This window comes from Benincasa hispida, chromosome 8, assembly GCF_027475165.1.
Source record: "Benincasa hispida cultivar pf3 chromosome 8, pf3_genome.v1.1, whole genome shotgun sequence".
In the NCBI taxonomy this organism is placed as follows: Eukaryota; Viridiplantae; Streptophyta; class Magnoliopsida; order Cucurbitales; family Cucurbitaceae; genus Benincasa; species Benincasa hispida.
Genome location: NC_143485.1, coordinates 41,697,070 through 41,769,158, shown reverse-complemented (window position 1 = coordinate 41,769,158; position 72,089 = coordinate 41,697,070). Strand labels below are relative to the sequence as shown.

The 72,089-nt window shown below is 32.0% G+C and overlaps 1 long non-coding RNA gene and 4 pseudogenes across 4 annotated transcripts; 2 read left to right on the top strand and 3 right to left on the bottom strand.

The window, feature by feature from the left end:
- Positions 1-3,415: 3,415 nt before the first annotated feature.
- Positions 3,416-4,319, bottom strand: LOC120082526 (miraculin pseudogene; annotated as a pseudogene).
- Positions 4,320-8,459: 4,140 nt separating this feature from the next.
- On the bottom strand, positions 8,460-9,318 carry LOC120083634 (miraculin pseudogene; annotated as a pseudogene). The gene has a single exon (XR_016531147.1). The product of XR_016531147.1 is annotated as a miraculin pseudogene (transcript).
- A 16,315-nt stretch (positions 9,319-25,633) lies between these two features.
- Positions 25,634-26,492, top strand: LOC120083636 (miraculin pseudogene; annotated as a pseudogene). Its single transcript, XR_016531146.1, has one exon. The product of XR_016531146.1 is annotated as a miraculin pseudogene (transcript).
- A 3,462-nt stretch (positions 26,493-29,954) lies between these two features.
- On the top strand, positions 29,955-30,582 carry LOC120083700 (miraculin pseudogene; annotated as a pseudogene).
- A 5,967-nt stretch (positions 30,583-36,549) lies between these two features.
- LOC150034594 (uncharacterized) lies at positions 36,550-48,703 on the bottom strand. Of its 2 annotated transcripts, XR_016531143.1 has the most exons (3): positions 48,669-48,703; positions 48,264-48,342; positions 36,550-37,950 (listed from the first exon to the last, which is right to left on the bottom strand). It is a non-coding gene; the product is annotated as an uncharacterized LOC150034594 (long non-coding RNA). The 2 variants fall into 2 exon arrangements; XR_016531144.1 differs by lacking the exons at positions 48,264-48,342; positions 48,669-48,703 and adding an exon at positions 39,211-42,172.
- Between the last annotated feature and the right edge of the window lie 23,386 nt (positions 48,704-72,089).

The following is a 72,089-nucleotide window of genomic DNA, read 5'->3' as shown; positions in this document are numbered from 1 at the left end:
TTTAGTTTTATCTTGTTCGATAAATAAAATAGATTTTCGGATCAAGTTAAAAAATATGGTGTATTTTCAAATTATTGACAAAAATGGGGTATATAGGAAAGTATTTTTAAAAATAGGTGGGAATGGAAAGAATGGACAAAAGTAGAGTAAGGAAATCGTGTACAGGGTACACGATTAGGGGAATCGTGTACGGGGTACACAATTAACATTTAATCTAGTCAGCACCACGTTGGCTGAGTTGGTAGACCGGTCGCATAGAGATTCGTGGACCGGGTCCACGATTACCATAATTACATGAAAAAGATACACTTACATGAAAAATACAAGTACATAAAATATACAATTACATAAAAAATACAAGTATAAAAATAAAAGTATATATAAATCAGCCCAACAAAATCCAATTTCTAAGTTTAACATATAAGATCTAAATATTATACATTTAAATCAACCCAAATCTAATATCCATAAACTATACATTTAAATCCACCCAAATAAAAACAAAATAGTATATCCATGAATCATATATTTAATTCTACACAAAATAGTATATCCATGAATTATATATTTAATTCTACACAAATACATATATTGGAAAAAATTAACCCAACAAATAGGCCAACATAATCATCCCAAAAAATAGCCAAACAAAATCAACCCAACAAAATCTAATTTCTAAGTTCAACATATATCCAAAAATTATAGATTTAAATCATTGATCCATAAATTACACATTTAGTTCCGCCCAAATGCAAACAAAATGATATATATATATATATATATATATATATATAGTTATTATAGATTTAAATCATGGATCCATAAACTATACATTTTCGAACTTGATCCTCATTTTTATAAATAAATACATATATTGAAAAAAAATAAAGAAAAAACTTTACCTCAGTCAAAGAAAACGCTTCGGTAGATCGGCTCACGGCGACAACAACAAGAGAAAAAACTCATGGCCGGATGGAGGAAAAAAAGAGGCTACGACAGTAATGTGAGGAAGAAAACATAGTAAGGCAAAGAAAACGCTTTGGATGGTTTTTGGATGGTGGAAGAAGAAAAGGCGCCACGACGTTTAATAGAGCACTAAGTTATGCACTCGGTACACGACTTAGGGTAATCGTGTACCCGGTACACGATTACCTCAGTCAACGATGCATGACTGCCACATTGGCAGTTTGCGCGTGTCAGATCACAGAAACTCTGTACCGGGTACACGATTTAGTTCTAATCGTGTATCGGATACACGACTTAAATGTAATCGTGTACCAGGTACACGATCAAAAAACATTTTTTTGTCAATATTTTCAGCCCTACCTTATTTTTTGTTAATAATTATTAAAATAACATTATTTAAAAAAAATCTAAATTTTCTAACTGTTTACTTTTTTTTTTTCACTCTCTCTTCCATTAATCTTTAAAATTTTGTATATTATTTTCTTAGTTCTATTATTAGTATATTGATTTGTTAACATCATTTTTTAATGATTACTCTTATACATGTTTTTTATGTCTTTGATATATGTTTCATTTTATTTGATATTTTTGTTTTCTGATTCTCCTAAGTATTTATTTCTTTTGTTTGGGAGGTGGAATTAATTTGAACTAAGTTTTTCCAAACAATTTTTATAACTCTCTTGATTACATGAGAGTAGTTCACATTTCTTACTCCATTATTCTTATGTGTGAGGATCATTGTTTTTTGTGCCTTCAAATTTTCTTTATGTGTGTTTTGTTATTTTGGTTTTTTTTTTTCTTTTTTACTCATTCGCTTAATGGTTCAATTATTTTCTTCCTCTCTCTTTATGTTGTTTTCTGTGACATTCTTTTGATTTGATTTTATTTTGGTGATCTCTTATTTGATTTTATTTTATTTTGGTGATCTCTTATACTTATTTTGACTACCCATTTTCCAGCTTTTTGAGATCTTTTACTTATTTGGTCCTATTTTATTTCTCTTTGGATCAGATGTGGAATTAATCTTACTTTTGGATGGTTGCATTTTCAGTGGACTTAAATTCTTTTACTCTCTCATACATACTTTCCAGTTTTATTTTATGTTTTAATTTGGTTCTACTATTCTTTGAATCTAATTTTATTTTGGTGTTCTATTATTTGAATCCATGGTTAACCCCTTAAGTAAGTAAACAACGTCAGGGAGGTTTCTTTTCCCACAAAAGCTGTTAGCAAAGGTTCCAACCTTAAATGATTTAGGGTTCATTTGGTGACGTTCCTATTTTCTAGAATAAAAAAAATATATGTTTGATAACTATTTCTATTTCATGTTTCTTAAAAAAAAAAAAACAAACAAAGAATAAAAATTTGTTTGATAACTATTTCTTATTTTTGGTTTCATTTTTTTTCTTACATTTTTTTCCATATTTTATAGTTTAAATATAATCTAATTATTCCAAAAAAAAATGTATAGCATGTATTAAAATATAAAAAATAATTATCAAATATTTAAACTATTGAATACTCATAAAGTCTCATTGTAAAATTAATATAAAAAATATAATTGTTTCTATAATTCATATATTGTTAAAATTTGATTTACAATATTATTTCTCACTTAAGTAATTTGTTTTAGATTTTAAATGATCTAAGATTCAAATTTAACTCAATTATATTATTATGTAAATGTCATGATTGTAAAAATATTAAAATGAACTAAAATGAATATTTTAGTTTAAGATTCTAATGAGGTTAGCAACCTGAGTTTAATCTTTTTAAATTGGTTTAATAGGATTAAATTTATTGACATAAAAGATTAAAATGATATTAAATCTATCTATAAGGGACCCATGACTATATATGAATACTTTTTATAGAGACATAAAAGAGGATCAAACTATAGTATATAGCCTAAAAAGTCTATAAGTTTATGGATGAGATTTGGTACTATCTTGGGGACACTATAGAATATGTTTTAGACATATTCAAAAAAAATGTAAAAATAATTATTTTATTGGACAAAAAATGATTTTTTAAACTAATTGACTCTTAAAATTTTAATTAGTAAATAATTGATAGTATATTAATTTTTTTCCTTAAAGAACGTACAATATGACTATTAGACATATAGATCTAATAGATCATATTGTACATATATGATATTACAATCAATTTTTAAAATTATCGAATGTAGATATGTAAAAGATCTATGAAATATAAACTTGAAACTATATAAGAATATATCAAACACAATAAAAAATTTAGGGATCTATTATATACATCTAAAGTTCAGGGATCATATAGATACAAATTTAGAAGTACATGATATCTTATATGAAATTGTTTCCCTCTAACATGAAGTTTTGGATTTGTCACCGTGTTCATAGAGCAGATTCCTCACCTCACATAATATCTTATATAAAATTCTCAGAAAATCAAGTTTACATTTATGAACACATCTCTCTTTTTTTTCCACGATTTCATACAAGATTCAACCTCGATTCACTTGGAATTTTTTTTTAGTTTCTTCTCACATAACTCTCATACCCACATTGGGGACCAAATTTTGGTAACTTTTCACCTAAAATCTATTAAATATTTAAAATATTACAACATTAAAAGGATAATTTCTTTCATGAACTCGACCCACTGGAGATGAAGGAAAAAGTTCTAAAAATCAATCAACCTCTTATTTAATAATTTATTTTCTGATCTTCGGCTTTTCATTTATAAACTTTCTTGAACATAACAGGAAATGGGGCATCGCTCAAAGCAAGAGCCATCCTTCCATTCTTGACAAAAATCCCCACATCTTTACACATAACTTTGCAATACTTACACACCGTTGGACAATACACAAACTTGTATATATTATTGTTATTGTACTTTTCAATTTTGAACCAATTCTCCATCGTCTCCGGCCCTGGATCTCCTTTCGTTCCGCCGATTGTCACTAAATATTGTTGCTCGAATTTACTTATTTTCCACACCGTCGATTTGGCGCACATCGTATTCCTTTCGAATTGGATGTTCAGATCTGTGGAAACTCGAATGACACCCTTTTTAGGGTTTACAGGCGAAAACGTCGTTGGAAGACCATTGAAATATTCGTAAGGTTCTGGGACGACGTTGAGTGGACATTCATTACTGTATTCTCGTTGGATATTTCCAAGGGCTAATCCGCCGGTGTTTCTGCTGAAAAATGGGAGGATGTAGTAGTGATCGCCACCTCGGAGCTTCTTTCCATTGGTGTCGAGGATCGCCTCCGGCGAGGCATTGACTCTGCAAAATTGTTGTCGCTCAGTAGAGGCAACAATGACAATGAAAATTAAAGACAGTAATTCAAAGCTTTTCATTTTTTAGTTTTTCAGTGATTTTTTTTTCAAGTGCATGATTGGGATTGTAAAAGCTCTCTATTTATAGATCGAAATGGCTTGTTCTCTCTCTCACGAAATTATTCTGTGTAAAACTTTTCTTTACTACCTTTATTCAAGATACAATAAGAAATTTGAAAGTTCATATTTCTATAATTTTAAAAGAGAAAAAAAAGAGTAAATATTTTTATTGATTATCAAATTGGTATAATCAATCATGTATTTAACAAAATTTATATCATAAATAGTCTATTGGTTTGTAAAGAAACCCGGGGATCTACATGTTGAATATAAAACAAGTTTTTGACTAAGGCCAATAAAATTTTAATTAATTAGCCGTCAAAGCTTTTTTGAACCTATCATGTTCCGTAAGATTCGAGAGTAGAGAGAAATTTTTAAAAGAGAGAAACAAAGTCAAGCTTTTAAATTTTTCCACAACTTGATTATTTTTATAGTGAGTTTTTAATGAATTTTACATATTAAGACTTATTATTTAAGGTCTAATGTTTCTCTTTTTCAAAAAATAAAAAAATAAAAAAATAAAAATCCAAGGTTGAATGTGTTTCTAATTGTCCTAAGGGATATGTCAATCTTAGTTGAGATGTTTGGATGCATCTACCGATCTCCTAATACATTGTTACAAAAAAAAATTGTGTTCTATTTACGGTCAATTTAATTGTCTTTCATGTGATTGCATTTATTACTTTTAGCTTTGCACATGATGTATTTGACTCTCGAAAAATATTGATTTTTGAATGCTACACATCAAGTTTTCTCAACTGATTAATTAAGATATCATACTTGATATCATGCTTGTGTTTGAGAGAGAGATTAGATGTTTAAAATCCCGACAATGACATATGTATCTCTACTTTCCTTTAAGAAGTCTTAGCTTAATTAGGTTCAAATTTTCATCTTAATATTTATGAGTTAACCCATGAATATTTTAATGAAATGTCTAAATTCCAAATTTAATTGTTAAACTCAAAGTAATAATGATATAAAAATAAAAAAAAACCAGTCACATGCACAAATACTAAAAGTAGAGACGGATCTATAAAGGGACCAAGGGCACGTGTCCCCTCACATCGGTTTGTTATATATATATATATATATATATATATATATTGACAAAATATTAAAGGGAAGAGGGATCGAAGGGTGCATTGGGACATTCCAACTAGGTTGGCACCTTCTTAGCACCTCTATCATACCCCGAAATCAATAGTGTTGCATTCCATTCAAAATGGAAGAGTATGTACAAATAGTTTGAAGATAGCTCATACAAAACAGTTGGGAAAGGGCAACGGTGTTAAAAAAAGCCTTCCACTTGAGATCAATAGTAGAGGCATCATAATTACAAAGTAGAGAAGATTTAGTGCACCAAAGACCAGCAAAGAGAGGGCATCATCCAACACACGGTCATGGTGGTTGAAATCATATCTTGGAAGATTATTTTGTTCCTTTCGACCTCATCACAACTGTGATGAGGTTGCTAATAAGGATCCCAACCTTAGTGTTTAGTCTTATGCTCAAGAGATAGTTAAAGAGATTAGCTGTTGTTTGAAATTATTGTAGGAGGGAAGTTTGGGAGAGACAAATCCAGAGGTTTATTGTATATATACAATTTGTGAAGAGGTGATCCACATTTTCGGAGTTGTTCCTGCAAAGATCACACCAGCTTGGACTGAGACATCTGTGGGGGCTCCTTTGTTGGTGTCTGTCAGCAATGTTAAGGCCATTTTGTAGAATACACCAGAGGAAGAATTTACATTTCTTGGGGGTGTACAATTTTCATAAGTTTCCCAGATTGATGGAGGTAGTATTTATAAAGTTGCCATAAAAATGTGTTTTCATGGACTTCACAGAAAAAAAATCCTATAAGAAACAAGTTTCCATACAATCTTATCCTCATCCAGATTGTTTGAAAGATGGGGCCAACCAGTAGTAAGGTCAACCCAAGCATTCTGCTCACGTTGCACAAGAGGTCTTCGGGGGTTGAGCTTCCAACAGTTCAGGGTATCATCCCAAGCATCTTCAACAATCACGAGAGGATCTTTAGTGATGATATCCCATCTAACCTTGTGAGCTCCACCATCTTTTATGTATATATATATCTTTTATCAAATATAAAAAATATGTATTTACCTATGGAATATATAATATTGCATGCCCCCTTAAGATAGAAAGACGAAACATGGTTCAGTGGTTGGATAGTGAACCTATGTTGTCATTGGTGACTTGAGATTGAACCAAGTGGGACGCATTTGGTTTTGGAAAAAACTTAGGTGCAGCATGGGCTGCACCCGCTTCACCCAATTAAAAACTGTCTCATGGCAGTTTATTTTTTTTAAAAAAATTATTAAAAATATTTTTTTATTAGTGTAAAGGGAGGAGGAGCATACTACTTAGATGCAACCTATTGCTCTTTGGGTTTCTCTTTTATCTGATATACGCATTTTTATTTCTTAAAATTTCAATTCTATATATATAATTTTAATACACTACTAATGGACTAGAAGAAGACGTAACCATTTATATTTTTTATCACATATATTTACATGTTATATACAAATATTTTTAAATTTTAGGATGGTTTGGTAACTATTTGATTATTGTTTTTTGGTTTTTGAAAATTAAGACATACAAACACTATTTTTACATAAAATTTTTTTGCTTTTATTTATTTATCATTATTTTAAATTTACATAGTTTAATCGTTCTTTTAAAAAATTCTAACTAATAAATATCTAAACTTTCAATTTTAACTTTAATAGGTCCCTTAAAAATGTCTAATAATTATATAAACTTTCATTTTATTATCTAAAATTCTCATAAAATATTAAAAATACTTAAAAATTAATTTTCGTATTAAACAAAAAAAATATTTTGCTCCTTGATTGGACCTCAAATTTTCAATTTTATATCCAATAGTTATATTATATATTTTTTAAAATAAAGTCGGTACTACGTATTAGATACACAAATCGAGATTCAAGTGATATGAGATATATATTTTTAAGTTCAAAAGAACTATATATGACACAAATTTAGAAGTTAATGGGCTAAAATTTTAACCTTATGTAAAGTTGTGTCCCCTAACCTAAAATTTTGGATATGCCATTGTTCATATGTTTGTTAGTTATACTTCCTTTTGCAATATTATATGACTTGAATATTATATCGATGCATCTATAATTAGATTTAAAAGAACTTGTGCCTTCCTTAGATAAAATACTAGATTTGTCACTGGCTAAAAGATATATAAAGTCTAGTATTCGTCCTCACACACATGCATTATTGTTTTTTCTAGCATATCTAGAGTTTGTTTGAATTGACTTTTTAAATACTAAAAAATAAATACATTTAGAAAAGTCAATCCATATCACCCTTAATACTGTCAACAAATAACTTTACCTTTAATTTAAAACAATGGGAGTTGTTCCTAGCATGTCTAGGATGACTTTATAAATGTTCAAAATTAATTTTTTTCTTTTGTATTTAGAAAGTCAATCCAAACACACCTATAAGATAGCAACAAATAACATTGACCTTTTTAAATAAAGTTTGTAGTACTAAGGAAAACAATGGGATGGATCGAAAGTGTTTAATTTTTTTAATATATTGATGAACATTCAACACTTCGTATTTAATAGATCTCTATGAAGAGATGAAAAACAAGGGCAAGAAAACAACTCCCGCACAAGAAAGTTCATACACAATCTGAGATGATATAAGGTTAAATTTACCTTCACCCATGAGCTTAAGCTTTTTGGTCAATCGGTGATGTAAGATAGTATCGAAGCAGTTGGTTTAGGGTGAGTCATGTGTTCAAGCCCCCTAGAATGTTTTTCCTTCCCAATTAATTGATTTCCACTTGTTGGACTTTTCTCATGAGCTTAAGTTTTTGGGTAGCACAATCTAACTAATCACTTGGGAATGGTCATAAGGTAGCCCTAGTTGGGTGCATTTTCTTTGTACATCTCTTTCCACCACTCACATAAAAAAAATATTAAAATATTTTTAAAAATAAAAAAATAAATTTAAATTTTGTCACATGACAAGTTATGATTGGATAATTTGGTGGGAAGTACAAAATAGGTGCTGTCCGGGATGAATCTATTTATTCAAATACAAATTTGTTATTATTGACTTCCATATTTTAATCATAAAATAACCGATCTTTTACTTCGATAGACAGTATTTCAACAATTTATTTATTGTTACATTGGATATAATAGAGAGAGGAAAATTTGGAGTTCTTAATTTCCCTCCAATCACATCATCAGCTTCAAATTCAAACTTTCTTGAACATAACAGGGAATGGAGAATCATTCAAGGCAAGAACCCTCTTTCCGTTCTTGTAAAATATTCCCACATCTTTGCAGATTACTTTGCAGTACTTACACACTGTTGGACAATGCACCAACTTGTAATTATTGCCATACTTCTCAATTTTGAACCAATTTCCCACAGTCTCCCGCCCTGGATTCCCTTTCACTCCGCCGATCGTCACAAAATACTGCTTCAAATATTGATCGAATTTGCCTATTTTCCATACCGTCGATTCGCCGCATCTCGTGCTCGCCTCGAATTGGATGTTCAAATCAGTGGAAACTCGGACCACACCTTTTTTAGGGTTTATGGGGAAAAATGTCGCCGCAAGACCGTGTAAATATTCGTAAGATTCTGGGAGGATGTTGATTGGACATTTTTCTTTTCCTTGTTGGATACTGCCTATGCTTAATCCGCCGCTGTTTCTGCTGTAAACTGAGAGGATGTAGTATTGATCGCTTGATCGGAGCTTCTTTCCGTCGGTGTCAAGGACGGCATCCGGTGAGACGTCGGCTCTGCAGAAACGTACCTCAGAAGAGACGATGACAATGAAAAGAAAACTCAGTAATGCAAAGTTTTTCATTTTTATATTCCTGTTTTGTCTTTCAGTGATTTTTGTTTTCTTATGTGGATGACATTGGGATTGAAAAGGTTCTCTATTTATAGGAAATTAGAGAAAGAGATATTGGAATTGCTCACGGTTTTTCTTGCTCATTGTATTGTTTTCCTGGCGGGCCGCTATTTATGTGTATTAAATATATTGTTAAACGAATTAGTTTTCTACGAGGTTAAAAAATATGAAAAATACTAGATCCACGCTCATTTAATTGTCCAACTATAATTTGTCATGGGATAAATTCTTCTCTCACAATTTTTTTATAAATATTTTTTAGTGTTTTCGTGTGGTTATTGGAATGGACTTCAAAAAGATTAGATGCAAGATGCACCTAAAATATTATTCAAAATATATTTGGTCAGAACGGATTTCATCGTCCAAATTCATACCAAATGATTTTAGCGATTTCCACTAAAAATAATATAGTACCGGTAGCAACGGATGGAACACAAGGAACCCTCGAATTCAATGTAGTTGATCATAAAATTCTCATTATCAGAATCACATAATTGTTTATACCTAATCAAATTAATTGCACCAGTTAATTTGTCCAATTCAACTAATTAGTCCAATTCAAATCAATAAAGACTATGCAAATTTAATTTGACCAAATTGCATTAAAGTCTAGGGCAAAGTTAGGTTGAGTATCTAATAGGAAAAGCCTTAATTAAATATTCGGTTGATTCGATTCTAAATTGGTTAGAACAATACTCATCTAAATTGATTTGCAAACAAACCTAACCTATTACTTCTAGGTGATAAACACAGATTATATGTCACATATCAAATGTTAATTATAAGCTATAATTATAAAATTTCCCAAGCGTCCAATAATATAATTATAAACAATAAAAACAAAATTGAATCCGACAGTTACAATCATCTTGTTCGAAAACTCATAAATACATTAGAATTGGAAAAGATCCTAAAACTCAAGCTAGAAACGATTACCTTAGCCCATAATTGTCATCATGGACAACATCAAATTGTTTTGATACATTCTCAGACGATTAAGAACAAAAGAAAAGTGGAGAGAAATTGTGTAGGAGTTGGTTGGGATTCAAAATCCTTGTGATAAATTAACCTAATTCGGCAAGATTCTTATTTATAGAAAAGGGCAAGTATTGCAACTCTCCAAGGTAATGTCGCAATGTTGGCTTTTGTTGCCGCAACGTGTGTGACTGTAGCGTAACAACGTTCTTGATTTACGTTTTCATCTGCATGTGTGATTCTGTGTCTGTCAATATCCGGAGTATTGCAACGCTCCAATGCAACGTCGCAATGCTATGTGAAATATCAACTTCTGCTTTCCAGTGTAGAGGCAGTGTAAGGGAGGGTTGCTATGCTTCACAAGGACATTTTGATATTTTGGTATTCCCTTTCCCGGTTGATGCAATTAAGCTTCATTTTGGTCCATTTTAGCTCCATTTTATCACTACCCTATTCTACCACCCAGGTGCTCGAAACCTATAAATAGATAAATAAGCACATAAGATCCAAGAACAATCTTGAATTAAGTAGCGCTAGATAGCACATTGTTCGATACAATCAATATTCTTCTCTCTAAATTTTCATGAAAAAAAGAAATTGTTCTTCAATTTTTTAGCAATTTAGTTCTTCAATTTTATGTGTTAATTTTTTTGAACGTTAAAATTGGTTAGAATTTAAGTCCAATTGTGAAAAAATATTGTTGATTTAATGAAATTAACATATACCATGAAATTGATTATTTAACTAAATGCATTTATAAGCTACAAAGATTAAATCGTTACAAAATAACAATTTACCCTTTATTTTAGTAAGTGGTAATAGTGTAAAAACTAAATTATTACCAATTTAAGAATATATGAACCAAATAATTACATACGGAAAACAATGAAAAATGGTTACTTTCAAATATAGTAAAATGAATCAAAATATTTACAAATATAGCAAAAAACCATTATCTATAAGTGATCACTAATAGACAGTGATATTTTGTTATATTTGAAAATACATTTTACAATTTTTCCATTTAAAATTTAAACTATATGAACTAAATTTTTACCAACTAACTTCATAGACATTATGATCATATTTTGTACTAAAGAAAAAACATTTTCAAATATGTTACATATTTCATAATGAAAGAAACAACTTTAGAACAAAATATGAAAGAAACAAACAACTTTTTATTCATTCATTTTTTTTTTGTTTAATCACAAGGTTCTTAGTATTACATTATTACACAATAATATCGATTTTGATTATTAAATAGTTCACTGGCTTTTGGAAACTACAGACAATCAATCGGTTTCTAAAGAAATCGGGGGATTCACATTGACTTTGACAACAACTTTTTGACCAAAGCCAAATCAAATTAAAATAAAATCGTTCAACCCATAAATATGATATGTATATAACGATTTTTTTAAAATAATATTATTTTAATATATATTAACAAAAATATAGTAGGGTTGAAAAGATTGACAAAAATATGTTTTTTAATCATATATCCCGTACACGATTACGCCTAAATCGTGTACTCGGTACACGAGTAGTTCTAAATCTTGTACTTGGTACACGAGTGCCTGTTGATTTGGCACGAGCAGACTGCCAATGTGGCAGTCATGCAGCGTTAGTTGAGGTAGTCGTTAAGTTGTGTACCGGGTACACAACTTCATTCTCCATTAAACCGCCGCGCGGCCTTCTTCATTTGAAACATTCTTCGTTGATCTTCCTTCATCTTCCTCCGTCTTCCTCCATCCAAACATCGTTCGAAAAGCTCCCAATATATTCGAAAATTTAACTGTCCGTCCAAACATCGTCCGAAATCTTCAATCTTCCTCTGTCTTCCTCCTTCTCCATTAAACCGTCCGTCTTCCTCCCTCTCCATTAAACCGTCCATCTTCCTTCGATTTTCTTTGATTGAGGTAAATTTTTTTTCCTATGTTGTTTTCCAATATATAATCTTTATATATATATATATATATATATATATATATATATATATATATCATTCTGTTTGCATTTGGGCTGAACTTAATGGGTTGTGTGTGGATTCATGATTTATTTTTGGATATAGGTTGAACTTAGACATTAGATTTTGTTGGACTATTTTTCTGGATGATTATGTTTGCCTATTTGTTGTTGTTGTTGTTTTTTTTTTTTTTAATTTTTTTATGATTAATTTGTTGGATGATTATGTAGTTGTTGGGTTGAACCTAGAAATATATGTATATGTTTATAAAAATGAATATTGTTTCATATATATATATATATATATATATTATTTTGTTTGCATTTGGGCTGAATTAAATATATGATTCATGGATATATTATTTTGTTTTCATTTGGATTGATTTAAATGTATAGTTTATGGATATTAGATTTGGTCTGATTTAAATGTATAGTTTATGGATCTTAGATTTGGGTTGATTTAAATGTAGAATATTTAGATCTTATATGTTGAACTTAGAAATTGGATTTTATATAACTTTATATTTTATATACTTGTATTTTTCATATAATTGTATCTTTTATGTACTTATATTTTTTTATGTAATTGTTTCCTTTTATGTAATTGTACTTTTTATGTAATGAATTTATTTTTCATGTAATTGTATCTTTTTATGTATTTTTTATGTATCTTTTATGTGATTGATTTTATTATGTAATGTAATTGAACTTCTTAGGTAATGGAGCCTGGTCCTTCTAATCCTGTACAATTATATCAACAAAATACGCATTGTTCATAATCGGTGTGGGATAGTTCTTCTAAAGTAGTTTTGAGTTGTCGGAGAAGAGAGACATTTGCACAACATACTATCCCATTTGATCATCACATTATTCCCTATGTTGAACAGGCAAGTTTTCTTGGCATGGCACAAATCAAATTTATTCTAGTTGAGCGTTGGAGACCAGAAACCCACACATTTCACCTATCTTATGGTGAATGTACAATCACGCTGTAGGATGTTGCCATAGAATTTGGGTTATGAGTGGACAGACAACCATTGACAGGTTCACTACAATATAATTGGAGGAATGTTTGTGAAGAGCTCTTAGATGTTCTACCAGATGATTTGAAATGCTCAAGATTGAGTATCCTCTGGTTGGCGTCCCAATTACCTCTCGATGCCGATGACATCAGCCTACGTAGATATACACAAGCATACATTATGCAGCTTATTGGAGCATTTTCATTCACTGACAAGTCAAATACTCTAGTGCATCTCATGTTCCTCCCGCTACTGTCTGATTTCGAGCATGCTGGTACGTACTCGTGGGGTGGTGCATGTCTTGCATGGTTGTATAGAGAACTTTGTTGGGCTACCAATACCCAAGCGTTGGAAATAGTAGGGCCACTGATACTACTACAGCTATGGGCTTATGATAGATTTCCAATTATAGCACCATAAGTCCAGTTACAGGCCCCAAATCATTGTCCACTTAGTGCCAGGTATTATTTCATTTATATATTTATTTCGTTTTAGATGGAGTGGTGTATTAGCTGCTTCTGAACAGTCAGCAAATATATTACTCGTGTACCGAAAAATATTTGACAGACTGATGCACAATCAGGTAACAAATGTATATATAAATGAACATTTAAAACATTTTGGATGTATACTTATCTTCTTTTTTTGTCAGATTATTTGGAAGCCATACAACAATAGATTTGGTCATCTCTACCTGATTACTGTCGTGATGGTGAAACATTTGGTTGACCGTTAGCCCTCTTATATGCTTCCATATAGTAGAGTGACATCATCCAGATTGCGCGTTGAGACAATTCGGTCTGTGACAAACGATACCTTCGTTGTCTTATATACTCCCAACACTACACCAGATTGATTTGAGAGGTAAGTACGACCAAGATTGGCGTCGAATCCACGCAGAATATATATCCTACTGGCATGGATGACATGATCATTGTGTACATGGAGACTTAACAAATGGGCTAGTTGTATCAGATGACTACTTTTCTTAGTACGATTCAATCATGAGGCGATTTATCACACTTGACAGCGTTTTCTATTACTGCATAGTAAGAGATTTAAAATTAGACATTTTCCATATATGATATGAATACTGTTTAATACTAATTTTATTCATTGTACAGAATAATTTTATCGGAGATGTATAACACTATTTAGTGCAGCATAACTTACCAGAGTTGAGTTCAATGTATCCGTAAACATTAGTCAACATAGAAGATATCATTCAACAAACAAGACGACTCAATGTTGCTGACACCGATTGAAGACGTATTTGTCGTAGATGACAATGACAATAGAGTGAACCTAATTTAGAGGGACACGAAGACAACCCCTATGAGGAGTAAGGGCCAGGAGGTCATTTTTAAATTTCATGTAAACTTTTATTTTAAAATTAAAGAACTAATTGTAAATCTTCTTTAATATCATGACATTTTTTTTAATATGAATGCAAAATAATTATGTTTTCATTTAGATTAAATATATAATTAAGTTTAATAATGAAGGAATTTGTGGACCCGTTCCTAAAGTTTTAATATTGTTGTACATCTCCAATTAAAAGAAAATAATTAGTCAATCTATTTTTTTTAAAAAAGAAAAACAAATCATGGATCGGGTCCACGAGTCTCCATATGACCGGTCAACCAAGTCAGCCGACGTGATGCTGACTCGATTAAACGTTAATCGTGTACCCCGTACACGATTTCACTACCCTACTTTTGTAATAGTTTCAATACCCACCTATTTTTAAAAATACTTTTTCATATACCCCATTTTTGTCAATAGTTTGAAAAAAATACTATATTTTTGAATTTCATCCATATATAACTTTTAGTTTCTTTTACATATAAATCATCTTATCTCTAAGATGTCATTCAGATTGACTTGAGAAAAAAGTATTTTTTTTGAAAAACTCATATTTATGTAAATGCTTTTGACAAAAAATGTTGAAAATATTCTTCAAAAGCTATTTTGAGTGGTTCCTAAACACTCCAATTTTTTTTTTTAAAACGACTTATTTTTTAAATTAAACATTTGAAAATGCATTCCGAACACACCCAAAAACAAAAAGTCATGAGAATTTATGTCTAAAGTAGATAATATAATACTATTGTCCTTATTACCATTATAGTAACACGAAAGTATAAGTACATATGAATGATGCTGTGTTTTGACAAAATGACATTTCAAAATTTGAACACAGTACAAAGACATTCAACCCAGGTTAAATAATTAACTACTAACTTTCAAAGTCTGTATAGTTTAGAGTAATTGACATGTACTATGTTTCTTAGGGTCGAAGGCTTAAATCTCCACTTGTTATATACTGAAAAAACCATCAATAGACAACATCTACCTTATTTGTGACGACGTAATATCCTTTATATTTTTCTGACGACTTTTTAACGAGTTGTTTTTACATATCTTCTAACCAATTGTGAGCGATTCAAGTTACCATCTCACATGTATTTATGATGGAATCCAAATTTCTTCAACATCACTTTGGTTGCTACAACATTCTCCAATAGTCTAGTAACCGAAAACGACACGTCGAATTTGGTCCAAGGCTTGCCATTCAAGATCCATGTCATTGGACCAGTGTAGAAGCTCATAATCCATATATGATCCGACTCCAATGAACTAAAAGCCCTTTCAATATATATAGTTTTCTAGCAATTGATCGACACGACGGCTCGACATAAAAACTTCTCAGTTGCTTCATCATTGTCCTTAGGTCCCAAAACAACATAAAAAAACCAATTTGCAAGCTTCCTATATAAACTTGAAGCAATCTGAAGATGAATTGATGAACTTTCTGTGTTATGAAAATCAAACCATTCTGGAACTTACACTTCTATGAAGCTTAAAATCAACTGTAGATCCTGATGCATAAGAAATAAGTTCAGACATAAGGGACTTGAAAAGACATGCTTGGAGGTGATTTTGAAATGATTACAAATCATTTTTGTCATGCTAAAAATCACTCCAATCACATGTTTAGTCATTCAAAATCAATGTTGATGGTATGAAATCCACAAATGATATTAAATTGATTTTAAATTTTTAATGGCATGTTTGTGAGTAATTTTGAAAATGAAAAAAGTGATTCTATGATAATTATTATGAATGTAATGCAATATGTGGTTTCATTTTATTGTATTTAATGGATGTTAGATTTTGTTATTGCATCTGTGGTTGGTAGTTTCTCTACTATTTTAGAGTTTTTTTAGAGTTTATTTTTCTTTTGGCACTATGGATTCCCCAAATTGATATTTTTTAGTTACATTGTTTGTATGCTATTAGGTTTGGTGTATATATATATATATATATATATATATATATATATATTATAATTTGGTTTATATGTTTGAGCTTCAGTATTTTATATCAGTTGTCTTGTAGTTTCCTCTTCCTCTTTTGAATCACTAGGAGGATCATTACTAGTGGACTTACCTTTAGGAGCCTCCACCTCAATTCTAGTAGTAGGACTCTTAGGTATCTCAATTGTAGTCTTCTCTTTCTGCATAAACATTTCTTTTTCTCTAAAAGTGACATCCCTGCTGACCACAATTCTTTTCTCAACAGAATTCCATATTTTAAAGTCCTTTACCTTCAGTGAACCCAACGAACATACATTTCACAATCCTAGACTTAAGTTTTTCTTGATTTTGATGTATGTATCCAACACATCCAAATACCCTTAGGTTGTTTAGATTAGAAGGATGTTTGGACCATTTTTCTTCAGGAGTTAAGAAGTTTAGGGATGTATGTAGGCACCTATTTAAGGTGTACACTGTATAGCTTGCAGCCTCAGCCCAATACTTTTCACTGAGAATGGCATCTGAGAGTAAACATCTGACCTTTTCCATAATAGTCCTGTTAAGCCTCTCTGCTACCCCATTCTGTTGGGGTGTATATCTTATTATCCTGTACTTAGTTATGCCTGTTTCTTTACAAAATTTATTGAATTTTTCACTACAAAATTCCAGCCCATTATCTGTTCTTAGGTATTTAATTTCCTTAGAGGTTTTCTTCTCAATCATGAGTTTCCATTCTTTAAATTTGTCAAATACTTGGTCTTTTGATTTAAGAAAGAAAACCCAATTTTTCCTTGAGAAGTTATCTATAAAGAAAAGTAAATACCTCGAGCCACTTAGGCTAGGTATTGGAGCTGGTCCCTATAAATCTGAGTGGATGTAGTCAAGAATTTTCTTTGTTGAATGTTATGCTTTGGTAAAGCTATGTCTGGTTGCTTTCCCCTAAACACAATGTTCACAAAAAGTTAGCTTGTCCAAAATTCCCTTGGGTAGAATTCCCTGTTTAGATAAAACTACTAGCCCTTTAGCACTTATGCGAGACAGCCTTTTGTGCCATATGTCAGCTTTTGTCATATCATTTGGTGTGGCAACATATGCCTCTGTCATCATCTCAACACCTGTAACCACAAATAAGTCATTAACTTTCTCCCCAACAAGGACCACCGTTGAGTCTTTTAGAACCCCAAGAGTTTCACCCTTACCCCTATACTCACACCTAATTGCATTAAACATTCCTAGGGAGATTATGTTTCTCTTTAGAAGTGGAACATGTCTCACATTTCTGAGTAGTTTGACAATCCCATCCTTGAGTTTCATAGAGACAGATCCAATGCTTTCAATTTTATAGCCTTGGTTGTTCCTAATGTAAACCATTTCTACATCAATTTCTTTGTAGGTGTTAAACCAGGGTCTCTAGGTATTTTGGTTTGAAGTTTTCTGTCCTTTGACTGATTTGGGTTTAAGTTTCCCTTCACAAACAACCCTTCACCACTTGGTTGTTCCTTTTTAACTGTTTGAAGCTCAAGTTCCCTTGTTCTTAGGACAGATATGATTGCATCAGTAGATATACTGTCCCTTCAATACTTCAATGTATTTTGTATTTCCCTATAATATTCTGGTAAGGAATTTAGAAGCACGTATGCCTCATTCTCCTATTTTCTCCCCAAGATTCTTAAATTAAGCAATAATTCTTTTGAACTCATCTAGATTATCAGAAAGTGGTTTTGATGAATCCATTTTAAAGGTGAAAAATCTCTCCCTAAGGTACATTTTATTAGGAAGATCTTTAATGGCATATAAGTCTTCCAATTTTGTCTAAATCCTATAAGTTGTCTCTTGATCAATGACTTGTTTTAAAACATTGTCACTAAGGTTTAGGACTAACATACCATAAGTTGCCAGCTTACATTCTTCCTTTTCTTGACTTGTCACAGTGTTTGGCTGAGTGGATGGAACAAGAAAGGCCTTGTGAGCCTTTTGTAAAGGAACTCTTATTCAAGAGTACCTATGAGCGGAAGCGGATCTTTCTAATTCATTATAAAAGAATTACCACATATACATTCAAACATACTAATATGCATTCATAATGCTAAAGAGATCAAGAGATCATACCAGATGAAGATTTCTTCTTCACAGCGAGTCTAAAACCCAACCGTCTACCTTGAACAATCACCACTCGAACAAAAGGAAACGAAGATGACACCACCACTTTTAGCCCTCAGTATTCTTGGAGTGAGAATCTAAAGTGTGGGCTTTGTTCGGATTTGGTAGAGGGAAGGAGGAAGAGAGACCGTACACAACAATCAAGCAAGTGGGAGATGAGGTCGTCTATCCCATAGACAAGATGCTTGATCGTTTGGGTGAAGTATACGATCGTGTAGAAAAGAGTAAGCGATCGTCTAAACGATCGTGTAGGAAAGAGTAAGCGATCGTCTAAACGAACGTGTAGGAAAAGAGTGAGCGATTGTCTAAACGATCGTATAGAAAAAACTAAATGATCATCTATACGATCGTTTAGTAAATATCGGGAGCTAAACGATCGGTAACCGATCATTTAGTTAATAGCGTGCGAAGGTGTAATCGGTAAGCGATCGCTTAGCAATATCGTATATGTAAGCGATCGTGCAGGCACTATTATATAGGCACTGATTTTCTAAGCAATGATACTCTCTTTAACACAACGTTCGTGCATCTCATGCTTAACACACCGTCAGCTATTTATGCATCTCAAAGTGATCTTTCAATACACTCATCCGTTATTAGAACAAAAGAGACGCCATCCCATTTCCTTTATAATCGTCCAATGAATGTGATCTCATCATATTCATAACATATAAATTAATATCATATGTTAATTATAATATTTTCCTCTACTAGATATAAATCATATTTATATCTAATTTCTTCCAAATTAATGTATCTCATACATAAAGTTAATTATATCATATTTAATTAACTCGTTCAATTATATCATATATAATCGAACTCCCTCTTGTCAATTTGAGCATTTCAAACTGACCCAAAATTTGACTCTCAACTTGTATCCAAGCTACCAAGGGGATCTTATGGACCTATGGCTCGAAGCTCAAACGGTACGTGAATAACTAAATAAACTCTTTAGTCACAATATCCACCATCCGTTAACTACCAGGCATTCCACTAAAGATCGACAATTGAACTCTTCTTGCCATAGATATATTTCTATGTCCATTGGATATAACCAATCATCAGTACGATGACCCTTCACAGATGCTCGTAATTACAGCAGGCCAATTTACCATTTTGCCCCTGTAATTACATCTTCCTCCTTAAGTACCATTGATCCCTATAATGAACAATACAACATAGTCCTACTATGTGTGAACACCTCTCGGGCCATGAGAAGGTGCGTGGAACCACATCGTTCAAGCCTCGGGATCAGCCCTTAAGAGAGCAATCTATCTACTTACCCCTACTTTGGGGAAGGAGTGAACTTCATCTTGTGAACTTAAGTTCCCAGCTCCAAATCAGACGAATCCCCAAAATAGTAGGTTTGAGTCGGCACTCTGGCCACTCGCACCCATGCAAATCAATGGACCGCCCTCAATGGTAAGAGTTCCCAACTCACTCAAGATTGAGGTTATGTTACCTATGGTCATCTTAGTGAAGTGAAGTCTCAGTCATTAACGGAGTTATATGACAAGACATTAACACTTCAAGGTTAGGTCTTATACAAACTCTTTGTATAGGATGCCCCCGCTCGCATATCCACTACATGAATGATCAAGATCAGACCATCTATGACAAGTCACAACATTTATAACAATTTCACAAAGCGGACCATGTCCGTAGTGTTACCAGGATAAGGTTTCCCTCCTATATCTATATATTACAGACTATTTTGGTTGTCACTTAAGACAATATCTACTTGTATGTCACTATATATATGCTTAAGTTACATAAAGACAATCAGGGATATTAAGTTTATTGGTTTGTGGTAAAATAAAAAACATCTAAATGTGCAAAGTCAGGAGGTGAAGTAAATATCATATATATTATATATCACAAGTGTCCGTACAAAGTTGTTTACAAACTATAGGACATGAGACTTTAGGGCACAAACCCCAACATTCTGCTAACCAAGGATGCCTTTAATTTTGGCCTTCCAAAGGCCAAAATCTCCTTTTCCGTCAAATTTCTCTACTTCAAATCTTGTTACTGCCATTTTTGGAGTGAATCTTGAATCTTGATTCTTCAAGAACTGAAATCTTTAAATGTCTTTGCTCTGATACCAATTTTGTTGGGCTAAATCCGTCTTTCAGACGCAAATGAAAAGGAGTTTGGTCCACGAAGGAGGTTAGTAGAATGCAAGGTTCTCCTGAGGCCATGAAGTTCAGCTAAGATGTCACCATATGGTTGATTCCACTACCTCGATAAGAAGAGAGTAATTTCACTCTGAGCAAAAACTCTTCATGTAAAAAAAATTCTTTTTCTCTCTCTCAGTTCGTTTACAAAAACTCCTTTTCTCTCTAAGTTCTTGATTTCTTTGTGAAATTCGTAAACAATGAAGAAGAGAATCAAGCATGCAAATGAATAAAGAGGAAGAGGAAGAAGAGAGCAACACAAACATGTACGTGGTTCGGCAAGGTGATGCCTACATCCACGGGAAGGGAGATAATTCCTTTATTGAAGACTACAGAGATAAGATTTATCTTTCTTTACAGATCTTGTACAAAAATAGAGGTGTAAAACTCCTAAATAACTTAAATGTAACCTCTCTCTCTATATATATACTTACAAAGTCTGTTAGGAAGCCTATTAGTGGGGGGGAGTCGTTGAGCTGTTGAAATTATTTTCTTCACAAAGATATAAAGTGAAACTAGAAGAAAGTTCACACAAAAAAATAATAATAAACTCAAAGAGGTTGCATTAGGATTATCAAATAAAACAAAACATATAAACCAAATAAGTTATCTATAATTATAACAATAATATATATATATACCAAACCTAATAACATACAAACAATGAAACTAAAAAAAATATCAATTTGGAGAATCCATGGTGCCAAAAGAAAAATAAACTCTAAGAAAATCTCTAAAAAAGTAGAGAAACTACCAACCACATATGCATTGGCAAAATCTAACCTCCTTTAAACACAATAAAATGAAACCACATATTACATTATATTTATAATAATCATCATAGAATCACTTTTTTCATTTTTAAAATTACTCACAAACATGCCTTTAAAAATTTAAAATCATTTTAATATCATTTGTGGATTCCATACCATCAAAATTGATTTTGAATGACTAAACATATGTGTTTGGTGTGATTTTTAGTATGACAAAAGTGATTTGTAATAATTTCAAAATCACTCCCAAACATGTCTTTTCAACTCCTCTCATATCTGAACTTATTTCTTATGCATTAGGGATCTACCGTTGATTTTAAGCTTCCTGGAAGTGTAAGTTCCATAATGGTTTGATTTTCATAACAAAGAAAGTTCATCAATTCAACTTCAGATTGCTTCAAGTTTATTTGGGAAGCCCGCAAGTTGGTTTTTTTATGCTATTTTGGGACCTAAGGACAATGATGAAGCAACTAAGAAGTTTTTATGTCGAGTCGTCATGTCGATCAATCGCCAGAAAACTATATGTATTGAAAGAGTTTTTAGTTCATTGGAATCAGATCATATATGGATTATGAGCTTCTCCACTGGTCCAATGACATGGATCTTGAATGGCAAGCCTTGAACCAAAATTGACATGTCGTTTTCGATTACTAGAGTATTGGAGAATGTTGCAGCAACCAAAGTGATGTTGAAGAAATGTGGATTCCATCATAAATACATGCGAGATGGTAACTTGAATGACTCACAATTGGTTAGAAGATATGTAAAAACAACTCGTTAAAAAGTCGTCGAAAAAATATAAAGGATATTACGTCATCACAAATAAGGTAGATGTTGTCTGTTGATGGTCATTTTAGTATATAACAAGTGGAGATTCAAGCCTTCGATCCTGAGGAACAGAGTACATGTCAATTACTCTAAGCTATATAGACTTTGAAAATTAGTAGTTAATTGTTTAACATAGATTGAATGTCTTTATATTGTGTTCAAATTTTGAAATGTCATTTTGTCCAAACATAACATCATTCATATGTACTTATACTTTCGTACTACTATAATGGTAATAAGGATAATAGTATTATATTATCTACTTTAGACATAAATTCTCATGACTTTTTGTTTTTAAAACTATCCAAAAGACCTCATTTCAATAAATATTATTGTTCTCAGTTATATACTTATCATTTCCTTTCCTACCAGTATGAGATTTTGGGTGTGTTCGGAATGCATTTTCAAGTGTTTAAATTAAAAAAATAAGTCGTTTTAAAAAAAAATTGGAGTGTTTGACAACCACTCAAAATAACTTTTAAAAAATATTTTCAACCATTTTTGTTAAAAGCGTTTAAATAAAAATAATTTTTTTTAAAAAAATACTTTTTTCCAAGTCACATGATTTATAGGTAAAAGAAACTAAAAGTTATATACACATCATATTTATGGGTTGAACGATTTTATTTTAATTTGATTCGGCTTTGGTCAAAAAGTTGTTGTCAAAGTCAATGTGAATCCCCCGATTTCTTTAGAAACCGATTGATTGTCTGTAGTTTCCAAAAGCCAGTGAACTATTTAATAATCAAAATCGATATTATTGTGTAATAATGTAATACTAAGAACCTTGTGATTAGACAAAATAAAAATAAATAAATAAATAAATAAATAAAAGGTTGTTTGTTTCTTTCATATTTTATTCTAAAGTTGTTTCTTTCATTCTGAAATATGTAACATATTTGAAAATGTTTTTTCTTTAGTACAAAATATGATCATAATGTCTATGAAGTTGGTTGGTAAAAATTTTGTTCATATACTTTAAATTTTAAATAGAAAAATTGTAAAAGTATTTTCAAATATAGCAAAATGTCACTGTCTATCAGTGATCACTTATAGATAGTGATTTTTTTACTATATTTGTAAATATTTTGATTCATTTTACTATATTTGAAAGTAACCATTTTTCATTGTTTTCAGTATGTAATTATTTGGTTCATATATTCTTAAATTGGTAACAATTTATTTTCTCTACTATTACCACTTACTAAAATAAAGGGTAAATTTTTATTTTGTAACGATTTAATCTTTGTAGCTTATAAATACATTTAGTTAAATAATCAATTTCATGGTATATGATAATGTCATTAAATCAACAATATTTTTTCACAATTGGACTTAAATTCTAACAAATTTTAACGTTAAAAAAACTTAACACATAAAATTGAAGAACTAAATTGCTACAAAATTGAAGAACAATTTCTTTTTTTCATGAAAATTTAGAGAGAAGAATATTGATTGTATCGAAAAATGTGCTATCTAGCTCTACTTAATTCGAGGTTGTTCTTGGATCTTATGTGCTTATTTATCTATTTATAGGTTTCGAGCACCTGGGTGGTGGAATAGGATAGTGATAGAATGGAGCTAAAATGAACCAAAACGAAGCTTAATTGCATCAACCGAGAAAGAGAAGGTCAAAATTACCAAAATATCCTTGTGAAGCCTAGCAACCCTCCCTTACACTGCCTTTACACTGGAAAGCAGAAGTTGATATTTCATGCAGCGTTATGACGTTGCATTGGAGCGTTACAACACTCCGAACATTGACAGACACGGAATCACGCATGCTGGCGAGAATGTAAATCAAGAGTGTTGTTATGCTATAGTTGCACATGTTGCGGCAACAAAATCCAGCATTGTGACATTACCTTGGAGAGTTGCAATACTTGCCCTTTTCTATAAATAAGAATTTTGTCGAATTAGGTTAATTTATCACAGGGATTTTGGATCTCAATCGACTCCTATACAATTTCTCTCCACTTTTCTTTTGTTCTTAGTCGCCTGAGAATGTATCAAAACAATTTGATGTTGTCTATGATGACAATTATGGACTAAGTTAATCGTTTTTAGCTTGAGTTTTAGGATCTTTTCCAATTCTAATGTATTTATGAGTTTTCGAACTAGATGATTGTAATTATCGGATTCAATTTTGTTTTTATTGTTTATAATTATATTATTGGACACTTGGAAATTTTATAATTATAGCTTATGATTAACATTTGATACGTGACATATAATCTGTGTTTATCACCTAGAAGCAATAGGTTAGGTTTGTTTGCAAATCAATTTAGATGAGTATTGTTCTAACCAATTTAGAATCGAATCAACCAAATATTTAATTAAGGCTTTTCCTATTAGATACTCTACCTAACTTTGCCCTAGACCTTTATGCAATTAAGTAAAATTAAATTTGCATGGTGTTCATTGATTTGAATTGGACTAATTAGTTGATTTGGACAAATTAATTGGCTTTTGCAATTAATTTGGTTAGGTATAAACTATTATGTAATTCTGATAATGAGAATTCTATGATCGACTACATTGAATAGGAGAATTCCGGCATAACCCAAGCTAGGCCTTCTCGCATAAACTTTTGACACTTTACTTTCAATTTAATTTCCTGGCAACAAAACAATTTCAACCCCCCAGAGTGTAAACCATTTAACTGAGAAATTCGAGGGTTCTTTGTGTTCCATCCGTTGCTACCGGTACTATATTATTTTTAGTGGAAATCGCTAAAATCATTTGGTATGAATTTGGACGATGAAATCCGTTCTGACCAAATATATTTTGAATAATATTTTAGGTGCATCTTGCATCTAATCTTTTTGAAGTCCATTCCAATAACCACACGAAAACACTAAAAAATATTTATAAAAAAATTGTGAGAGAAGAATTTATCCCATGACAAATTATAGTTGGACAATTAAATGAGCGTGGATCTAGTATTTTTCATATTTTTTAACCTCGTAGAAAACTAATTCGTTTAACAATATATTTAATACACATAAATAGCGGCCCGCCAGGAAAACAATACAATGAGCAAGAAAAACCGTGAGCAATTCCAATATCTCTTTCTCTAATTTCCTATAAATAGAGAACCTTTTCAATCCCAATGTCATCCACATAAGAAAACAAAAATCACTGAAAGACAAAACAGGAATATAAAAATGAAAAACTTTGCATTACTGAGTTTTCTTTTCATTGTCATCGTCTCTTCTGAGGTACGTTTCTGCAGAGCCGACGTCTCACCGGATGCCGTCCTTGACACCGACGGAAAGAAGCTCCGATCAAGCGATCAATACTACATCCTCTCAGTTTACAGCAGAAACAGCGGCGGATTAAGCATAGGCAGTATCCAACAAGGAAAAGAAAAATGTCCAATCAACATCCTCCCAGAATCTTACGAATATTTACACGGTCTTGCGGCGACATTTTTCCCCATAAACCCTAAAAAAGGTGTGGTCCGAGTTTCCACTGATTTGAACATCCAATTCGAGGCGAGCACGAGATGCGGCGAATCGACGGTATGGAAAATAGGCAAATTCGATCAATATTTGAAGCAGTATTTTGTGACGATCGGCGGAGTGAAAGGGAATCCAGGGCGGGAGACTGTGGGAAATTGGTTCAAAATTGAGAAGTATGGCAATAATTACAAGTTGGTGCATTGTCCAACAGTGTGTAAGTACTGCAAAGTAATCTGCAAAGATGTGGGAATATTTTACAAGAACGGAAAGAGGGTTCTTGCCTTGAATGATTCTCCATTCCCTGTTATGTTCAAGAAAGTTTGAATTTGAAGCTGATGATGTGATTGGAGGGAAATTAAGAACTCCAAATTTTCCTCTCTCTATTATATCCAATGTAACAATAAATAAATTGTTGAAATACTGTCTATCGAAGTAAAAGATCGGTTATTTTATGATTAAAATATGGAAGTCAATAATAACAAATTTGTATTTGAATAAATAGATTCATCCCGGACAGCACCTATTTTGTACTTCCCACCAAATTATCCAATCATAACTTGTCATGTGACAAAATTTAAATTTATTTTTTTATTTTTAAAAATATTTTAATATTTTTTTTATGTGAGTGGTGGAAAGAGATGTACAAAGAAAATGCACCCAACTAGGGCTACCTTATGACCATTCCCAAGTGATTAGTTAGATTGTGCTACCCAAAAACTTAAGCTCATGAGAAAAGTCCAACAAGTGGAAATCAATTAATTGGGAAGGAAAAACATTCTAGGGGGCTTGAACACATGACTCACCCTAAACCAACTGCTTCGATACTATCTTACATCACCGATTGACCAAAAAGCTTAAGCTCATGGGTGAAGGTAAATTTAACCTTATATCATCTCAGATTGTGTATGAACTTTCTTGTGCGGGAGTTGTTTTCTTGCCCTTGTTTTTCATCTCTTCATAGAGATCTATTAAATACGAAGTGTTGAATGTTCATCAATATATTAAAAAAATTAAACACTTTCGATCCATCCCATTGTTTTCCTTAGTACTACAAACTTTATTTAAAAAGGTCAATGTTATTTGTTGCTATCTTATAGGTGTGTTTGGATTGACTTTCTAAATACAAAAGAAAAAAATTAATTTTGAACATTTATAAAGTCATCCTAGACATGCTAGGAACAACTCCCATTGTTTTAAATTAAAGGTAAAGTTATTTGTTGACAGTATTAAGGGTGATATGGATTGACTTTTCTAAATGTATTTATTTTTTAGTATTTAAAAAGTCAATTCAAACAAACTCTAGATATGCTAGAAAAAACAATAATGCATGTGTGTGAGGACGAATACTAGACTTTATATATCTTTTAGCCAGTGACAAATCTAGTATTTTATCTAAGGAAGGCACAAGTTCTTTTAAATCTAATTATAGATGCATCGATATAATATTCAAGTCATATAATATTGCAAAAGGAAGTATAACTAACAAACATATGAACAATGGCATATCCAAAATTTTAGGTTAGGGGACACAACTTTACATAAGGTTAAAATTTTAGCCCATTAACTTCTAAATTTGTGTCATATATAGTTCTTTTGAACTTAAAAATATATATCTCATATTACTTGAATCTCGATTTGTGTATCTAATACGTAGTACCGACTTTATTTTAAAAAATATATAATATAACTATTGGATATAAAATTGAAAATTTGAGGTCCAATCAAGGAGCAAAATATTTTTTTTGTTTAATACGAAAATTAATTTTTAAGTATTTTTAATATTTTATGAGATTTTTTTTATACTAAATTGAAAGTTTATGATTGCTGGTGAAGATCCTCCGAACACAGATCCTCTCATGATTGTTGAAGATGCTTGGGATGATACCCTAAACTGTTGGAACCTCAATCCCCAAAGACCTGTTGTACAACATGAACAGAATGCTTGGCTTGACCTTACAACTAGTTGGCCCCATCCTTCAAACAATCTGGACAAGGGTAAGATTATATGGAAACTTGTTTCTTATAGGATTTTTTCTGTGAAGTCCATGAAAACACATCTTTATGGCAACTTTATAAATACTACCTCCATCAATCTGGGAAACTTATGAAAATTTTACACCCCCAAGAAATGTAAATTCTTCCTCTGGTGTATTCTACAAAATGACCTTAACACTACTGACAAACACCAACAAAGGAGCCTCCACAGATGTCTCAGTCCAAGCTGGTATGTTCTTTGCAGGAACAACTCTGAAAATGTGGATCACTTCTTCACAAATTGTATCTATACACCAAACCTCTGGATTCGTCTCTCCCAAACTTCCCTCCTATAGAAATTTCAAACAACAACTAATCTCCTCAACTATCTCTTGAGCATAAGACTAAACACCAAGGCTGGGATCCTTATTAGCAACCTCATCAGAGCTGTTCTATGGTGCATTTGGCTTGAAAGGAACAAAAGAATCTTTCAAGATGATTTCAACCACCATGACCGTGTGTCGGATGATGCCCTCTCTTTGGCTGGTCCTTGGTGCACTAAATCTTCTTTATTTTGTAATTATGATGCCTCCACTATTGATGTTAAGTGGAAGGCTTTTTTGTAATCCCGTTGCCCCTTTCCCAGCTGTTTTGTATAAGCTATCTTCAAACTCTATCTACATACTCTTCTATTTTGAATGGAATGCAACACTATTGGCTTTAGGGTATGATGATGGTACAAAGGTGCATCGAAGGTGCCAACCTAGTTGAGATGTCTCGGTGCACCTTCATTCCTCTTTTCTTTAGTATTTTGTCAAGATATATATACATATATATATAACGAACCGATGTGAGCGGACACGTGCTCTTGGCCCCTTCATAGATCTGTCTCTACTTTTAGTATTTGTAGTATTTATGCATGCGACTGGATTTTTTTAATTTGTATATTATTATTATTATTTTGAGTTTAACAATTAAAGTGAGAATTTAATGACTCGTAAATATTAAGATGAAAATTTGAACCTAAGCTAAGACTTCTTAAAGGAAAGTAGAGATACACATATGTCATTGGTGAGATTTTAAACATCTAATCTCTCTCTCAAACACAAGCATCATATCAAGTATGATATCTTAATTAATCAGTTGAGTTTTGTTAATTGGTGAAAATGTAATCTATTCAAAACATTTATAGAAAGAAAGAGGAGAAAGAAACTTGATGGGTAGAATTCAAAAATCAACATTTTCCGAGAGTCAAATACATCATGTGCAAAGCTAAGAGTAATAAATGTAATCACATGAAGAACAATTAGTTTGACTGTAAATAAAAAAATAGTTTTTTTTTGTAATAATGTACTAGCGGAGATTAGTAGATATATCAAGATATCTCAACTAGATTTGACACACTCTTAGCACAATTAGAAACACATTGGATCTTGGATTTTTTATTTTTTATTTTTTTGAAAAAGAGAAACATTAGACTAAGTCTTAATATGTAAAAAACATTAAAAACTCACAATAAAAATAATCAAGTTGTGCAAAAATTTAAAAGCTGGACTTTTTTTCTCTCTTTTAAAAATTTCTCTCTACTCTTGAATCTTACGGAACATGATAGGTTCAAAAAAGCTTTGACGGCTAATTAATTAAAATTTTATTGGCCTTAGTCAAAAACTTGTTTTATATTCAACATGTAGATCCCCGGGTTTCTTTACAAACCAATATACTATATATGATATAAATTTTGTTAAATACACGATTGATTATTCCAATTTGATAATCAATAAAAAATATTCACTCTTTTTTTTCTCTTTTAAAATTATAGAAATATGAACTTTCAAATTTCTTATTGTATCTTGAAAGAAAAGTTTTGCACAGAATAATTTCATGAGAGAGAGAACAAACCATTTCGATCTCCTATAAATAGAGAGTTTTTACAATCCCAATCATGCACATGAAAAAAAAAAATTCACTGAAAAACTAAAAAATAAAAAACTTTGAATTAATGTCTTTAATTTTCATTGTCATTATTGCCTCTACTGAGCGACAACAATTCTGCAGAGCCAACGACACGCCGGAGGCGATCCTCGACACCAATGGAAAGAAGCTCCGAGGTGACGATCACTACTACAGCCTCCCATTTTTCAGCAGAAACACCGGCAGATTAGCCCTTGAAAATATCCAATGAGAATACAGTAATGAATGTCCACTCAACGTCGTCCCAGAACCTTACGAATATTTCAATGGTCTTCCAACGACGTTTTCGCCCGTAAACCCTAAAAAAGGGTGTCATTCGAGTTTCCACAGATCTGAACATTCAATTGGAAAGGAATACGATGTGCGCCAAATCGACGGTGTGGAAAATAAATAAATTCGAGCAACAATATTTAGTGACAATCGGCGGAACGAAAGGAAATCCAGGGCCGGAGACGATGGAGAATTGGTTCAAAATTGAAAAGTACAACAACAATAATATATACAAGTTTGTGTATTGTCCAACGGTGTGTAAGTATTGCAAAGTTATGTGTAAAGATGTGGGGATTTTTGTCAAGAATGGAAGGATGGCTCTTGCTTTGAGCGATGCCCCATTTCCTGTTATGTTCAAGAAAGTTTATAACTGAAAAGCCGAAGATCAGAAAATAAATTATTAAATAAGAGGTTGATTGATTTATAAAACTTTTTCCTTCATCTCCAGTGGGTCGAGTTCATGAAAGAAATTATCCTTTTAATGTTGTAATATTTTAAATATTTAATAGATTTTAAGTGAAAAGTTACCAAAATTTGGTCCCCAATGTGGGTATGAGAGTTATGTGAGAAGAAACCAAAAAAAATCGAGGTTGAATCTTGTATGAAATCGTGGAAAAAAAGAGAGGTGTTCATAAAAAAAGAAAGTATGTGAGGTGAGGAATCTGCTCTATGACCACGGTGACAGATCCAAAACTTCATGTTAGAGGGACACAATTTCATATAAGATATCATGTACTTTTAAATTTGTGTCTAAATGGTCTCTGAACTTTAAATGTGTATAATAGATCCTTAAATTTTTTAATGTGTGTTTGGTATATTCTTATATAGTTTCAAGTTTATATCTCATAGGTCTCTTACAAAATGATAATTAAAAAAATAAAAAAATAAAATGAAATGAAACATATACCAAAGACATAGAAAACATATATAAAAAGAAGTCATCGAAGAATAATGTTACTGTACAGAACTAACAAATCAATATATTAAGAAAATAATATAAAAAAGTGAAACTAAAGAATGACACAATAGGAGTGAAAAAAATTGATCAATAGAAAATCTATTTCTATTTACCAAGATAAAACTAAAAATGTCACCAAATAGTAAGAGAAAAAAGGGTGAAACTTTTTTTACCCTAAAAGATAAAGAAATTCTACGTTCGATAAAAAAAAAAATATATATAAGTAAATTCAACTAAAAGACAAGCAATATACAATCTATAATTTGTCAGAGTTCAATTTTAATCGATAAAAGAAAAATAAATTAACCCTTATCTTAGAATCGAAGAAGTTATCCATAGTTACTAAGACAGTAGTCAACAAGAAATACAATCTATATACAAAAAGTAAAACTAAAAGAGGAACAAATTAAAAGAGACATAAAAACGATAAAATAGAAAAGAGAAAAATACATAAAATTTGAACAAATAGTACAACAATAGAAAAATAACGTACCTACAACGAACAAGATAAACTAAAATAACATCACATAAATATCGATAAAAGAGAGACAAATGGGTCCAAAATAAAACAAAACTAAAAGAATGTCTAATAGAGAACAAATTTAAACCAACCACAGTGAAAATAATTCAACATTTGGTGCAAAACTAAATAAAATAGGAACAAATTAAAGTGTAAAAAATGATTAAACAGAGAAAGAGTCACAAAATTAGAGAAACCATAGTGTATAAACAGTGTATCAAAATAAATCCTTGAAGAAAAAATTGAACATTTCATTAAAAAGAAAAACAAATTCTACAAAAAAAAAAAAAAAAAAACCATGGTGCAAAGTAGAAAAACAATGCACCAAAATAAATCCTATAAAATAACAAATAAGTAAAATCAAATTAAATTAGACAATAGAGGACGAAGAAATAATCGAACCATTCATTAAAAAGAAAAACAAATTCTAAAATATAACCAAATTAATAAAAAAAGAAAAAAAAATGCCACAAAAAAAAAAAAACTAGAACTGAAGACAGAAAAACAATCTACATTTTGTCAAATAAAATCGAAACATATACCAAAGAAAAAAGAGAACATATAAAACAAGCAGTCATCAAAATCTAATGTACCAAATAGAATAGAACTGAAACTATCACAAAATAGACGTATAACTTTTTGAACCCCAAATTATAAAGAAATTCTATATTTGGTTTAAAAACAAATAAATAAATATTGTTTTCAAATATAGGAAAATGAACCCAAATATTTACAGATATAACAAAATTTCACTGTCTATTTGCGATAAATCGCAATAGATCGTAACAAACTATTATCTGTCAGATAGTAGTCTATCACGATTTATCGCAATCTATCGCACATGGTAGTTTATCGCGATCTATCGCAGTTAGACTGATATTTTGCTATTATTTATAAATATTTTCAGCAGATTTGTCATTTAACCCTAAAAGACACAAAATACAATATATAATAGAATTCAGTTTTGGTAATAGAAAAATAAATTAAACCTTCTCTTACCATCGAGGAAGTGTTATCCAAATTAGTCAACAAGAAATCTGTACAAAATTAACAAATTAATATTATTTAAAAATAATAATATACAAAAAGTAAAACGAAAGAGTAACAAATTAAAAGAGATATAAAAACGATAATATAGAAAAGACATAAAATACATAAAATTTGAACAAATAGTAACATTAGAAAAGTAAAGTACCTACAACAAATAAAATAAACTAAAATAACATCACATAAATGTCGATAAAAGAGAGACAACAAATAGAGAGAAGACAATAAAATTAACAATGGGTCCAAAATAAAATAAAATTAAAAGAATATCTGACAGAGAACAAATTTAAACACCACGGTGAAGATAATTTAACATTGGGTGTAAAAATAAATAAAGTAGGACTAAATAAGTAAAAGATCACAAAAGTGTAAAAAATAATTAAACAGAGAAAGGGTCACAAAACTTAACCCATAGTGCAAGTAGAAGAACAGTATATCAAGATAAATCCCAGAAGAAAAAATTGAACATTTCATTGAAAAGAAGAACAAATTCTAAAAAGAAAAATCCATGGTGCAAAGTAGAAAAAACAATATACCAAAATAAATCTATAAAATAAAATAAGTAAAATCAAATTAAATTAGACAACAGAGGGCGAAGAAATAATTGAACCATTCATTAAAAAGAAAAACAAATTCTAAAATATAACCAAATAAATAAAAAAAAAAAAAACAAATATCATACAAAAACAAAACTAGAATTGAAAACAGAAAAACAATCTACAATCTGTCAAATAAAATCAAAACACTGAAGAAAAAAAAAACATAAGACAAGTAGTCATCAAAATCTAATGTACCAAATTAATATTATTTAAAAAGATAACATACGTACAGAACTAACAAATTAATATTATTTAAAAAGATAACATATGTATAACTAAAGAGTAACAAATTAAAAGAGACATAAAGACTATCAAATAGAAAAGAGAAAAATGCATAAAATTTGAGTAAATAGTACAACATTAGAAAAATAGTGTACCTACACGAACAAAATAAACTAAAACAACATCACATAAATGTCGATAAAAGAGAGATAACAAAGAGAGAGAAGACAATAAAATCAAATCAAACATATACCAAAGAAAAAATAAAACATATAAGACAATATATAAAAGCAATCACCAAAAGATGACATTAGTGCATAAAAAAAAGGTAACAAACCGATATACCATATAAAGTGAAATTAAAGAATGACACACAAATGAAGAAAAAGAGTGAAAAAAATTTGAACAATTCATAGTTCAATAGAAAATAATATACCAAATAATAGTAGGATCAAATAACGTGGAGGAAATTATCTACCGTTCTTTTATTTTTTTCGAGAAAAAGTTAGTGAACAAGAAATGTATTAAATATTTATGTACAAAACTAACAAATTGATCTATACCTAAGATGAAACTAAGAGAGAAGGGAGTGATTAAAATTATCAAAATCAGTTTCGTCATTTTGAAAATCACTCTCGTCATTTTGAAAAACACTCAAAAACACACTTTTTTTTCCTACAAAGAAAAAATGGAAAATAAAAAGGCTTGAGAAAATATTTTGAAAAGTATTTGAAACAAAAATTGAAGAGAAAGAAGTTCGAAAAAAATAGAAAGAGTTCTGGAAAAAGAGTACTTATTAACAAAAAGAGAAAAGGAGAGAAAATATTTAGGAAAAAGAATTTGAAGAGACAATGTTAGAAAATATTTTTGAATAAACGAAGAAGAAGAAGAATAAAGTTTGAGAATGATATTTTTAAATGGGTTTTTGAAAGAAAGTGTTTAGGAAAAAGTCTTCAAGAGAGAAGTTTTTGCAAAATAAAGATGAAGGAGAACAGTTTGATAAAATGTTTTTGAAGAAGTTTTTGGAAAAGTCCTTTATAAAATTTTAAGAGAATTTTTTTAAAAAAAAAAGTTAAAAAGAGAATAAAGTTTTTGCAAAATTTGAGAAGATATTTTGAAAAAAAAATTAAAAGCGAAGAAAAACAGTTTGAGAAAATATTTTTGAAAAAGTTCTTGGAAAAACTATTTTGAAAAAAGTTTGAGAAAGACAGTTTTTTGGAAAAAAGAGTGTTTGAAAAAACAAATCAAATTGAAAAAACTTTGCAGGCAAAGAAAACAGGAAGAGAAAAAAGTTCGAGAAAGAGAGTTTTTTGAAACAATATGAGAGATTTTTGAGAAAACAAGAAAATAGAAAACATAAAGAAAGAGAGGATGAAAATAATTGAACCATCCATAGTAAACCATGAAAAAAGAAAAATAAATTCTAAAAAATAAGCGAATGAGTAAAAGAAAAAATATCAAAATAATAAAACATATAAAAAATAAATTTGAAGACACAAAAAACAATGATCCTCACATATTGGTAGTGAAGAGATCACACAATATTGATAAGAAATGTGGACTTACTCTCATATGAAGAGAGTTACAAAAATTGTTTTCCAATTGCTTGAAAAGGAACCTTTAATATTAATATTGTTATTTTCAAAACTTATTAGAGAAATATTGTTGTTTTAAAACTTATTAGAGAAATATTGTTGTTTTGGGAGTTCGAGGCTAGAGGTCGAACGTTGAGAACTCGACGAACAAAGAAAAACTTGGAAACAATATATAGGCCGAAACTTCAACCCTCGACAAGGGAAATCTCGCGAATCTCGCTTAGGTTGTCGAAAGTTGAAGTTTCGACACACATCCACCCTCGAGATTGCAAGTTTATTACTTTTCTTTTTCCCTTATAGAGGAAATAAAGTAATGAGATGGTATAATATATGTATCTGTGTACTCGATCTGCTTCTAACAATCTATGCATTTTGTTATCTTTTCGAATTAGACGGAGGCTTGTGGGATTGACGTGAGGGGGTGGGGATGGCTATATTTATGAGAGCGAACTCCAGGCGAATATGAAGCGCATGGATACAAGTTATGCCTTGGAATAAAAGATAATTCTGAATTAGCTTTGCCTACGAACAAAATTTTGTATATTAGGTTGTCGAAGGTTACACACATGTCGAAACTTCAAAGCAATTAAGGAGATAAGTGGGCTGAAGCAGATTAAAGAGAGAGCGAGATTCAAAGCGAGATTTTAGGAGAGAGTGAGATTCAAAGCGAGAATGTTGGAGAGAGCGAGATGACTAATCTGACTAACATTAAACTTGGTAAAATGAAATGGTTGAATAATTGAAAAATGAGATTATTCAGGAATACACATTGAATGCTAAGATTACGCATTGAGTTTCTGGTAGTAGATCCATAATCAAAAAAGTGTTTGTGATTGTTCCAGAAGAAATAAAAGCTAGTAATCATTAATGGAAAAATAACAACAATAACAGAGAGAGTGAGATATTGAGAGAGAGCAAGAGTGAAAGAGCGAGAGCGAGATCTTAAGAGAGAGCGATATCGAGAGAGCGAGAGTGAGAGCAAGATCTTAGGAGAAAGCGAGATTAAGAGAGCGAGATCTTAGGAGAGAATGAGACTGAGAGAGCGAGATCTTAGGAGAGAGCGAGAGTCTTCACTTTATTTGAACTTTCCATAGAAATATATATAAAAAAAAGAGAAAAAAGAGCTAATAATCATACTATAATTGAATAATCATTAGACTATAATTGAATATATTAGATTATTATACTATAATTGAATAATTATTAGACAACAAATTGAATATATTAGATTATTATACTATAATTGAATAATCATTAGACAACAAATTGAATATATTAGATTATTATACTATAATTGAATAATCATTAGACAATGAATTGAATAAATTGAATATATTAGATTATTATAATGTAAAACTTTATTGATTACAAAAAAAAAAAAAAATTGAATATACGATAGATTATTATAAAAAAATTGAATATACAATAAATTATAATAAAAAATTGAATATACAATAAAATGAATATATAATAAAAAAAATTATTTATTATTCAATCCCTAACTATCTGGAGCTCGTCTTAGTAACGAAGGACACTTCCTTCGATTATGTCCTAACTAGTTACAAAATCCACATCGTTGTCGAGTGGCTGGTTCTGTCCAATCCATCTCGTTGTGATAACGTGAACTTTTCGGACTACCAGGTCTTCTCAACAACGATAGATCAGGATGTAAGACGGGCATATTAGGGTACGTGATCTAGTAATCTTCATGCGGTACAGGTTGAAATTGAGGAGAGTAACATTCAGCATACGTTGACAATTTGTAGTAGTCCTCAATAAAATCTTCGTAGTTAATGTTAAAATGTGAGCAAACGGCCATAAAATGCGAGTATGGAATGCCGAATGCTTGCCACTTGTTACATGAACAGTACTGCTCGGTATGATGGCTTGTTCGAGATCACTAAGTATGAAACACCTGAGAGAAATTGTCACACACGAAGAGGTGTGTGTTTAATTTCAGATCGACATGCTGGTATAATTGCAGCAGTGAACAACCCAGCAAATGGTTGGACGGGACTGAAATGTCACCATTGTTTCTGCTTACGACATATCGTCAGCAACTTCAATAAAAAGTATAAATTTAATTCATTGAAAAATTATGTTTATCATGCCGGGTGTCAGTTTCAAATTCAAAAGTTCAACAAAGCAATTAAAGATATCAAAGGAATAAATCAGAGCTGTCTAAGTTTTTTTTACAACATTAGTTTAGAACAATGGATTCAAGCACATGATGGAGGATTCAGATATGGGTGGATGACAACAAATCTATTATAAATGGAGTCCTCAAAGGAGCTCGAATTTTGCCTATAAATGCTCTTGCTCAGACAAAATAAATAAATAGACTGCACGATCTAGTAAACATGAATTATAGTCAATTTTAATATAGTTTTATATTATTCTTTACCTTCACACTTTTCTCTACTATTCAATTATAGTCAATTTTAATATATATATTTTTTTTTCAGATCATGGCTTTAAACCCAGGACCTGTTGATCCCGATGTTTTGTACGACCAGTCCATTCATCGATCATATGTTGTATGGCGAGATCGTACTACTGGAGAAATTTCTTGTAGACGTCGAGAGGCAAGATTTATTCAGTTGGACCGGCATCTGATCACAGCCTTGATCGAGAGATGGAGGCCCGAGATGTATACATTCCATATATCTGTTGGAGAGTGCACTATCATTCTACAAGACATAGAAGTGTTGTTGGGGTTACCTGTTGATGGTGAGCCGGTCACCGGAGTGATGTAAGATGACTGGTTAGAAGTTTGTCAATTGTACCTCGGTGCACCCCACCTGTCGACAAGATTAAAGGATCGAGATTAAGTTTAATATGGTTAGGAACACAATTTCGTGAGCTTACAGATGATGCAGACGAGGAAACCATCATAAGATATGCGTGAGCATATATACTACAAATGATAGGTGGAAGTCTGTTTTCAGATAAATCAAGTTATTTTGTTCATTTGATGTTCCTGCCACTGTTAGCTAACCTCCATGATGTGGGGCGGTATTAGTGGGGTGGAGCATGCTTGGCATGGTTGTATTGGCATGGTTGTATAGACAACTATGCAAAGCAACAAGACCTAAAGTTCGAGAGATAGCTGGACCTCTCATACTTTTGCAACTATGGGCTTGGGAGCGATTTCCAACAATGGCTCCACAGCTACATCATGTTAATGACGCTCAGTTAGTTGGACGAGCTTACGATTTTCGGTATGTTATTTTAATTCAATTTAATTTTTATATCACTGATTTAGTTAATTTAAATTCTAAATTATCAATTTAAAAATTTAGGTGGAGAGACAAATTTTGTGTGACTAGGATAGCCATACATGTAGTCAACCAGTATATGTACATGTTTGATATGCTTCAACCTGAACAGGTACATTACACTAAATCTAATTGATTATTTTATTCACATTTTTATTGTATTTTTCTTTAATATTCTCTAATATAACATTTTGTGTTTCAGGTTATTTGGGAGCCGTACAAAATTATTGTGCATACTTTGCCTAATTTTTGTACGAATGGTCAAAACATATGGCGAACGATGAGTCCTCTCATATGTTTTCACATTAGTGAGTGGCATCTTCTTGACAGGGTGATGAGGCAATTCGGTTTTCAGCAGGATGTCCCATCGCCTTGTAATACTGAACCCGTACTGCATGATATTGACCTAAGGACTGGAGATTGGTCCGAAAAAGTTGCACATTTGGTAGTGTGATGACACTATCATACAAGGTTTATTGTAGTGGGGGTTTCTCTTAAACAGTTTGACACAGATGTCACTCCATAATATATTCATTGGTATAATAATATCATAAGGTACTATATCACTCGTCTGGGAGCAGCTGTGGGTCATCTGGTAAATGAATGAATATTATCTATTTTTTTAATTTAAATTTATTTTAAATATTATCTAATTATTTTATAATTCATAGAGATCGAATAACAGTAGACTTCGTGAGGTTGCGAATGATCCAAACCAGGTTTTTGCTATATGTAGTGACAACCAAAGCTATATGGAGGAAATTCATTATATGTACGACATACCTATTGTTCCTCCACTAGCTCCTAGACGTAGGGGACCTATTCGGGAAGAGGATGAGTTTGATGAGGTTGCACATAATGTGGAAGAGTTGCCCCCTATGACGCAGACGCAGAGTCAAACTGATTATGTTAGTCCGATGATGATGATGTCAGGATTTGGTTCAGGACATTATGACTCAGAGGCTGGTCCTTCGTCTTCATACGTGCATGGACATGGTCGGGGTCATGGAGAGCATAATGAATATTTATATTATGAAGCGCTTATAGAGGTACCAGAGCCACATCAAGAAGAACCCGAGCAACCTCAAGTTCGAAGTCGATGACGAAAACAGCTCGAAATCAACGACGTCCGCCTTGTGGGACACATTGATTTTTGTAATTATTTTTATATAAATGAGATATTTAATTTACATTTTTTTATTTTTATGAGTTATTATTTTTTTTTAATTTATTCTTTTTAGAGTTTAAATAAAATAATAAAATATTTTTAGAATTTTTTTTATAAAATGGAAAATTAAAAAAAAAAAAAAAAAAGAAAAAGAAAGAAAGGACTAAAAAGAAGAAGGTGGAATGTGTAATAATTAAAAAGGAAAAAAAAGGAAAATTTGTACGGTATTCTCGCTCTTTATCAAAATCTCGCTATTTCGCTCTCGCTCTCGCTCACGCTCACACTCAAAATCTCGCTCTCTCAAAATCTCGCTCTCTCTCATAATCTCGCTCTCGAATTTGATTGGGAAGTTCAGTGACAAAAAGAAGGAGATTCATTAGCTCGTTATTTAGTCAGACTTGCTGAGATGACAGAATCCGTAAAAATTATTCAACAAGCTTTGGAAGGAATTTCAGGGGGACCTTATGAAAATTTAGAAATATGATCTTTTGACAGAGGAAGGTCTCCGGAATGATAATTAAACAGACTCAATAATAATGTTAGGAAGGGCAAGGTCGAGGGTTCAAAGTTCGACGTACAAATAAAAGGAAGGTCGCTAGGTCGAATTTTCAACCCTCGACTTATTTTTTTTAAAAAAAAACAATATTTTTACAAATAGTTTGAAAACAACGATATTTTCCTAAATAGTTTTTTAAAGGACAATAACCTTTTAATTTTCCCGCTTGAAAAGCATAGTTCAAATTAATCCTACTGGCTAACAAACATAAATAAATACTTAAAAGGATAAATAAAAAATAAAAATATCAAATAAAATGAAACATATACCAAAGACATAAAAAACATATGTAAGAAGTAAGCCATCGAAAAATGATACTATACAGAACTAACAAATTAATATACTAAGAAAATAATATGCAAAAGTGAAACTAAAGAATGACACAATAGAAGAGAGTGAAAAAAAATTGAGCAATAGAAAATCTATTTCTATTTAACAAGATACTAAAAATGTCACCAAATTTCAGAGAAAAAAGGAGTGAAACTTTTTGGACCCTAAAAGATAAAGAAATTTTACCTTCGATAATATATATATATAAGTAAATTTAACTAAAAGACAAGCAATATACAATCTATAATTTGTCAGAGTTCAACTTCAATCGATAAAAGAAAAATAAATTAATCCTTGTCTTAGAATCGAAGAAGTTATCCATAGTTACTAAAAAAGTAGTCAACAAGAAATGCATTAAATATTTTGTACAAATCTAACATATTAATATAATTTAAGAAAATAATATACAAAAAAGTGAAACTAAAGAGTTAAAAACTAAAAAAGACAAAAGAAGATAAAATAGAAAAGAGAAAATATATATTAAAAAAAATTGAACGACTAGTGCAACATAAGAAAAATAATATAACCACTATGAACAAAATAAATAAACATCACATAAACGTGATAAAAAAGAGACAATGAAAAAAATAAATAAACGTCACATGAAGGTGATAAAAGAGAGACAACAAAGAGAGAATGGTTCCAAAGAATAATGGAACCAAAGTAAAATAAATTTAAAAGAATGTCTGAGAGAGAACAAATTTAAACCAACCACAGTAAAACTAATTCTACATTAGTTCCAAAAATACATAAAATAGGATCAAATAAGTAAAAATCACAAGAGTGCCAAGAAAGATAAAACAAAGAAACGGTTACAAAATATGAACCCATTGTGCAAACTAGAAAAATAATGTACCAAAATAAATCTAAAAAATAAACAAATGAGTTAAATCAAATTAACTTAGACATCGGATAGCAAAGAAATAATTGCATTAAATAGAAAAAAAATATAATATCCACCATAGATACCATGGCAAAATCTAATATCCATTAAACACAATAAAATGAAACCACATATTGTAGTACAGTAATATTAATCAGTATCTTGATATGAAAATAAAGTTAGAAAAAGAGCAATTAAAATTCAGAAAATTAGGATTGGAGATAAGGTGAAATAGGGAAATTGATTTCCGGGCCAATCAATTTTTCTTAAATCACCTCAAAGAGTTGCAAAATATTTCGAACATAGTTTTTGAAAATTCTCTTTAAAATGAGAAATCAATGAAATTGAAGGGAAAATAGTTTGAAAAAGAATTTGGAAAGAGTTCACAAAAGCAAAACAGAATGGAAGAAAAACAAAACCGTTTGAGAAATACGTTAGAAAGAGAGTTTTGAAGGAAAGAAGTAAAGAAAAAAAAAAGCTTGGGCAAATGCTTTGAAAAGTGTTTTTGAAACTTCTATTAGAAAGAATTTTTGCAAAGTTAGAAACAAAAAAGAGTGAAAAAAACAAACCGAATTAAAAAAAAAAACTTTGCAAAGAATTCGATAAAGATAGTTCTTGCGAAAAAGAATGAAGAGAAAATATTTTGGAAAGAGTTTTGAAGGAATAAATGAGAAAGCATTTGTGCAAAAATGAAACAGAAGAGAAAGTAAGAAAAAAAAAATTTGAATGGGGTTTTGATATAAAATAAGACCAAAGTAAAAGATCACAAAAGATTAAAAAAAAAAGTAGTCCAAATAAGTAAGAGATCGCCAAAAAAAAAAAAAAAATCAAAAGAATGTTACATAAAATAGACATCATAAGGAAAGAGAGGATTAAAATAATCGAACCATCCGTAGTGAACCATTGCAAAAGAAAAATAAAAAAAAAACCAAAAGTAAAAAAAAAAAAACCAAAATAATAAAACATATAGAAAATTTGAAGACAAAAAATAATGATCCTCACATATTGGATTAGTGGAGAGATCTCATAATATTTATAAGAATGAACTATATGATTCCATGTAGTCAAGAGAGTTAAAAAACTTCTTGGAAAAGCCTTCAAATCTACCTCGCTAACAAAGAGAAATAATTATATATAATATAAAAAGAAGAAAGACATAAAAAAAAATACCAAATAAAATGAAACATATACCGAAGACAACAAACATATATAATTTAAAAAGAAGTAAGACATCAAAAATGGTACTATTGTACAAAACTAACAAATCAATATACTAATATAACTAAGAAAATAATATACAAAAGTGAAACTAAAGAATGACACATAATAGAAAAGAGAGTGAACAAGTAAGTAAGCCATAGAAAATCTATTTCTATTTACCAAACAAGATAAAACTAAAAATGTAACAAAATATAAAGAAATTCTACATTTGATAAAAAAAAAAAAAGTAATTAAAAGACACATAAAATACTTTGTCAGAGTTCAACTTTGATCGTTAAGAGAAGAATAAATTAACCCTTCTCTTACAATTGAAGAAGCTATCTATAATTATAAAAAAAAAAGTAGTCAACAAGAAATGCATTCAATATTCTGTTGCATTTGTACAAAGTTAACAAATTAATATAATTTAAGAAAATAATATAAAAAAAAGTAAAACTAAATTAAAAGAGAGAATAGAAAAGAGAAGAAAATATATAAAAATCATAACAAATAGTATGTAACCTACCACAAACAAAATAAACTAAAAGAACGTCACATAAACATCAATAAAAGAGAGACGAGAGGGAAAAGGCAATAATAAACAATGGTTCCAAAGAATAGTGGAACCAAAACAAAATAAATTTATATGAGAGATAATAAAATTAAACCAACCATCATGAAAATAATTCTACATTTGGTCAAAAAAATAAATAAAATAGGACCAAATAAGTAAATAATCACAAAAGCAATAAAAGATAAAACAGAGAAAGGGTCACAAATTTGAACTCATGGTGCAAAGTAGAAAACAATGCACCAAAACAAAATAACAAATAAGTAAAATCAAATTAAATTATACAACAGAGGGTAAAGAAATAATTGAACCGTTCATTAAAAAGAAAAACAAATTCTAAAATATAACCAAAATAATAAAAAAGAAAAACAAATATCACAAAAAAAACAATACTAAAACTGAAGATAGAAAAACAATCTACAATTTGTCAAATAAAATCAAAACTAGACCAAAGAAAAAAGAAAACATATAAGACAAGCAGTCATCAAAATATAATATACCAAATACGACAGAACTAAAATCGTAGAGAAAAAAAGTATAACTTTTTGAACCCCAAATTATAAAGAAATTGTATATTTGATTTAAAAAATTAAAAAAATAAATGTTTTTTTGAAACATAGGAAAATGAACCAAAATATTTACAAATATAACAAAATTTCACTGTCTATTTACGATAGACCGCGATAGACTACTATCTGGTAGTCTATCACAATCTATCGCAGATAGACTGTGATATTTTGCTATTATTAATAAATATTTTCAACAAATTTATCATTTAACTCTAAAATAAAATACACCAAAATACAATCTATAATAGAATTCAGCTCTGATAATAGAAAAATAAATTAACCCTTCTCTTACTATCCAAGAAGTGTTATCCAAAGTGGTCAACAAGAAATGTATTAAATATTCCATACAAACTAACAAATGAATATTATTTAAAAAAAATAATATACAAAAAGTAAAACTAAAGAATAACAAATTAAAAGAGATATAAATATGATAAAAGAGAAAAGAGAAAAATACATAAAATTTGAACAAATAGTACAACATTAGAAAAGTAATGTACCAACAAACAAAATAAACTAAAACAACATCACATAAATGTTGATAAAAGAGAGACAACAAAGAGAGAGAAACCAATAAAATTAACAATGGGTCCAAAATAAAATAAAACTAAAAGAATGTCTTACCGAGAACATATTTAAACCAACCACGGTGAAAACAATTCAATATTTGGTACAAAAATAAATAAAATAGGACCAAATAAGTAAAAGATCACAAAAGTATAAAAAAATGATTAAACAGAGAAAGTGTCACAAAATTAGAACCCATATGCAAGTAGAACAATGTATCAAAATAAATCCCAAAAGAAAAAATTGAACACTTCGTTAAAAAGGAAAAAAAATCTAAAAAAAACCCATGGTGCAGAGTAGAAAAACAATGTACCAACAGAGGATGAAGAAATAATTGAACCATTCATTAAAAAGAAAAAAAATCTAAAATATAACCAAATAAATAAAAAAGAAAAACAAATACCACACAAAAACAAAACTAGAACTGAAGGCAGAAAAACAATCTACAATCTATCAAATAAAATCAAAAAACCGAAGAAAAAAAAACATATAAGACAAGCAGTCATCAAAATCTAATATACCAAATAGGATGAAACTAAAACTGTCACAAAATAAATAGAGAAAAAAAGTACAACTTTTTTAACCCCAAATTATAAAGAAATTCTACCTTTGATTTAAAAAAGAAATAAAATAAATGTTGTTTTCAAATATAGAAAGATGAACCAAAGTATTTTTATAAATATAACAAAATTTTACTGTCTATCTACGATAGACCGCGATAGATTGCAATAAACTACTATCTGTCAGATAGTAGTCTATCGCGATCTATCGCAGATAGACGATGATATTTTGCTATCATTTATAAATATTTTCAGCATAATTTTACATTTGATTTAAAAAATAAATAAAATAAATTTTGTTTTCAAATATAGAAAAATGAACCAAAATATTTACAAATAATATAACAAAATTTCACTGTCTCGATAGACAACGCGAGATTGCGATAGACTACTATCTGTCAGATAGTAGTTTATCACGACCTATCGTATATAGACTGATATTTTGCTATTATATATAAATATTTTCAGCAGATTTGTCATTTAATCTTAAAATAAAAGACACAAAATACAATCTATAATAAAATTCAACTCTAATGATAGAAAAATAAATTAACCCTTCTCTTACCCTCCAAAGAAGTGTTATCCAAAGTAGTCAACAAGAAATGCATTAAATATTTGATACAAAACTAACAAATTAATATTATTTAAAAAAATAATATACAAAAAGTAAAACTAAAGAGTAACCAAATTAAAGGAGATACAAAGACGATAAAATAGAAAAGAGAAAAATACATAAAATGAACAAATAAAACAACATTAGAAAAACAATGTACCTACGACGAATAAAATAAACTAAAACAACATCACATAAATGTCGATGAGAGAGAGAAAACGAGAGAGAAGACAATAAAATCAAATCAAACATATACCAAAGGAAAAATAAAACATATAAGACAATATATAAAAGCAGTCACCAAAAAATGACAATTAGTGTATAAAAAAAAAAGCAACAAACCAATATATCATATAAAGTGAAATTAAAGAATGACACACAATAGAAGAAAAAGAGTAAAAAAATTGAACAATCCATAGCTCAATAGAAAATCATATACCAAATAATAGTAGGATCAAATAAGATAACATACGTTGAGGAAGTTATCTACAGTTTTTTTTTTTCGAAAAGAAAGTAGTTAACAAGAAATGTATTAAATATTTATGTGCAAAACTAACAAATTGATCTATATCTAAGTTGAAACTAAGAGAGAAGGGAGTAATTAAAATTGTCAAAATCACTTTTGTCATTTTCAAAATCACTCTCGTCATTTTCAAAATCACTCGGAAACACAATTTTAATTAGTCAAAATTCATATAGTTTTCACTAAATGTAATTTTTATATTATCAAAATTAATTTTGAAGGATTAAAAACATATTTTGATTTTAAAAATGATAAAAGCGATTTTAACCATTTTAAAATTACACCTAAACATGTAGAAGAAAAAAAAGTTCTGAGAAAAAATTCGGAAAAGTTCTTAAAAGGAGAGAAAAAAGTTGAGAAAATATTTTTGAAACACAATTTGAAGGGAAAGAAGTTTGAGAAAAAAAAAATTTGAAAGTGATCTTTGTTTAAAATGAAAGAGAGAAAATATTTCAAAAAAAAAATTGAAGAGACAAAAGTCCAGAAAATATTTTTAAAATAGTTTATGAATGTTTTCTTTAAAAAGAGAAATAAATTAAGAGAAATAATATTTTAAAATTGGGATTTTGAAAGAAAAAATTGCAGTGAAAATAACTTTTTTTAAAAAAATTGAAAAAAGATATCTTTTTGATCCCTATGCATCTAATTTCTATTTTATTCTCACGTTTAAAAAACTGTTACACGTTTAATTCTTAAATTTTGAATTTAGTTTAGATTTAGTCCCGTGTCAAAATGTTACAATTTTATCCTTTAAGTTTTATTTTAATTTGGTCTCTAGCTCTCAAGCTTTTACACGTTTAATTTAAATATTTTATTAAATACTCACTTCCATTCATTGGTCACGGTCTCTTAATTAATTTGAAATAACTATGAAGTGAAATTTTAATTTTAATTTTAAATGTGATGAAAAATAATGAAATTTAATTAATTATTTTAAATTTATTTCATACATAGAAAATGACTATTTAGTGAAAAATCGAGATTAAAAGTGAAAATCTTGAAATCTAGGAACCAAATTGAAACAAATTCAAATGTCAATGGTAAAATTGTAATATTTAGAAACTTAGGAACTAAATTGAAACCCAATACAAAACTTTAGGACTAAATATAGAATATTTTGAAACATGGAAACTAGACCCAAAACATAGAGACCAAAAGATATTTTTCCTAAAAATTTTAGGAGAATTTTTTAACACGAAAAGTTAAAAAAGAAAAAAGTTTGAGAAAGAGTTTGAAAAGATAATTTGAAGGAGATCTTCTGAAATAAAAGGAACAAAAACGTTTGAGAAAATATTTTGGTAAGAAAAATTTGAAACTTTTAAAGAAAGAACTTTTTGCAAAACCTGAGAAAATATTTTGAGAAGAGTTTTTATAATATGAAGTAAAAAAAATGGAAAGGGGCTTCTACAAAGAAAAAAGGAAAATAAAAAGGTTTGACAAAATATTTTGAAAAGTATTTGAAACAAAAATTGAAGAGAAAGAAGTTCGAAAAAAAAAATAGAAAGAGTTCTGGAAAAAGAGTTCTTATTATCAAAAAGAAAAAAGGAGAAAATATTTAGGAAATTTTTTTTGAAGAGACAATGTTAGAAAATAATTTAGAATAAACGAAGAAGAAGAATAAAGTTTGAGAATGATATTTTTAAATGGGTTTCTGAAAGAAAGTTGAAGTGAAAATAATTTGATAAAATATTTTTGCAAAAAAAGTTAAAAAGACAATAAAGTTTTTGCAAAATTTGAGAAGATATTTTGAAAAGAATTTTTGAAAAAAAAAATTAAAAGCGAAGAAAAACAGTTTGAGAAAATATTTTTGAAAAAGTTATTGGAAAAACTATTTTGAAAAAAGTTTGAGGAAAAGGTTTGGAAAGATCTTTTGAAGAATAGTTTCTGGGAAAAAAAGAAAAAAAAAAAAAAAAAAAGAGAAAAGTTTTGAGAAAATATTTTGGAAGGAATATTTTGAAACTTCTATCAGAAAGAAATTTTTGCAAAAGTTGGGAAAATATTTTGTAAAGAGTTCCCGAAAAAAAATGAACTAAAGAATGAAAAATGATTTGGAAATGAAGATAAAGAAAAGTTTGCAGAAATATTTTGAAAGGAGTTTTTGAATTAGTTTTCTTTAAAACGTGAAATAAATGAGAAAGGGGTTTTTTTATTTTTTATTTTTAAAGAGAGTTCTATTTTCAAAAAAAAAAAAAATGCGCAGAGAGAAGTTAGGGAAAAAATAGCGTTTTTTAATCGAGAAAAATCGTAACAAATTCCAGAATATATTAAAAAAAAAAAAGAATGAAATAGAAAAAACCTATGGAGCAAAAGTTGAGAATTGGAGTTTGTTTGTGTATGAATTCCACTTTGGTCCAAACAGGTCGGTAATGCTTAATCTGAAATTAGAAAACCCTAAAAATTAGAATCATAAAAACAAGTTTAGTAATTTGATGCACATAATTAGGCACATTTCATACGAATCTAAATTAGATATATGTGATGTTCCTTAATTTGTTCTGAATTAGTTCAATTAAAACTAAATTAGTCCATAATTAAAAAGTAATTGAGGAATAAAATTAATAACTAACAATTTCTCACTAAAAATTCTAGCTTCCAGATGATGATCATGAAGATGTAAAGGTAAACAGAAAAAACCCTAAATCATAAGAAATAATAAAATTAAACAGAGGATTAAGGAAGAAGAAGAAGAAAAGTCGGTTACCTGATGTTCGAAAGAAAATTTGAAGAAGAAAAATGAAAAGCTTTAATTGAAGAAGAGGAGCGTCTTAGCCTTTTATAAAATCTCTTCACCCACCGACTACAAAAGATTCGTTGCCGGTTGCCGGTTGCCGGTCATGTATCCGTTGCCAGTCATTACTTGTGCTTCAAGTTAAACCACACTCGGCGTAGTGCTGTGGTGAATGTAATATTAATAATTTGATAAAATAAAACTTGTTATGAGAGATTAATTTGGAAGCGTATTTACACTGTAAACTAACTGAAGTAGTGGGATTTGACACCTCAAAATTGAAATAATAATTAACAAACATTTTAATTAATTAGTGATTTGGTTGCATAAGATCAAGTAACCCAATTAACTAAAGTTGGTAGGGTCCACTAACGAACACAGAATAACAATTAATAGATTATAGACATCAATTCCAACATTTAAAGAGCCTAATTTGATGAAATTTTTAAAGTTTATTGCAACTAATTGTTTTTCTCTAACTTAATCCCTAATTCATCTTTAAGCCACTCTAGTTCTTTCGGAACAAATAAGTTGATCTCGTAAATTTATTTATTTTTTTGTTAGAATATTATTTTAGTACATATTTTGAAATTGGTTGAATTTAGTTTTTAAACTTTTAATTGTCTAATTATAGCCTTTGTACTTTTGAATAGATATTAAATTTAATCTCTCTGCTAGTTTTTTATTGATTTTTTTTTAAAGAACTTTTTTATCTATAACATTTTTACTATAAATTTTGAAAACATAGTATCATCCTATAAAAATATTATTATTATTCAATTAATTTCAGTCAAATACTCAATTTAAATTTTATTGAACAAAAACATTAAAATTGAACAAATTTAATCAAACTTTTTTTTTTTTTTTTTTCATTTAAAGAACTTACTTCTACTTACTATTGCGACAAACATGAAAGGGTGGTTAAGTAATTTTAATTTTTATTGACTTTGGTCAAAAACTTGTTCTTTTTATTAGATTGTTTGGAAAGTGTTTTCTAAATCTCAGTTTCCGTTTTCCAAAAAAGTCAGTGAACCAATCAATAATAAGAATCGATATATACATATATTTGAAAAATTACTCCTACAATAACCTCGTGACTTTTCAAGTTTAGAATATTTTGGTCTATAAATCATCAAAATATTTATTTTGATCTTTAAATTTTTTAGTTTGTTCAATTTGATCTCTAAGCTTTTAAACATGAGTATTTTAAGTCTCATTTGGTAAACATTTTGTTTTTTGTTTTTGGTTTCTGAAAATGAAGCTCATTATCTCTCATTTTCTTACAATGGTTTGTGTATTTCTTAAATACAATTGTTGAATTCTTAGCAAAGTTTCAAAAACAAAAATAAGTTTTTAAAAACTATTTTTTTTAGTTTTCAAATTTGGCTTGGTTTTTTAAACATTGGTAACAAAAGACAAGAAAGAAAGAAATTTGGAGATGGAAGTAGTATTTATGGGCTTAATTTTCAAAAACAAAAAAACTAAAAACCAAATAGTTACCAAAACGGGCCTTAGTTCTTGAACTTTTTTTTAGAGAAATATTAATTTTGATATGTTTTTCTATCTAATATTTGCCTACCAAATGCTTGTCTCTTACCTATATAGCTTAAAACTATGATCTTATTAACATATTAGTATATATAATCATAACTATGTCACTAATTTGTTACAAACATATTAAAGGTAATTGAGACTAAAATAGTTATTTATTTATTTTTAATTCATGAACGACAATAGGCATTTTAAAAGTTTGAGAATAAAAAATAGAACAAATTAAAAAGTTTAGAGATAAAAAATAACAAATTAACTTGAAAGTTGAGGAACAAAAAATGATACATATAATTTAAAGGTTAAAATATAATTTTTCTCACATTATAATTATTATTATCAATTTAACCAATTTTAATAAAAATTAACTTCAATTGACTAAGATTTACCAAGAGCATAGCAACTAAAATTCCCTACAAGAAATTTAGCTTTTTGCGACTAAAAATATTTGTCACTAAAAATAAAACTTTGTTGCAAAAAATTTTTAGCGAATAATTTAAGTTGTTGCATGCTTTAGTCCTTGAATGTGTCTTATGACTATTTGGTAGAAAACGTCGCATGATGCGACGACATGATGAAAATGTTACATCATGCAATTTTGATTAAGAAGACGCATCATGCAACGTTTTCAAAAAGTCGCATTATGTGACGTTTTTGAAGTCGCACAATGCGACATTGTCAAAAAGTCACATGATGCAACGTTGTCGAAAAGTCGCACAATGCAATGTTTTCAAAGTTTTCAAAAAGTCGCATTTATGACGTTTACTAAAAGTCGCAATATGAGATGTTTTCTAAATACTATAAAGTTTCTATGTTCATTGCATTGCTTGTTGTTGTATGTTCTCGATGTAATAATCTTGCGACGTAATTAAAACGTACTATATACTAAAAAATGTTTATAAAATCCACCATATCCACTACAACAAAATAATAATAATAATAATAAAAGTCTACAATTAGTGATCTCAAAAAGAATTTTTTTTTTTTGCATATAGTCATCACCTAATTAGTGATCTTGAAAAAAAAAAAGTGCAAATGTAGTCATCACCAACAAGCTCCAATTTAGTCTTGCACACATAATTAGATACATATCAAATTATTTTCAAACACAATTCACATATTCTCAACAATTTCAAAAGTTAAATATCAAACTTAAGCAAACTCACCGTTTATATAAAATGGATAATCCATTTTATATTATGAGTCATAAGTTGGTCTAGATGATGAAAATGACAATTCAGATCATTTCAACTCTAATTATCACAAAAAAAAACTCATCATGTCACAATAAACACAAATTCTCAAACACTCCCCCTTCTCAAACCACCTAATAACAAACATATAACATCTTCCACTAGTAAAAAAGCATACATATTTTGTAATTCTTTTTCTTTTCTCCCTTACCTCCCCCACCCTCATCCCATTCACAATAACAAATATAAATATATAACATCTTCCACTATTTTGCAATCTATTCCCCCCCACACCACATTCAAATGTGTAAACACACCAATCAAATGAGCTTCTTTTGAATCCCATCTTGGAGATCACCTCATCAAACCTCTCATACCAGCATCTAGGTGATTGTTTAAGGCCATAGATGGACTTGTTCAACAAACACACAAGGTCTTCTTCTCCACTTTTAACATAGCCTTGAAGTTATCTCATATAAATTGTCTCATTTAATAGCCCATGTAAGAAGGCTGTCTCCAACTGGTCAAGTTCCAAATTTTTCTGCACAATAAGAGAAAGGAGCAGCCAGACGGAAATATGCTCCACAACTGGAGAGAACACCTCATTATAGTCAATGCCTTCCTTTTGGGTGAACCCTTTAGCAACAAACCTAGCTTTGAACCTAGACTTTGTACATCTAGAATATCTTCTTTAAATTTGTAAATCCATTTGCATGAGATGGGTTTGTACCCTTTAGGCAAAGGTACTAATCTCCAAGTGTCATTTTGATTTAGGGACTTCATCTCATCATTCATAGCCTCAATCCATTGTCTAGCATCTGAGCTGTTTATTGCTTATTCAAAGCTAGAAGGTTCATTATTACTCAAAAAAATGGCGACAATCAATGCTACGCTTGCAAAATCGGACTCTTGGTACCTTACTGGTGGTACTATTGTTCTTCTCGGTCTGTCTCTTGCCAAAGAGTAGTTGTGCAAGTCCCCATGTGTCTCAACTAGATCACTTGACACATGATCACTGGATTCAGCTGCCTCATCACCCTATAACTCTTGATTTTGTGAGGAAGTAGAAGCTCCATTATCATTTTGAGGCTCCACCTCAAATCTAGTGCTACTAGTCTTATTTACTGTTGAAGATGGTTATTTTGGCATCATGAACATTTCATTTTCTCTAAAGATCACACCTCTGCTGTTCACACACCTCTTTTCCACTGGATGCCATAGCCTAAAGCCTTTTACTCCCGGTGTGAAGTCTAAGAACATGCACTTTACAGCCCTTGGGTTTCAATTTCCCTTGACTTTGGTGCATATAGCCAACACAACCAAACACTTTTAGTTGTTCTAGCTTAGGTGGCTGTCCTGTCCACCTCTCTTCAGAAGTCTTCAGCTCTATAGATTGATGAAAGCATCTATTAAGTGTGTATATGGTGTAGGAGACAGCTTCAACCCAATACTTTTCAGGTAGCAAAACATTGGACAGTTGGCATCTTACTCTTTTTAGCACTGTTCTGTTTAATCCTTCAGCTACTCCATTTTGTTGAGGTGTGTACCTCACAGATCTATGCCTTACTATGCCTTGCTCCCTACAATACAAATTAAACTCCTCTCCACAAAACTCTAAACCGTTATCAGTTCTCAAATATTTAATTTGTTTAAAGGTATGCTTCTCAATCAAGGTCTTCCATTCTTTAAATCTACTAAATAATTCATCTTTGGATTTTAAGAAATAAACCCAACTCTTTCTTGAATAGTCATCTACAAATGAAAGAAAGTTGCTTGCTCCACCAAGAGATGGAGAGTGAGCTGGCCCCTACAAGTCTAAGTGCACATATTCAAGGATTTCCTTTGAAGTGTGATGTCCTTTGGGGAATTCCTGTCTATTTGCCTTGCCCAATATACAATGTTCACAAAATTTAAGGTTATCTCCAACACCCCTTAGTAGTATACCCTATTTAGATAGCACTTGTAGCACCCTCACACTGATATGAGAGAGTCTTTTGTGCCACAACTCATCTTCAATGGGTTCCTCATCCGTTGCTAACAAAGTTGAGTGTGCCATTTGCACATCCTTGATGACATATAGACCATTCACCTTGGTTGTCACCAAGACCACTTTGGAATCCTTAATAATTTCAAAGGTGCCTCCCACAGCCTATATTCATATCCTATGGCATCAAACATCCCCAATGAAAAGAGATTCCTCTTCTAAGTTGGAACATGCCTCATGTTCCTTATCAATTTGACAGAACCATCTTTCATCTTCAAGGACACAGACCCTATTCCACAGCTCTGCATGTATTTTTGTTTCCCATATAGATCAGCCCACCATTTCACTTCTTATAAGTGCAAAACCATCCCTTAGGTGTCATGTGGACTGAGCAACCAGAATCTAACACCCAATCTTGAGTCTCCATAGTATTATGGTCACCACCTTTTTCATGAAGGATCTCTTACCGAAGAGTTCTATGAGCACGTTCGGATCACTCCAATTTCACAGTGACCGAATTACATCAAATATGTTCAAACGCACAGTTATGCAAACATACAGTCAATTAAACGCATGCTTCGAACAAGAAAAAATAAGGGAGAGAGTTGTCATACCAGTTGAAGATGGTCTTCAAACTTCAGATCTCAACACAGCGGAAACCTCTACCCGATCAACCAATGCCCAGCAGATGCATCGACTGCAACAGCACGAACAACCGCAAACTCATGAACGCAACGGGGACGACACCACCAGAAAAGAGCCCCAGGTATTCTCGAAGCGAGAACCCAAAGCGTGGTCTTTGGTGAATTTGGTAAGGTAAGAGGAAGAACATATCGTGTAGGCGATAAGCAAGTGGGAGGGAAAAAGATGCTATCGTATAGCAAGATGCTTATCGTTTAGAAGAAACTACACGATCATGTAGATTTTACTGAACGATCGTTTAGCTAGCACAACACACTATACGATCGTTTAGGGAAGTACGACGACGTTCGTTTAGGACTTAGTGTGTGATCGTTTAGGCACGAGGTAGACGATCGTTTAGGCGTAGATCGACTATCGTATAGGCTCTCGATTTTAAGCGATCGATTACGATTTCACCAACGCGCTCTTCGATCTTTTTTCGGACTTTCGAACGATTCAAAATGAAACCAATTTCATTTTTATTCATCGGTTACAATAGCCAACGCTGCCCCACTAATGCACGTCTGAACGTGATTTTGGCTTAATTATCATATAATTAATCAATTAATTAATAATAAATATAATCATATTATATTTTTAACCTATAGTTTGATATCACATATCTACTATAGTAATTTCTCCTCTACTTGATATAAATCATATTTATATCAAATTTCCTCCAAAATAATATACCTCATACATTTAGCCAATTATATCATATATAATCGAACTTTCTCTTGTCAATTTAAACATTTCAAATTAACCCAAACACTGATTCTCGACTTTACCCAAGCTACCCAGAGGACCTAATGGACTCATGGCTCGAAGCTTCAACAGTGCGTGAATAGCTAACTAACTCTTTAGCCACGAGATCCACCATCTGTTAACTGTCAGGCATTCCACTAAAGACTAACAGCTGAACTCTTCTTACCACAAATATATTTCTGTGTCCATCAGATATAACCAATCATGAGTACGACGACCCTTCACAGATGCTCGTAAGTACAGCTGAGCAAAATTATCGTTTTTCCCCTGTAGTTACATCTCACTCCTTAAGTACCACTGATTCCTCTAATGAACAATACAACATAGTCCAACAATGTGTGAACACCTCTCAAGCAAGGAGAAGGTGTGTGGCGCCACATCGTTCAAGCCCTGGAATCAACCCTTAAGGGAGCTATCTATCTACTTACCCCTACCTCGGGGAATGAGTGAATTCCATCTTGTGTAGTTGAGCTCCCAACTCTCAGATCAAACGAATCCTCAAAATGGTAGGTTTGAATTGGCAACCTGGCCACTCACACCCATATAGATCAAAGGACCGCCTTCAATGACAGAAGTTCTCAACTCACTCAGGATTGAGATCATGTAACCTATGGACATCCTACTGAAGTGAAGTCTCTGTCATGAATGGTGTTATATAACGAGACGTTAACACTTTGTGATCAGGTCTTATACAAACTCTTTGTATAGGACGTCCCCGTTCGCATGTCCCCAACACGAATGATCAGGATCAGATCATATGTGACAAGTCACAACATTTGTGACCATTCCATAAAGCGGGCCACATCCGTAGCGTTACCAGGATAAGGTTTCCCTCCTATATTCATATACTATAGATCATTTTGGTTATCACTCAAGACATGATCCATTTGTATGTCACCACATACATGCTTGAGTTACATACAGATAACTAGGGATTTTAAGTTTATTGGTTTTTGGTAAAACAAATAAAACGTGCAACTGAGCAAAATACAAGATGTGAAGTAAATATCATATATACAACACAAGCATTTGTACAAACTATTTACAAACTACAGGACATGAGACTTTAGGGCAACAACTCCAACAATCTCCCACTTTTCCTTAAGCGAAGTGGGATGTACAATAAACTAGTACAAAACAATAAACTAGGGCATAAAAGTCCAGTACAAGAAAATCTCCCACATTTCCTAGTCTAGCCGCAGGCGATCCTGTAGACCTATGCTTCGTAGGTGACCCTTAAACACTATAGTTATGAGAGCCTTCGTAAATGGGTCAGGAACATTATGCTCCGAAGCGATCTTCGTGATGATCACGTCCCCTCGATAATAGTGGATCAGATGATACTTCCACTCTATGTGTTTTCCGCGCCTGTGACTCCTCGGCTCTTTGGAGTTTGCCACTACCCCAATATTATCACAATATAGGGTAATGGTCCTAGACATATCTGGAACAACTTCCAGTTCTGTCAAGAACTTCCTGAGCCAGACGGCCTCCTTAGCAACTTTGCAAGCCACTACGTACTCCGCCTCCATAGTGGAGTCGGTGATGCACCCCTACTTAGTGCTTCGCCACACTACAGCTCCTTCGTTAAGAGTATAGACTGACTCTGATGTGGACTTGCGAGAGTCCTTATCAGTCTAAAAGTCAAAATCCGTGTATCCGGTAAGGATCAAATCCCTAGAACCATACAAGAGCATGTAGTTCCTCGTTCTCCAAAGATACTTGAGGATGTTCTTCATTGCGGTCCAGTGACCCTATCCTGGGTTAGACTGATACCTATTGACTATGCCCACAGCGTAGCAGATGTCTGGACGAGTACAGAGCATCGCGTACATCAAACTGCCAACGGAAGACGCATATAGGACCCGTCTCATCTCCTTAACCTCTTGAGGCGTCTTAGGACATATGTCCTTAGACAAAGTGACTCCATGCTTGAACGACAGTAGGCACCTCTTGGAGTCTTGCTCGAGTACTTGAGCAACATCTTGTCAATATACGATGCCTGGGATAGTGTTAGCACTTTGTTCTTACGATCCCAAAAGATCTGTATACCTAGAACAAATTGAGCCTCTCTCAAATCTTTCATTTGGAATTAGGTTGCTAGCCAGTTCTTAACTACAGTTAGTAGGCCTATATCGTTCCCAATGAGTATCGTCTACGTACAACACTAAGAAGACTACTTAACCATAGCATCAAACCGTATGTTCTAAGTCGATATGCCTATTTTAGTCCATAAATGGACCGATTCAGTTTGCAAACCTTTTACTCTTGACCTTGGGCTATGAATCCCTCGGGTTGCATCATGTAAATGGTCTCTTCAAGATTGCCATTCAGAAAGGCCGTCTTGACATCTATTATAATAAGCTGCAATGGACAAGTGGATGTGGATCGACTTTAACATGGCAATAGGCAAGAAAGTCTCTTCATAGTCGACTCCTTCTACCTGGGTATAATCCTTTGCCACAAGTCAAGCCTTGAAGGTCTGTACCTTCCCATCAGCACCCTGTTTGCACTTGTAGATCCATTTACAACCTATAGGTATTACCCCATCAGGCTGATCTACAAAATCCCATGCTGAGTTGAAGTACATTGACTCCATCTCGAGATCCATGGCCTCGACCCATTCATCTCGATCAATATCCTCCATTGCCTTCTTATAAGACAACGGATCCTCAACGTCGCCATCTGCTACCATAGTAAGGATTTCCATGAAACCCAGATAGCGAACGGAAGGGTTCGCAATCCTCCCACTACATTGAGGTTCTCTCAACTCTTGAGGTGGAACCAACCTACTGGGTGAACTCCCATCAACAACTCTTACTGATGTAGCAGGCTCTTCAACAACTCTTGTTGAAGTTTTAGTAGTTTCATTGGAAAGCTCATGCAACATGACTTTGCTTCGTGGATTATGCTCCCTTATATGATCATCCTCTAGGAAAGTAGTGCTTATTGAAACAAACACCCTATTTTCCATCGGATCATAAAAATAACCCCCTCGTGTACCTTTGAGGTAGCCTACAAAGAGGCATAATCTCGACCGTGGTTCCAACTTCTTAGGATTAGCCTCAAGCACATGTGCAGGGCAACCCTAAATGCGGAAGTGACGTAAAATAGCTTTACGCCTGTTCCACAACTCTAGAGGTATTCTTGCAACACTCTTGGAGGGAACACAGTTGAGTATGTATACCATAGTCTTCACTGTGAAACCCCAAAACGAGTCTGGTAAGGAAACATAACTCATCATCGAGCGAACCATGTCTAACAAAGTCCTATTTCTCCTCTCCGCTACACCATTCTGTTCAGGTGTACCCAGCAGTGAGAATTAGGAAATGATTTCAGGTACCATTAAATAGTCTTGGAATGCCGAGTCCAAAAACTTTCCACCTCGATCCGATCGAAGTGTTTTAATCCGTCTATCTAATGCATTTTCAACTTCAACCTTGAACTCTTTGAACTTTTCAAAGGATTCAAACTTTCGTTGCATAAGATAAACATACCCGTACCTGGAGTAATCATCAGTAAAACTGATAAAATACTCATAGCCACCCTGGGCTCGCACATTCATAGGACCACAAAGGTCAGAATGTACTAACTCAAGAGGTTCGTTGGCTCTATAACCTTTTCCAGTAAAAGGTCGTTTAGTCTTCTTATCCTCAAGGTAAGGCTCACACACTAATAAAGAATTTTCTTCTAACTCACTTAGAAGTCCATTCTTTACCAATCTCTCAATCTTATTGAGATAATGTGCCCTAAATGAAGATGCCAAAGTTGGGCATTTTCTTTTGGAGAAATTCGTCAACGTTTTGATTGAGTTATTGCAGTTCTAAACAATTTAGTATTATGGAGGGAATTAATGGCTAACGGCCTTAGCATATATAAATTCGATTCCAGATTTGCTGTGCAAATAAAAACATCATCTTTATGAATAAACGCTTTATCCACATTAAAAGAGATAGTATATTTACATTGCAATGAACACTTTACAGAAATGAGGTTCCTTTTTAGTTCAGGAACAATATATACATCATTTAAAATAAGAAACCTATTCTGTAAAGCTAACTATTGTCCTCCCACTGCCACAGATGAGACGACGTGCCCGGTGCCTACTCATATCGTCATCTCACCAGCCTCTAATTTTCGCCAAGATCTAATCCCCTGAAAAGAAGAACAAACATAGTTAGTGGCGTTCGAATCAATTATCTAGGCAGAATCATCATTCTCCACTAAACAAATTTCAAGAACAAGTAAATCACATTTATCTTTATGGGCCTTGGCCTTAGCTTTGGTTGTTTTCTTCTCTTTCAGATACCGAGCACAGTTCCCCTTCCAGTGTCCATCTTGGTTGTAGTGGAAACACTTTCCCTTAGCAACCTGTAGACGCCTCCTTGGGGCGACAGGCGGTGGGTTAGCAAGCGTCATCCATTTTCCCTTACCACCCTTCTTCTTCTTCCTCTTTCCAACGTTAGAAGTAGAAGGTGCAGACTTCGTTCTTGAGGTCAAACCTCTATGGAACGTCTTGGAGGATGAAACAACATTTGCCTCACCCTTGTGGTAGACCTATTCAACTCCGCCACACTAAAGTAGACCATCATGTTAAGCATATGTTCACGAACAGATGTGCCTTCTTCCATTTTGGAGTTGAATATGTATTTAAGAGCCTCATGCATAAGCTGTTCAGACGGTTGTCTAAACATCCCCCTCAGGGACTCCATAATCTCACGCGCTGAGACCATAAGCTCATGTTTCTTAGCCAAGACTTTAGAAAGACTTGTCAAGATGTAGGCCCGGGCCTTTTCATTCGCCTTTGTCCATCGCTCGTATGCCTCCCGAACATTTTGAGTGGCATTAGGAGCTGGAATAGGAGAACAAGCCTCCATGAGAGCGAACATGAGATCCTCGATGATCAGGATCATCGTGATTATGTGTTTCCATGTTGCAAAATTATCGCCAATAAGTTTTTCGGTGCTTAATAATGCTAACGTGGTTGTTGCCATTTTGAAAAAGTTGTTGAAAATACGAACAAAACTTTATTAGGTTTTGCTAAATCACTTTTAAACCAATCAGTTTTGCAAAACAGTTTCAAGTACCCTATGATATAGACTTCTATTTTGCAATGATGCCCCAGTGAGGCAGGACAAACGTCATCAGTGAGGTGATCAGTTGCTCCTTCGCTGGGATGAGACATTCTCAACCATTAGGCAGAACCAACTCTTGGAATTGAACCTAACAACCACCATTTTTCGGTCCAGAACTATTAACCTTTAAAAATTTCGTGTAAGTGTGACCCCTCGCTTTTGGTGCCAGAGTCCCGCCCTAATGAGCACACCATAGGGAAGAAGCAGATTAGGACAAGAGACTAAGTTACCTCATCCTTACAGGAGATCAAATATGGAAATGTGCAAAACTGCCATCCTTTAGGGGGACACTCCCAAGGTGCCTCGAGGCGATGTGCAGTAACTTTATTCAACCTAACGAGGGTGACCGAGGGATATGTTGTCGCATTTCCCGCTCTCACTTACTATGAACACTCTCTTCATCCACCTTGATATTGACCTACTCAAACACCATCCGTTAGGGGGACACGCCAAAGGTGTCACGAGGCCGAGGGTAGATCTCACGGTGTGGACTATTTAGGAGAAACATGAAAGGTTTAAGTGAAGCATCTTATGCCCCAAGTACCTCCCACTGAATGTTCTACCTAGGATTCATTAACCTAGATAATCCAGCTACTGATTTTAGTCTAATTTGTCTTTTTAAACTCTGCTCATAAATAATGTTTGTCTATGAAATATGAACAAGTTCAAGTAGTCACATTTAAACACTTTAATGGACTGTCCTTAACTTGCATGCATGCATCAAATCTATCTAATTCACCTTTCCAGATAAGTTCCCAAGTAGGGGTGTTACATTTCCGTCAACTTAAATACCCCAGCCTAGACAGAACCCGCCTTAGACAAAAGGTCCCTTATAAATACATTTACTACACTTTAACCTTTTATTAGCCAATTTTATCCTATTAAATTGATTAAAAGATTAAAGCCTTAGGGTTAATAATCGTATTAGAACCGTGATCTTAGGTCTATGTGATCCAAGTTTTAGATACTTTAAAACCATGAATTAAACCTAAGTGAGCATGCATGCCTTTTTTATTTCTTTTAGTTCTAATTTCTCTTTAACTTTAAAAAGAAATAACTAAAACCATTGCACACAACGAGGCATTTATAATAATTATAAAGTAACCTATGTGTCATGCTTCATACAATTTTCGGTCATTACTATATATAACTTTTGTATAACGTGTAACAACCAAGCAAACATGCTTTTCATTCACCCTTATACTATAACAATTATAATATAAAGATGATGCATGTCAATGCTTTTTATGCATGTATAAATATAACTCTTATATTATATGATGCATGAGCATGCTCTTACATAATTAAATCATGCTTCTCTAAATTATAACAATTACAATAAAGAGATGATGCATGAACATTACATAACCTAAGGTGGGATTTACCATATGTGCATACCATATGACATATAAAAAACATTGTAATAAATAAAGGATTAATGGACCGGGATGAGCCTTTACAAAAAAAAACCAGAATGAAATAACCCTATCTATTACATTTTCATTAAGGAAATCGATTCATAGGCGAACCGGGTCTTGAACCGCCAGGAGGACTCCATCATGTAGCAAACGTCGTAGGTAGACGATCGTTAGCGCGCACTAGACGATAGAAGCAAGATCAAACGATCACGTAGATGACAACGAGGCTGCAAAGCCTGATCGCCTATGTGATCGCTTAACGCGGCGATAGGTAAACGATTTACCTTGCGTTACTAAGCGATCGTTTAATCAGATACTAAGCAATGAAGCTTGCTGACTTAAACGATCGTCCAGTGCACGCGTGCATTAAACGATACGCGAGTATCCCATCGTCTACACGACCTGATACTCTATGATCGCGTACTTCATCGTCTGCACAATGCGATCAACACTTGATCTCCTTCTTCCTCGAAGAACCGCAACGCTTGCTTCGACCTTCTTCGAACGACTCAAAACTTCAAACAGACTTTGAATACAGACTCGATAACGATTATTAATGCCCAAAAATGTAGGGGCCTTTACAAACAACTACAAATGTAAAAGATTTAAATCAAACCGAGGCTACCATCCATGAAAACATCCATTAATCCGCACATCCACAACTATTTAACCATTAAATAGTGTAGAAATGCACCCACCACGAACGTAAATGTCATTTCGCTACAACAATGAAATCGAAGTATCAGAACGTGGCTTTGATACCAATTAAAGGATCTCTTATCGAAGAGTTCCATGAGCACGTTCGGATCGATCCAATTTCACAGTGACCGAATTACATCAAATACGTTCAAATGCACAGTTATGCAAACATACAGTCAATTAAAGGCATGCTTTGAACAAGAAAAAACAAGGGAAAGATTTGCCATAACAGTTGAAGACGGTCTTCAAACTTTGGATCTCAACGCAGCAGAAACCTCTACCTGATCAACCAACGCCCAGCAAATGTGTCGACTGCAGCAACACGAACAACCGCAAACTCACGAACGCAATGGGGATGACACCACCAGAAAAGAGCCCTAGGTATTCTCGGAGTGAGAACCTAAAGTATGGTCTTTAGTGAATTTGGTAGAGATAGAAGGAAGAACAGATCGTGTAGGCGATAAGCAAGTGGGAGGGAAAAAGACGCTATCATATACCAAGATGCTTATTGTTTAGGAGAAACTACACGATCGTGTAGATTTTACTGAACGATCGTTTAGGAAAAGGTATACGATTGTTTAGCTAGTACAACACATTATACGATTGTTTAGCTAGCACAGCACACTATACGATCGTTTAGGGAAGCTATCCAATCGTTTAGGACTTAGTGTGCGATCGTTTAGGCGCGACGTGGACGATCGTTTAGGCGACTATCGTATAGGCTCTCGATTTTAAGTGATCGATTACGATTTCACCAATGCGCTCTTTGATCTTTTTCCGGACTTTCGAACGATTCAAAATGAAACCAATTTCATTTTATTCTTCGGTTACAATAACTGATGCTGCCCCACTAACGCACGTCCGAACGTGATTTTGGCTTAATTATCATATAATTAATCAATTAATTAATAATAAATATAATCATATTATATTTTTAACCTATAGTTTGATATCACATATCTACTATAGTAATTTCTCCTTTACTTGATATAAATCATATTTATATCTAATTTCCTCCAAAATAATGTACCTCATACATTTAACCAATTATATCATATATAATTAACAAGTCCAATTATATCATTTATAATCGAACTTCCTCTTGTCAATTTGAACATTTCAAATTAACCCAAACACTGATTCTCCACTTTATCCAAGCTACCCAGGGGACCTAATGGACCTGTGACTCGAAGCTCCAACGGTGAGTGAATAGCTAACTAAACTCTTTAGCCACGAGATCCACAATCCGTTAACTGTCAGGCATTCCACTAAAGACCAACAGCTAAACTATTCTTACCACAGATATATTTTCGTGTCCATCAGATATAACCAATCATGAGTATGATGACCCTTCACAAATGCTCGTAAGTACAACTGGGCCAAATTACCGTATTGCTCCTGTAGTTACATCTCACTCCTTAAGTACCACTGATTCCTCTAATGAACAATATAACATAGTCCAACTATGTGTGAACATCTCTTGAGCCAAGAAAAGGTGTGTGGCGCCACATCATTCAAGCCCCGGAATCAGCCCTTAAGGGAGTTATCTATCTACTTACCTCTATCTCGGGGAAGGAGTGAATTCCATCTTGTGTAGCTGAGTTTCCAGCTCCCAAATCAGACGAATTCTCAAAATGGTAGGTTTGAATTGACGACCTGGCCACTTGCACCCATATAGATCAAAGAACCGCCCTTAATGGCAGGAGTTCCCAACTCACTTAGGATTGAGGTCATGTTACCTATGGTCATCTTAGTGAAGTGAAGTCTTTGTCATGAACGGTGTTATATAACGAGACGTTAACACTTCATGGTCAGGTCTTATACAAACTCTTTGTATAGGATGCCCTCGCTCGCTTGTTCCAAACACGAATGATCAGGATCAAACCATCTATGACAAGTCACAACACTTGTGACCATTCCACAAAGCGGGCCGTATCCATAGCATTACCAGGATAAGGTTTCCCCTCCTATATCCATATACTACAACCAATTTTGGTTATCACTTAAGATATAATCCACTTATATGTCACCACATACATGCTTGAGTTACATACAGATAACTAGGGATTTTAAGTTTATTGGTTTGTGGTAAAGTAAATTAAATATGCAATTGAGCAAAATACAAGATGTGAAGTAAATATCATATTTTATACAACACAAGCATTCGTACAAACTGTTTACAAACTACAGAAGGCAAGACTTAAGGCAACAACCCCAACACTTCAGTACTAGGGAATTCTCACCTACAGTAGCCTCAGTCTGTTTACCTTCCTTGTTCTGCTGGTTCAATTTTCTCTTCAAGGCATAATAGTCATTTTTCAGTTGGCATAACAACATCGTGGTAATAATAGTCCTTTTTCAATTGATATAATAGTACTTTATTTTGGACTTGTCACCATTATTTTGTGTGCCATTCCCATTGTTCTTGTTCTTCCCTTTAGAGAACAAGTCTTCACCTTCTGGTTGATTCTTCTTGGTGATTTCCAATTCAAGCTCTCTGACTCTTACAGTTGATGTAATAGCATCTGTGGTAATTCTTTCTCTATCGTACTTCAATGCAGTCTTCACATCTTTGAAAGTCTTTGGTAGTGAATTCAATAATATGATTGCTTCATTCTCTTCTCCAATATTATCTCCAATCGATTTGAACTCAGAAGACAGCCTCTTAAACTCATTAAGATTGTCTATGAGGGAATTTGTCGGATCCATCTTATAAGTGAAGAATCTTTCCCTCAAGAAAGTTTTGTTGGGCAGATATTTGTTCAGATATATCTCATTCAACTTATTCCACAGGGCATAGGTAGTAGGGTGATCCACAATTTGCCTCAAAATATTGTCTGTGACATTGAGAACGATGGTTCCATATGCATTTGATTCAATAGTCTCTTTGTCTGCCTCAGCGAGTGTTTCAGGGTACTTCGTAGGGTCTGTAATAGCCAGGAGTGCCTTCTGCTGCCCTAGGACTGCTTTAATCTTTGCTTTCCACAGTTCAAAATCTGTCTTGCCGTCAAATTTCTCACTTTTATATTTGGTAGTTGCCATTCTTTGTCTTCAAGATCGATTATTCTGAATCAAGAATTCAAATCTTGGAGTTGTCTTGAACTGTTCACTGAGCTCTGATACCACTTGTTGTCCCAGATGACTAGATCTTCAGTTAATAATCACAATACACTCAATTATAACGGTTGATAACAATTCAAGAGACAGGGGAGATAGAATGTAGATGCTTGAAAAACCTTCTGTCGTTTACCAAAAGTCTACACGATCGTGTAGACGATGCACCAATTACTAAACGATAGGCCAATTAAGTAAACGATAGAAGGAAGCATTAAACGATCGTGTAGACGATAGTTGACTGAAGCTAGACGATAGTTAAGGAGCTAAACGATCGTATAGAAAATTGAGCGCGGAGCTAAACGATCGTGTACACGATGCGATAGGAACTACACGATCGTGTAAACAATACTTTAGAAAAATCTAAACTATCATAGAGGAAGAAGAAAAGACACAGGAGTTTAAGTGTTTCGGCCAAAGGTCTACGTCCACTTTGCAAATTGGCAGGTTCTCTTTTATTACTCTTCAAAATATTACAGAACGAAATTCTTTGCTCTCTTGATTTCTAATCACTCTAACATTAATCTCTCATTTGATTTTGTTTATATATGTGGAAGCGATTCGGTCAACGATGATGAGCTCTGGTGGTTACAACATTTAACAAAAAGAAGTCGACAACCGTTCAACTGCTAGTTGCACTGTTCTTTCTTGATTTTGCGTCTTTTTGTAACAATATTCTTCCCTTCCCTCCCTCCCCCTCCCCCATAAAACAGAAAAAATATTCAGAACTACATCACTAATCACAATCAATTGATGAAATCACTACACACAAGTTAAAACTAATTTGATTACTATGAACCTAAGTTTAAGTAGTGCAATTACCTTACTAATAGAAGAACTTCCTCAAGTGATTCTTTCTAAAAATTCATTCATTTAACTTAATCTTCTCTCATACTCTTGATGTTGACTTTCTAACGCTTCTTTCACGGCAGCTCTATTTCTCTCATTCTCTCGACGTTCACTCTCCGTACGTTCTTCTGTCTTTGCAAAGTGTGCCTCTAGTCATTGGACATAATCTTGTGAGTATATTTCTTTATTACTTCGAGGTGGTTTTGGTCCATATCCCACCCTTTAACATATTTATTTTTCTTCTCCTAAAATGGTTGCCATAATTTCTTCATCACTCATTGGCGTACTTGAGTTTTCTTGCTCTAGTTTTAAAGCAACTATTTTCTCCTATATGATTCAAAACAAAAAAATAAATGTCATAAACATCAAAATATTTTAAATTCATATTATTCATTAAAACATTTTAAATAATACTTACATATGCTTCATGTGCTACATCGTCAGTCCAGCCTTTTGCAACAAACCAATGTGTTTGATAGAAGATGTCGATAGGACTTAAATAAGTGTCATCATCTCTTATCTTCAAAAATAATACTCAATATTTGTAAGCAATATAATATAGGTAACCATGGATAAAGTATAATATCATACATTTTCGGCTCGATGAGATAGAAATTATTTTGTTCCAACACAATGATTGAAAGGGACTTTTCCTGCATTATAATATATAATTAAAAAAATTGTTTACTTATGTATTAAAAATTAATTAATATGTACCTTCCATGCAGGAGACTCCCATTTATCACACAAAAGTTCTCATTCCTCAGTTGTAACACCTTTATATGGTTGTTGACGAGTTTGCTCTAGATCACCCAATTTTGTGTAATACTGGTATAATCTCGCTCTATAGTCTTTAAATCGATTACCAATCTCGTATTCAATGTAGCTTCTGATATGTGGTTGAGAACAATCCATGTCTAACTTATTCTAAAGAATTATTAATTAATATTGCATCGTAATTCAGTAATGAACTATATATTTTTTTAAAAAAAATTAACTTACTAATAGTCGTTCTATTATATTGGTGTAAATGTCCTCGAAAATATGTTTTTTTCATTTACAAGTCAAGGAAATAACCCACATCACTAATGTACCAATCTCACTACTAAATATATTTGCAATTTTTCCAACTGGTTTACAAGGGTTTGGATTCCATGAGATACGAAGTCTTCCTCCACTGGTCTCAATCACATGATGCAATCCAACTCCTCGTATTACACCACAGACTTGGTTATTAATGGGTGTATTACTCATGTCTACGATGTTTTCTTCATTAACTGATGACATCTTTGCTTGTGGAACACAAAATTATATTTTAGACATAAAATTGCATGATAAAATAAAGACAAAAATATTCGATATAGTAACTATGCACACACATCAAATCTCTTGTCTTTCTTCATCTTCTTCCTCAACTTCCTCATCTTCTTCCTCAACTTCCTCATCTTCATCATCATCTTCTTCTTCATCTTCATCAACTTCTTCATCTTCCTCGTCATCTTCATTCTCAATATCTTCTAATGCAACTTCCACTTGTTCAACAAAATCTAAAACTATCTCAATTAAATCGCTATTCACAAACTATAGTTGGATTTACATCACTTATATGCAGTGTTTGCATTTAAAAATCTCCAAATTGATCTATGCATTAATGTACGTCTACTTCGGGTTCATTAAGTTGTATTTCAGGAAGATCCCATAAATATCTATGTTCAATTCTTTGGACTATTTTCCAACCATTTCCTAACCGAATATCATCAACATAAAATACTTGTTGTGCTTGAGATGCAAGAATAATTGGTTCATTTTTATACCAAAAGTATCGAGTATCTATGCTTGTAAAATGATGATCTTCACGGATTCGTTTTTCTTTTTTGGGGGGGATTTATATCATACCAATCACACCGAAATAGAATAACTTGTTTCCTATCAACATAATTTAATTGAATCACTTCAGTCAGGATACCAATAGTTGGCTCCTTCACCATTATGTCATCCAAAAATACAAACTCCACTATTTTGAGTTGTGCAATGATCATCTCGATCTTTTAAGTTGAATCTCACACCATTGATAATACACCCAGTATATGAACTAATTTAAATATCAGGGCCACGTGAAAGTGCATATAATTCACGTAAAACATCATTAGACGTTGACTGAATTTGTGTTTGCATCTAAGCACAATTAAAAAATTCACACTATGAAATTACGGTTGTTATCAAAGAAAAATAAAACGAAATGTTACATATTTTATCTTTAAACTAATCTGCAAAGTGTGCTTCGTGCATCTCAATAGCATTAGGAATATTTCTATTATTTAGCTTAATCTCGTGTTCTCTATGATATAATATCATTAGTTAATAAAACAAAAGGTAATGAAGTTTAGAGTATTCATAAGTACATACCTCAGTATGGATCTATTGCTTCACAATTGCTTAAGACATACCGATGAGCCTTTTGTAATTCATCATTTGATAGTTTTTTCATACGTGAACTACCGATTGGACATACTTTTTGTGAAAAGATAGGTAGATGTCCAATAGTTTTTGATGTATTATAGACTATCGTATCAACATTTTGAACTGTCTTATTGAATTTTGTTTCAATACCATGTAAGTACATTGAAAAAAAAATGTCAATGATTTGTTCGCTATAAAGCTTCTGCAATTGAACCTTCAGAACAAACTTTATTTCTTATATATTGTTTCAGTGTTCTCAAACTCCTACACGTATGTGTATATTATGAAGTGGTTTGACCAATTAACATACTTTAATGATTAATTAAAAATCTAAAAATAATCATACCTCTCAATTGGATACATCCAACTATAATCGACAGGTCCAACAAGTTTGGCTTCCTCTGGTAAATGAATAGCTAGATGAACCATAATATCAAAGAATGCTAAAGGAAATATTCTCTGAAGCTTGCAACGAATTATCACAATTAACTCTTGTAGTTTATTCAAAGTCTCAACTTTTAATATCTTCGCAGTCAATTCGTTAAAAAAGTTTGCCAATTCAGCAATTACACCACTGACATCTGTTGGTAGAAATGGACAAACTCCTGCTGGTAAAAGTATTTGCAATAACACATGTGAGTCATGGCTTTTTAGTCCATATATCTTTCCATTTTTTATACAAACACATTTTGAGATGTTTGATGTAAAACTATCAGGAAACTTAACTAATTTCATGAAACTACGAAACTTCTTTTTTCATCAACCGTCAATGTATACCTAGCATGTGCCTTCACCAATTTGTTTCCAATACGTTGAAGATGCAATTCTCTATGAATATTCAGCTTCATTAAATCTTTACATGCTTTATTAGTGTCCTTCGTTTTTCCTTCAATATTCAATAATTCATCCAGTACATTATCATAAATATTCTTCTCAATATGCATTATATAAAGTTTGTGTTGAATCTTAAGACTTGACCAATATGGTAGCTCAAAGAAAATGCCTTTTTTCACCCAATTCAATTTATTATGGACACGCTTCCTTTTCTATTGTAATATATTTATAGTTTTCCCTAGTGGCACAAAATCTATAGCATCTAGCTTGTGAAGAACATCTAATCCAAAAAAAGGTCGTGGTGCAATTCTATATTATGTTTTCCCATTATATTATTTGTTCTGACGCCAAGAATGATTCATTGGTAAGTAACGATGATGTCCCATGTATCATATTTTATTATGCAATACTCAGATGAGACATCTTGATTACAAACTAAACATGCTTTATATCCCTTAGTACTCCATCTTCACAAATTGTCATATTCTGGAAAATCATCTATTGTCCACATTAAAACTGCATGAAGCTGAAAGTTTTAACCACTATAAGCATCATAAGTCTTAATGTCATTACTCCATAAATCTTTCAATTCATCTATTAGCGGCTGCAAATAAATATCTATCTCTTTTCCTGGAGATTTTGGCCCTGATATAAGTAATGACATCTATTAGCGGCTGTAATTCAAAAACTAATTAATTGTAATTATATATATATATGTAATAACTAACTTATTAAATATAAATATAAAACTATAGTTATATATATCATATATAATATAATCTATAGTTTAATATTGTATCATATACAATATAAACTAGAGTTTTAATTTTCTCATCAATGGCATTTAATATAAATCCCATTTATATTAAATTCAATGATATGAATCCAACTCATATAACTAATATTTGAATCATATTCAAATATTTATTTCCTCTCAAATAAACTTTACATTATAATGTATCAAATACATTATAGTAATTATATCACATATAATTAATTCTCTTATTTAATTTGAACAATTCAAATTAATCCAAAATTGATTATCATTTAGTTCCTGCTGAGCTACAGAGCGTACCTCATGGACCTGTAGATTTAAGCTTCAATCATACTTGAATAATTAATTAAACTCATTTAATTAAATTATTCAACATCCATTAACTGTCGGACACTCTATTAAAGATCGATAACTGCACTCTTCACTTTACAGATATATTTTTGTGTTCATTGGATATCACCAGTCAACAATGTGATGACCCTTCACAAATTGCCCATAAGTACAACTGAGCCAAAATTACCGCTTTGCCCCTATAGTTACATCTAACTCCTTAAGTACCAATGATCCATCTAATGAACAATAAGTCATAGTCCAACTCTGACCAAATCCCTCTCCGGCCAGGAGAGGGTGTGGTGCCACATTTTTCAAGCCCCAGAATCAACCCTTAAAGGAGCAATTTATCTAATTGTCTCGACGTTGAGGAAGGAGTAAATTTCTTCTTGTGTAGTTATGTTCCTAGCTCCCCAATCAGACAAATCCCAAAATGGTAGGCTTTTTGAGTTAGCGATCTGGCCATTCTCATCCATACAAATCAAAAGACTTCCTTTATAGGCAGGAGTTCACAACTCACTCAGGATTTAGGTCATGTCACCTATGGTCATCCTGGTGAAATGTAAGTATCTATTATGAACGGCGTTATATAATGAGACTAGTCATTTCATGGTTCGGTCTTATACAAACTCCTTTGTATAGAATAATCCCGCTCGCATGTCTCCACATGAATGATTAGAATCAGATCATTTGTAGCACTTTATAACAATTATAACATCTACAAAGCGGGACTAAAAGCGTTATAATGGAAATTAGAACTAAAATTGATAAGAAAGAGTTGCATGTGGACTTAGGTGAACTCATGTTTTAAAAGGGTTTTAAAATTGGATTGAGATAGACCTAAGTTCAAGGTTCTAATGGGATTAGCAACCTAGTTTAATCTTTTTAAATCGGTTTAATAGAATTAAATTGATTGGCATAAAAGATTAAAATTGTATTAAATCTATCTATAAGGGACCTTTTGTCTAAGTCGGGTTCTTTCTAGGCTAGGGTACTTAAGATGAATGAAACGCGACCGATCACCGAGAGGTGTACACCAAGGGAAAAGTGGAACCGTACTTATGCCTTTAACGTAATTAAGGAACTTACGATGTTTGTACTAATTATCCTTTCTCTTTCTGTTTCACACATAAGCCTTGCCACCACATAATACGATTTTTGTATAATCTTCACGGTCAGTCTCACCCTCAGTATCTTGTATCATGAAACCTGTATCTTGTATCATCATAGCTTAGGTTTATTTTACCGCATATTACTTTTACCACAATTTCCTTTATTACCGCAGTTTTATCGCTTACCTTTACTTTATCGCATTATTAAATACCTATACAAACAACCTTTTTATAAAATTGAAAAACCCCTGGTCGCATATATCACAAATATAACACAATAACCTTAAACAATCCCTATGTTCGACCTCGGATCACACCGAGAAACTTGCGGTGAAATTATACTTGGTTTCAACGCAAGGAAACTTGTGACAACGCACAGTATACTACAAGAACATTCGTTAGTAATGCATATCTAGAAGTAGTGTCGCATATCATTGCATAAAATCTATGACAACAAGTTTATGGCATGGATTTGTAGTTTATAGATTCAAAATAAG